The sequence below is a fragment of the Asterias rubens genome, chromosome 21, assembly GCF_902459465.1.
Source record: "Asterias rubens chromosome 21, eAstRub1.3, whole genome shotgun sequence".
NCBI lineage: Eukaryota > Metazoa > Echinodermata > Asteroidea > Forcipulatida > Asteriidae > Asterias > Asterias rubens.
In genome coordinates this window covers 5,431,417-5,497,135 of record NC_047082.1, presented here as the reverse complement: position 1 = coordinate 5,497,135, position 65,719 = coordinate 5,431,417, and the positions used below count along the sequence as shown (strand labels likewise).

Here is a 65,719-nt window from a genome sequence, read left to right as displayed (position 1 = left end):
TGCCTGACACACGGCCCAGCGTACGCCCAACAACTCCAACTTGAATGCCGAGTAATTTTTATCGTTCTTCTCTGCTGGTCGTAGTGATCGTGAGGCATAGGCTACCACTGACTTTGAGCCATCGCGTTGTTGTTGTGAGAGCACGGCACCAAGCCCTTTACTGCTTGCATCTGTTTCCACTGTAAATGGTAGCGAGAAGTCTGCAAACCTCAACACCGGGGCTTCAATCAACTTTGACTTTAGTGACTGTATCGCCGAATGTGCCGCCTCGTCAAGTTCTATTCTCCTCTGTCCGTCTCTGATTTTTCCTTTACGCGATGTCCCTGTGAGATATTTGAGAAGTGGTGCAGTGACGCTAGAATATCGGTGAATGAACTTGCGAAAGAACCCAGTGAAGCCAAGGAACGATCGCAGATCTGTGACAGTTGTTGGCACTGGCCAGTCTTTTACTACTGCAATCTTACCAGGGTCTGGCTTCACCCCATCTCCGGCCACGATAAGGTGTCCAAGATATTTCACTTGAGTTTTGAAGAAGTCACACTTTGAAAATTTCAGCTTTAAACCGTGTTTTTGTAATCGCTGAAATACCATTTCGAGACGCTGTAAATGTTCCTCATAACTGGCGGAATATACTATGATATCATCAAGGTATATTAAAAGACTCTGCAAGGCTTCATCACCAAAACATCGCTGCATCAACCTCTGGAACGTTGCTGGACTATTGCAGAGGCCGAAGGGCATGCGGGTGTACTCCCACAGCCCAAAAGGCGTTGTGAAGGCAGTCTTTTGGATGTCACTCTCTTCCATGGCAACTTGGTAGAATCCAGACGTCAGATCCATGGTGCTGAAATACTTTGCATTCCCAAGGGCCTGAAGAGACTCATTGATTCGGGGCAACGGAAATGCGTTCTTTGTCGTCAAACTATTAAGTCTCCTGTAATCCACGCATAAGCGAATTGAGTGGTCTTTTTTCCGCACGACTACAATCGGGGATGCCCATGGGCTTGAGCTTTCTCGGATGATCCCTTTGTCAAGCAGCTCATGGATGTGTGCCCTGACTTCTTTGTATTGTGATGGTGGAAGTGACCGGTATCGCTGACTAATGGGGGAGGCATCACCTGTATCAATGCGATGTCTGACGGTGTCAGTGTGGCCCAAGTCACCATCGTTCTTCGAGAATACACTGTCATACTTCTGGAGCAGCTTTTCGAATCTTGAAGCCTCTTCGTGTGAAAATTGATCTCCCAACTTCAGATCATGCAAAAATGACGGTGTATCATTCTTGTCAGACGTAGACATCGAAGAACAATTCACTGAGTTTTGCTTCATGTTGTACTCGTGGGTTTCGTCCTCTGGTGTAATGAGTTCTCCGTTATATAGAGTACCGATGCAGGTATGACCTGGTAAGACAACATCTCGATCTGTGTCGTTCGCTACAATGAAGGAGAACTTTCCCCCATGGACACTGACTAATGACCTATTCAATTGAATACCATTGGGGAGATTGGATGATTCACCAGATTCCAATACTGCAACGTACGCTGTGTTATCTGGACCCGGGCTGGCTGAGGCTTGTAAAATCATCATCTGTTTGGCAGGGATTATAACAGCTGGTCCCCGACGGAGATATGCTCTACTAATCTGATTTTGGTTCGATGTAAATTCTTCACGTTTCTGCACTGTCTGCATTGCACTCTCCCACACTTTGTGATTGTCATGTGGCTCAATCTTCTTCAGATGGGTCTGTCCCTGAGATGTCATGAATTTGCTCCAACATTCCTTCAGGACGTTCATTCCAATAATACCTGATGCCATGGTTGATACCCGGGAGTCCTCAATGACGAGCACCACCCTGGATGGAACAGTGATGTCAAAGACTGAGATGTTGGTTTCAAAAACTCCAGTGTATGGTATGGAAGTGCCATTGGCTGATACCAGCTGGAAATACTCTGGTACGCTCATCAGTTGTATACCTCTTGGCTTGAAGTGTGTGACGTAGAAATTGTTGGTGATAGTTGTCACCATAGAACCAGTGTCCAAAAGACAAGGCACCTGTTGCTCACCAAAGAGTGCATTGACAGTAAAACAATCAGCAGTCGCCTTGGTCATAAATTCTCTTGTATTACAGTTAAGCAAGCCGTCACTTTTCCCCCTGGCTGTCTGGCTCGAAACAGACAAGGGAGCTAGTTTCCCATCTCATTCTTACGGCTCTGGGTGAATCGCTGACCGGGATACGACTGCTGGGGAGGTGTCGGGTGTGTCGGGAAAACATTTCTTGGCTGGCGGCGAGGGGCCGGGCAGTTACGAGCAAAATGCCCGAACTGGTCGCAGTTGTAACATCTGGGTGGGGATGGAGATTCGGGTCCGCCTTGCCAGTGTTGGGGCCCGCTGCTGGGGAAGGAGACATTGGCATGACTCGTGATGGCATCTAGTTTGTTGAGAATTCTCTTCATCTGCTCCTCCAAACAGGTGACTCTGTCTCTTGAGTTTTCTTGAACCTGCAGAGCGGATGCGCTTCGAGGTGTGGTTTGATGATGAGCATGTTCGCGTTCATCTCTCTTCACTGCCCAGTTCTTAAGCTCGCAGAATGAAATCTCGGAAGTTCGGTCAAGGAGATCCCTGCATGAGTGACGCAGTCCCTCTGTCTCGATCCCATCCACGAATTGTTCCTTAATGATTGTGTCAGGGGTTTTGTACAGGCCTGGATCCTTTTTCTGCAATCGATGAAAGAGTCTCTCTAAGTCAATAGCATACTGGCGGATTGACTCACCTTGGCGTTGTCGGCGTTGCAAGAATTGGCGTTGTAGTTCCCCACTCGTAAGTGATTCTCCGTATGAGGACTGAAGATACTCCAAACAATCCTGGGCGCTTTTCCCACCAGAGAGGAGGGACCTTACTTCGATCTTTGGGCCGGCACGCAGGTAATCCAGCAAAAACTGTCCCCTCTGGTCAAGTGGCACGTTGTATCGTTGGAATGCGTTTTTCATTGACGATACAAATTCTTCTACTGTAACCGATTTTATGGAGGAATCTTCTCTGCCTTCGAAGGTGTGAAGCTTCCGATCAGGTGCCATCACGACATGTGTGAGACTGGGGGCTGTTGAAGGAGATATCTTTGATACCATTCAATGCCTACAACATCGCTTTTGTTGTTTGAAATTACAGCAGTCAATCCCACTTCTGACACGTGTGGAGGGGGGTGACGAACGAGGCCTAAAATAATTTGAAACCTCGAAACATCAGTGGGTTCGGATTGACTCTTTAATTTGGTAACTGTAATTGGAAGTCGGAAAAGCAACCGACCAGCGACGGAGGCATTAGAATGGCATAACAAAGTTAACAGTAAACAATTAACAAGTAAAAGAGAAAAGAGAAAATAAAAGAAATCATTAGTATGATAAATACATGCAGTGTGTGTGCACCAAAATCTATCTAAACAATTATATCCAGCAGTACAGTTAGTTTCTACCAGTCAAAACAATATACATGGGATTATCCAGATCTTGTCCTAAAACCCTTAAGAATTATCAGAACAATATATAGATTTATTCTAAAGTCTTAAAGTCATCAGCTTAATAATAATAGACAACCTTCTCCAAATAATACACCATGGCAAGCTAATTAACACACTATGTCAATACATGTACCAATTTCACAAGTCTACCAATGACGTAGAGGGCGCTGTTGTAGCATAACTAGACTATGGATCACCACGTCAAAATATGCCCACATTGCTCAATCAACTTAGACTTAATACGTATAACTGTACTGTAAATTACCCATTTCACAGATGCATTAACTACAGGAATTATTTCACCACATACAATAAACCTCAGGCTCGTGTTAAATAAACGCACATGTACCAGCAGAGCGCGGTTGCTATGGACGGCGCCATGACAGTTTTATCTACTTTACAACTTTGACTGAACTTTAATTACTGAAAAATAAAATACAATCCAGAGCTTGAATGGGCTGATGGATAAATCTAAATGATGTTTGTTATACCCGGTTTATTGCCCTAAAGTTTATATATTTAAATCACACTTGCAAAAAGAAGAAAGTTTACCTGTAATTGGAAGTCGGAAAAGCAACCGACCAGCGACGGAGGCATTAGAATGGCATAACCAAACTCCGCCGCATGGTGGCGCCCTCCTAACTCACCGTCTGCCTCTCGCTGCCTCAAGGACGGCACAACGCTGCCTCCACAGTTGTAAGCACGTTGTAAGCATGTACAACTCACTTACCACGTGCGCAACGTACGTTGCACGCAACCACTCACGGCCAGGCGTGGCGTGCGGGCCACGTACTTACACCTTGCGCAAACCGTGCGAGTGACGTGCGTTGACGTACTCCCTCCCTGCTCTTGCCACTCCCTCCCCACGTTTTCAGAAAAACGGACGTGGCCTCCCAAAAAATGTACGGACAAAAAATACGCACGGTGGGTTGTGACCGAGGCTTTACACATTAACTTGAAAGTAAACAAGCAGATAATACATTGTACGAACATTTTCTGAAACATTTTAGACACTCGTTTGCTTAGCTACACCTACCATACAAACACACGTACAATACACACGTACATGTACACCGCTGCACAGATGTGGCAGTTTCAGTCTACCGCCGTGTCTAGTTTTCCGGGTGACGTAGCCGGGCCGGACATTTAAGCACGTTGTTCGAACGGTTTTAGCTTTCCGGCGTGTTCAGTCTTCCGGGTGACGTAGTCAGACAAAAATACTGCTGCGAGTACCCTGGCGAGTACTGTAGTTCTCTCAGTGACCCCAACTTGTTTCTATTACGATTCTTTTCTGTTTAGTCACATTCTCTTGCGCCATCTTTACACGTATTCATGCGTACAACTTTAAGCAGGTCACACTGCTTGTGCCACTGGTAAAGTACAGGATAATTATTTTGTTTGGTCTTCTAAATTCTCTCTTACGATCCACGCGTTCGCCGCTCGTTGTACTCGTGGACGTCGCCATGACAGCTATCAGGGAGTAACACGGATGACTCAATACGCCACTAAAAATTGACCACTTTCGCTTGCTGTGCACAGGCATCGCATGACGTCATGTTACCGTATTTGGTCATTCGGAAAACTGAACACGGCGCAAAGTTGAAACCACCACACCGGCATACCAACAACGTATGCAATGGTGTTGCACTATTCGCTGTGTGAATAGGGTGCTTAAGCAAAATAGAGTTTTTAAGGACCCTTTTTTGTTTGCTTACCGCTTTAAGCAAGGCTATGAAACTAAAAATGTGCTAGGTGCGCCCAATAAGCACAAAATCGACCGTTACGGCAGCTCTATGAAATTGAGTCCTAGTGAAAACTTGCTAGGTGCGCCCGTTAAAGGAACACACCAGCTCACCGTTTACGCAATTTAGGGCTGTAGAACCATACATTATGTATTGATAGATGGTTGCTGTAAAAAAAATCTTCAAAATGTCACGTAATTAGCGAAAAATGATTAAAAAACCCAAACGCGGTAAAAGGCCAGCGTATACGTGTTTCCAGCCGTTGCAACTGTCAAATCTTCGTGACATCGTCGCACAATGTTGTAAGTAGACTGGTGCTCACCGTTTTACTACGACGCAGCGCAGCATACGGATCCAGTCTATCCATAAATTATAAACATCGGCATATACGGATCAGGCAAATCCTTCGACGATAGAGGTACATCCAAAGATCGTCACGAATAACACAAAAAACTAACCCAGAATATGATGGGACAGTGACAAGTAAATAAAGCATTCCTGGCACCAACTAGGCCTACTACTGCATAGCCATGATGCAGTTTGAAATGCGATCGCGGCGTACATGCTCCCAACGTGCCAGTCCTAGAACTATTTCGGTATCGTCCGGCTGAAACCGAAATAGTTCTAGCAGTACCGACGTGCCAGGACCCAATTTCATAATGCCTGTAGGCACATAGAGGCACAGAAATTTGCTTAGCACAAAATAGTATTGCATAGCAGAAACTGATACCAGCCAAATTTTAATTAAATTTGAAATGTTGTGAACTTGTAGCTGGTGCCCAACTAAATTTTTGAAAAGAAATAAATTTTGTTACGCTATAATAACAAAAGCGCCCGTCTATACCATGGGCTGAACAAGTCAACAACAAAAGCGCCCGTCTATGGGCTGAATGAACTGATTCCTCATTCAGCCCATGTATAGACGGGCGCTTTTGTTATTGACTAATTTAGGCTGGGTGGTTGGGGCACCATGCCAACGAAAAACAGCATGCTGCCATATCAGTCGATGATGTCATCGTCAGCCAATCACCCGTTCAAGAAAACCAGTCTGTCTAATAGTTGACTTTTTCGTCATGTGAGATTTGGATTAACGGTGAAAATCGTTGTATCCTGACTGGACTAGGGAATGATCCGGTCTCGCTTTGAACATTTAAAGGTAGAATATGAAAATTGGGGACTGTTGCCGACATTCATAACATGAAAATTGTCCGTGTTTTTGTGACTTGTTTTCTCTGTTTTTGAAGCCATTTTTTACGTACAAATTTCTCTTTTTAAAATTTGAGTTGCACCGATTGTTTTTATACATAACGACAGATATGCTCTTCGTTTCAATTTACTGGTTATACATTATTTTGGTTGAGACTGATCCGAAAAGGCTGAAAATGACCGAATTCCAGAAGCCCTTTTGAATAATTAACATCACATAGAGGTCACGCATGAAAAAACGATGCATATCCCCGCAGATAAATAACAAAGGAGATTAGTGTACTGCGGGTAGACTGTCGAGGCTCGTGAATAACGCAAGAGACCTGCCTCCAAAACCGGCGTGTACATTCACCTCTGACCTACATCACAAAGGATTCGTTCGTTTAGCTTCCCTGTGTCATCCCCGGTCTGCCCCTTTGACGTCGTTTCCAGGGGCTCACCCGGGTCAGCCCCAGTGCCCTGCTTGTGGAGTGGATGGGGTCACTTTGGGGCTGGCCCCAGGTGCATGACGTCACTACGAGGGTGGTGAGTGATCGTTCGTTTAGTTAGCTCTTGTCAGGGGCTCACCAGAGTGAGCACCGCGGGCCGGGGTAGACTATCGAACGCACCCACAGAGATACGCAGTATAATTCTACACCAACAAACTTACTGGCAAGGACATGTACATCTACATGCATACTGTATACATAATACCCAACATGATAACACCACACACGTGAACACATGCAACGACGACCGAAGTACGGTACCTTTCTGTTTAGTCACTACTGGTCTACGGTCAACGTTCAGACTAGACGGCAAAATGACACAAATAGACATTGGGGCGCTAGATTTAATTATCTAGTGTTAATTTCCCCATCCCACCGAAAACTGTCACAGTGAATTTATCAAATGGAATTATGTCCCCCAATCTCGTAGGGTATTCCTGCCCTAGCTAGGGATTTTTGTCCGCAAGGGGAAGTTGGCTATAACCCGGGTGACCCATTGTATCTGGGAATGGAAGCCACACAGAGCGCTTTTCCGAGTTTTGATAGCTTCTCAAACCCTTAGTCAGCCGCAAACCTTCGTTCATCAAGGATACTAACTAAAAGACGTTCTCCAAAAACTTGATGAGGTCAAGTACCAAATACCTGACTCTGCCTTTCTGGTTACTTTTGATGTTTCAGTATTAGATACTAACAAACCCCTTCTTGAAGGCGAGATAATAATGGAAGAAAAGCACCTTTGTCACACGAAGTTGTGTGCTTTTTCAGACGCTTGATTTCGAGACCTCACACGCGTGAGGTCTTGAAATCAATTCAAATAATTATTTTAGTGAGAAATTACTTCTTTCTCAAAAAGTAAGTTACTTCAGAGCCATTTCTCACAACGTTTTATACATTAACAGCTCCCCATTGCCCCATTCCAAGTAAGTTTTTATGCTAACATTTATTAATTTGAGTAGTTTTCGGAAATCTGATTGGACAAAAGTTTCCGCCATCCACCGCACTGTGCCGACACCACCCAGATAATGTACCGCCACCAACGGGCTAATAAAACTACATAAAATGGTGATAATGTGGAGGGCGCTCTATACCAAAGATTATAGAGCGCCTACGGTTGCAATACTAGTCAAGATGGCAGCGTCCACGAGAAGATGCTGTGGTCGTCAATTCCCTAAAATTTTGAAGAGATTTCCAGAGACTTTTACAGATAATAATCGAAAATGTGTTCGTTTTCTAAGGAGATTTCACAGTGTAAGCAAACCGTCCATTGTTGAAGCCAGTAACGCAAGTGGTTGGTATTTAAACTATATTTCTAGGCGATTCCAGTACACATATCATCAACACCGTTTTTTCCGTGGGAGGCATGCATTGGACACGCAGGATAAGTGCAAAGACTTCGTCGTGTCTTTATTTCCCAACGAGAGGACCCTTGTTCTAGCCGAGCTTCAAAAACTGCAGGAATTACATCAAAAAAAGGGTGAGTTTGCACGGTGATGATATTAATCGGTTTCAGTGAACAGTCATTTAACAAATTCAATTGAAAAGTGAACAGTTCTATTTTTATTAGATCAATTCTTCTGCTGACTGTTTTTTTTGTCGTCTTAAACAAACACGTTTTATCAGTTCGATATTACCTCACCAAGTGTCCACTGACAAAAAAGGGAAGAGTTTCCGTACCCTGCCACCACCTTTTAATTCATAATGATATAAAATAAATCTATCTAAAATTACTCAAGTCAAAGTCAGATTAGAAAACTCAAAGTCAAATAGGACAAAAATAAACATTATTTATATAATAATATAGTCTTCTCACTTTGTGTATCTCAATAATACAATAAAAAACGGAAAAGTTTCCGTATGGCGCCACCACTTTTTCATTCGAAATAAAATAATATAGTATCTAATTTACCTGATTGATATATCCCTTTTTGTAAAAATGAGTGAAAAAGTGGTGGCGCCATACGGAAAGTTATCCTAAAAAACCTGTGAAAACTTGGTTATTGAAGTTGCAAGAGAATAAATGAAGAAACAAGCTTTGTCGCAAATTCAATTGAGGTCTCAAATTCAATTCAAATGTTTTAGTTATACTACTTTCTCAAAAACTATGTTACTTCAGAGGGAGCCGTGTCTCACAATAATGTCTCTATTAACAGCCCATTTCTCGATATGAAGTAGGTTTTTATGCTTATTATTTTGAGTATTTAACAATAGTGTCAAGTGCCTTTAATTAATACCACTAAAATGAAGTGGTATAATAACAACAATGAGGGCGGAGTTTTGAAAAAAGGAGGAGGCTGGAATAAAAAAGGAAACTAAGCCGAGTATTGGGAAACCAGCGATGTTCTAAAAGAGCCTTTAAACCGCCCCACAGACGATTATTTTTTTTTTATACGTACCTTGTGAAGACTGTTCCACAGCCCTTTAAAAGCAATAACTAAACTTTATACAGTAGCCGTACAGTTTTACCTGACTGAGTGCGCCACCATTTGACGCAATAAGATATTTAGTTTATCCCAAACTGGTCAAGGGTACGAAACCCCCTAAAAGTTGTTTTAATAAATATTTCTTACACATTCTTCACATTTGACATTCGCCCTGATTTTCAAATTGAAGGTGAAAAGTTTTTACAGCTTTTTTAACCAACTCTTCTTTTTAATATAAATACATGTATTGCAGCCAAATTTCAGAAAAATTGCCTTAATTAATTTGTTGATACGTTGCCACCCTTTGGGGGGTTTGTTGAGTTATTTGATGTTCTTCTTCATTCAGAGCATCAACAGAAATTGGCGATGTGAGAAGTACATGTTTAAAGTGAGTGCAGATCTGAAAAGCTGGTCAATGATCCCGAACTGGTCAAACGACTATACTGTAAATTTCAAATAATTTTCAATGTGAACAACTTTCTGTATCCAATGATCAAACTTACACTTTTTCACCAATTATTACCAAAAGCAAAATCTAATTTTAAAAGAATAACACTTTTTAATTTGATAATAAAAAACAATATGAGAAAGTGGGAGTCCAATTTGGAAATGTTACCTATTGTAGGCACCTAGTGGTGTGATGCTAGAATGCAGTCAATACTTGTGTGAAATATGGCTTGCTCAGTACTAGTCCTGATTTTATCAAACATGCACTACATGTATGTTTCAACCCTAGCAGAGTCTCGTACGGTTGTGCAAACTACAAAAAGGAATAAGGTTGATTGACAGCGAAAGGTTATAAATTAAAATCTTTTTTGATTTGGTCATTCATTTACTATTAATGAAGTCAATTACTCTAAACCTTAGTTCAGACATAAATGGTTGGCTTAAAACATACACACTTTCTCTTTATATCGGTAAAACCAAAACATTGCTGTTGGATCCTCTGAAAAACTTGTAAGGAACCATAGTTTCATAAACATTGTGCTTTTTAGACACCTTGCGTCAAGTACACATGTGTCTAAATTGATCCTAAATTGAAATAGTCTTATTAATTTAATTAATCTGAAATTAATCAGAACCCATCTGTGTCCATATGGCTTGGTGGTGTTAATAGATAAAAAACAAATTCTCCCACTATATACTCTAAATCACTTGGTGAAATCTTTGATTTTTTCCTCAGTTTGAGTAAACTGTGACTTAATTTGGAATAGCTCTTCAACGACACATCTTGATATAGAACTGTTGAATAGAATCTAGATCATACCCAAGGTTTCCCAAACACCTCTCACCAGCAAAGTACACAAGACACTTGGTTGGGATCAACTTACATCCATAGAACAAGTTCGAGTGAACACATTTGGTGGACCCTTGATTGTATGCCACGTATGCGCAGTGACGCAGTCACTCGAACAAATCTTTTGGAAGCCTAGTCAACCATCGAAACCACAGTACTCAACACTCCATTGCCTTTCGCCTTTTCTACAGGGTGTTTCAAAAATAAGTATACATTTAGAAAAATATATCCCAATTGGATTTTTTATAAGTTTACATAATTTTTTCACTAAGAATTGGTGGACCAAGGTCATAGCTTTTAAATTTCTACCAAATCACTCCTCACCTGTTCCGCATGAGTGAGCACTAAGTAATTACTTTTGTCAGATTTTAATTGGCTTGCGCACAAAAGTGAAAGGGTTTTAACAGTAATCAAACACCTTTGTAGGGAAGGTGGGGTGTGCTTTACTGCTCACAAATTTTCAATGATGTGACATGACATAATGTCAAGCTTTGGTATAAAACTGCTAGTCATCTCTGTACATTTCAACCTTCATGCACTGAATTGAATACTTTTGTAACCTGGTTTGTCCACCGTACACTACACAACAGTGCTTCAAGGGTTCCGACAAACATTCGCTGTACAACACGAGTAACACTTTACAAAAATGTTATGAAGTACCAGGCAAGTCGTAATCAGGAGTAGGAGTTGGTTAGAGTAGGAGTTGGTTGGAGCAGGAGTTGAATGGAGTAAGAGTTGGTTGGAGTAGGAGTTGGTTGGAGTAGGAGTTGGTTGGAGTAGGAGTTGGTTGGAGTAGGAGTTGGTTAGAGTAGGAGTTGGTTGGAGCAGGAGTTGGTTGGAGCAGGAGTTGAATGGAGTAAGAGTTGATTGGAGTAGGAGTTGGTTGGAGCAGGATTTGGTTGGAGTAGGAGTTGGTTGGAGTAGGAGTTGGTTGGAGCAGGAGTTGGTTGGAGCAGGAGTTGAATGGAGTAAGAGTTGATTGGAGTAGGAGTGGGTTGGAGCAGGAGTTGGTTGGAGTAGGAGTTGGTTGGAGTAGGAGTTGGTTGGAGCAGGAGTTGGTTGGAGTAGGACTTGGTTGGAGCAGGAGTTGGTTGGAGTAGGAGTTGGTTGGAGTAGGAGTTGGTTGGAGTAGGAGTTGGTTAGAGTAGGAGTTGGTTGGAGCAGGAGTTGGTTGGAGCAGGAGTTGAATGGAGTAAGAGTTGATTGGAGTAGGAGTTGGTTGGAGCAGGAGTTGGTTGGAGTAGGAGTTGGTTAGAGTAGGAGTTGGTTGGAGCAGGAGTTGGTTGGAGCAGGAGTTGAATGGAGTAAGAGTTGATTGTAACGTCCGTCGATATATCGAAAATACTCAAAAACTCGATATTTTTTTGACATCGAAATTGCCGATGTCACTTTTATAATCATATCGTAATATCGGATTTTCGATATATATCGAAAAATTTCGATGTTTTGAAAATTTCGATGTTCCTAAATGATATCGAAAATACCAAAAGAGTGTCCGATTATTTAAAAGAAATCTGTGTTTGAAAAGCCGTCGTCGTTATGTAGTTTCATCATTTTGAGTTGCCCTATTAAATAAAATACGTTTTACAAGCAAGTATGTCTGCATGCTCTTTGTGTTTTCGCCATCAGCCGCCGGCCCGCCGCAGAAGTTCACGACCCCGCGGCGAGCGCACTGTAAAACCTCAAAAGAAACCGCCGCTGCTGCCCTAGCCTATCGGCTGTTTAGGATGCAACTTCCCATTGTGCATGTGATCAAAATCAATGCGTCTTCATCACAGCATTATTGACTTTGCAAAAATACCCCGCAAAAACTTCCCCGAATCAACAAGACAAAACAAAACAAGGAAGAAAACAATCTTACAATAATCTTTCTATCAATCCAAGGTATCGTAATGGCGTCATTTTGGTCAAATAAAGCCTACACGTTGTGTTGTTTTCGGTGAACAAGCTAACATTTCCGAGGAACTATATGCTTCGCAGACCACGCTGTCGGCGGCTATTGCGTGCGTACCAGCGAAGACTATGCTGTTGTACGGTTTAAGCGTGCACACCAGCGTGTATGGTTATTGCAATTCGGGGGAAAAACCCGTTTGCCCAAGCATGCGCAGACACATGCAGTCTTTGGTCAAGGCGGTATCGCGTGATGCACTGCGTTATTTCGACAATAGAGGGCGTTCTAGCATTCAATGTTTCTTGCCTTGGTTATAGAATGCAAAGTAAAAAGACTACGAGCCTTTATTGGAGACTATGTGACTGCATGCTGCGTGCGTTGTATATTGTGATCGCTGAGTGGTAGGTCTGTGTTTTGCGGGACTTTCTAGTGATTTTTTTTTCGATGATTATCTCAACCATTTTCAACCGTAAAGGTAGTCCGCGCGCCCGTCGGACAACTTGATTGACACTTCTACGTCCACGCATCGACTGACACCTTAATGTCGGCGAGTCACGCAGCTCACAAAGGCTCTGTGTCATTTTGAGACGGCCAATCATGGCCAATCACGAATCGAGAATTGTGGTGAGCGTTCACCAATTGGCCAAGCCAGCGGTAGCAGCGATCATACTTTGTTGTAAAACCAGAAATAATCGGGGCGGGACTACGCAATCTGAAATTGTTTGGACTACAAACAAGTTCGGGGGATCAGACAAAAACAAGTTGAAATGTAACCCTATTAAACTGTCAGTCTATGGTATAAATATTTCTACCTCCATGAGTATACCAAGTGCTGTTTTTAGGCTTCCATCTTGCGCGCGGGAAATACTCGATATATCGAGTATACTCGATATTAAATTTTTGATATATCGATAATGGGAAAAAACCGACATCGACGGACGTTAGTTGATTGGAGTAGGAGTGGGTTGGAGCAGGAGTTGGTTGGAGTAGGAGTTGGTTGGAGCAGGAGTTGGTTGGAGTAGGAGTTGGTTTGAGTATGAGTTGGTTAGAGTAGGAGTTGATTGGAGTAACAGTTGATTGGAGTAAGAGTTGGTTGGAGCAGGAGTTGATTGGAGTAAGAGTTGGTTGGAGTATGAGTTGGGAGTTGATTGGAGTTTGAGCAGGAGTAAGAGTTGGTTTGAGTATGAGTTGGGAGTTGGTTGGAGTAGGAGTTGGTTTGAGTATGAGTTGGTTAGAGTAGGAGTTGATTAGAGTAAGAGTTGATTGGAGTAGGAGTTGGTTGGAGCAGGAGTTGATTGGAGTAAGAGTTGGTTGGAGTAGGAGTTGTTGGAGCAGGAGTTGGTTGGAGTAGGAGTTGGTTGTTAGGAGTTGGTTTGAGTATGAGTTGGTTAGAGTAGGAGTTGATTGGAGTAAGAGTTGGTTGGAGTAGGAGTTGGTTGGAGTAGGAGTTGGTTAGAGTAGGAGTTGGTTGGAGCAGGAGTTGGTTGGAGTAGGAGTTGGTTTGAGTATGAGTTGGTTAGAGTAGGAGTTGATTGGAGTAACAGTTGATTGGAGTAAGAGTTGGTTGGAGCAGGAGTTGATTGGAGTAAGAGTTGGTTGGAGTATGAGTTGGGAGTTGGTTGGAGTTTGAGCAGGAGTAAGAGTTGGTTTGAGTATGAGTTGGGAGTTGGTTGGAGTAGGAGTTGGTTTGAGTATGAGTTGGTTAGAGTAGGAGTTGATTGGAGTAAGAGTTGATTGGAGTATGAGTTGGTTTGAGTAGGAGTTGGTTGGAGTAGGAGTTGGTTGGAGTAAGAGTTGGTTGGAGTATGAGTTGGGAGTTGGTTGGAGTTTTAGCAGGAGTAAGAGTTGGTTTGAGTATGAGTTGGAAGTTGGTTGGAGTAGGAGTTGATTGGAGTAAGAGTTGATTGGAGTAGGAGTTGGTTGGAGTAGGAGTTGGTTGGAGTAGGAGTTGGTTGTTAGGAGTTGGTTTGAGTATGAGTTGGTTAGAGTAGGAGTTGATTGGTATAAGAGTTGGTTGGAGTAGGAGTTGGTTGGAGCAGGAGTTGATTGGAGTAAGAGTTTGTTGGAGTAGGAGTTGGTTGGAGCAGGAGTTGGTTGGAGTAGGAGTTGGTTTGAGTATGAGTTGGTTAGAGTAGGAGTTGATTGGAGTAACAGTTGATTGGAGTAAGAGTTGGTTGGAGCAGGAGTTGATTGGAGTAAGAGTTGGTTTGAGTATGAGTTGGGAGTTGATTGGAGTTTGAGCAGGAGTAAGAGTTGGTTTGAGTATGAGTTGGGAGTTGGTTGGAGTAGGAGTTGGTTTGAGTATGAGTTGGTTAGAGTAGGAGTTGATTGGAGTAAGAGTTGATTGGAGTAGGAGTTGGTTGGAGCAGGAGTTGATTGGAGTAAGAGTTGGTTGGAGTAGGAGTTGTTGGAGCAGGAGTTGGTTGGAGTAGGAGTTGGTTGTTAGGAGTTGGTTTGAGTATGAGTTGGTTAGAGTAGGAGTTGATTGGAGTAAGAGTTGGTTGGAGTAGGAGTTGGTTGGAGTAGGAGTTGGTTAGAGTAGGAGTTAGTTGGAGCAGGAGTTGGTTGGAGTAGGAGTTAGTTTGAGTATGAGTTGGTTAGAGTAGGAGTTGATTGGAGTAACAGTTGATTGGAGTAAGAGTTGGTTGGAGCAGGAGTTGATTGGAGTAAGAGTTGGTTGGAGTATGAGTTGGGAGTTGGTTGGAGTTTGAGCAGGAGTAAGAGTTGGTTTGAGTATGAGTTGGGAGTTGGTTGGAGTAGGAGTTGGTTTGAGTATGAGTTGGTTAGAGTAGGAGTTGATTGGAGTAAGAGTTGATTGGAGTATGAGTTGGTTGGAGTAGGAGTTGGTTGGAGTAGGAGTTGGTTGGAGTAAGAGTTGGTTGGAGTATGAGTTGGGAGTTGGTTGGCGTTTGAGCAGGAGTAAGAGTTGGTTTGAGTATGAGTTGGAAGTTGGTTGGAGTAGGAGTTGATTGGAGTAAGAGTTGATTGGAGTAGGAGTTGGTTGGAGTAGGAGTTGGTTGGAGTAGGAGTTGGTTGTTAGGAGTTGGTTTGAGTATGAGTTGGTTAGAGTAGGAGTTGATTGGAGTAAGAGTTGGTTGGAGTAGGAGTTGGTTGGAGCAGGAGTTGATTGGAGTAAGAGTTTGTTGGAGTAGGAGTTGGTTGGAGCAGGAGTTGGTTGGAGTAGGAGTTGATTGGAGTAGGAGTTGGTTAGAGTAGGAGTTGGTTGTAGCAGGAGTTGGTTGGAGTAGGAGTTGACTGGAGTAAGAGTTTGTTGGAGTAGGAGTTGGTTGGAGCAGGAGTTGGTTGGAGTAGGAGTTGGTCGGAGTAGGAGTTGATTGGAGTAACAGTTGATTGGAGTAAGAGTTGGTTGGAGCAGGAGTTGATTGGAGTAAGAGTTGGTTGGAGTATGAGTTGGGAGTTGGTTGGAGTTTGAGCAGGAGTAAGAGTTGGTTTGAGTATGAGTTGGAAGTTGGTTGGAGTAGGAGTTGATTGGAGTAAGAGTTGATTGGAGTAGGAGTTGGTTGGAGTATGAGTTGGTTGGAGTAGGAGTTGGTTGTTAGGAGTTGGTTTGAGTATGAGTTGGTTAGAGTAGGAGTTGATTGGAGTAAGAGTTGGTTGGAGTAGGAGTTGGTTGGAGCAGGAGTTGATTGTAGTAAGAGTTTGTTGGAGTAGGAGTTGGTTGGAGCAGGAGTTGGTTGGAGTAGGAGTTGATTGGAGTAGGAGTTGGTTAGAGTAGGAGTTGGTTGTAGCAGGAGTTGGTTGGAGTAGGAGTTGACTGGAGTAAGAGTTTGTTGGAGTAGGAGTTGGTTGTAGCAGGAGTTGGTTGGAGCAGGAGTTGGTTGGAGTAGGAGTTGGTCGGAGTAGGAGTTGGTTGGAGCAGGGGCAGATTGCACCAAGCGGTCTTAAACCAGTCTATGCGCTATAGCCGGCTAACTTAAAATGCGCTTAGACAGTCTTTTTAAAATTATAGACCGATTGCAATAGCGTGGTCTATAATTATAGCCAGTCTTAAATCTTAAGCCTGCTCTGAGCTGACTATAATCGGTCTTTGTTTTGGTTTTAAAGATGGCGCTGCATTTGTTAGTTGTAGATGATTTGATACAACAAGCTCTAGGATGAGATTGTATTTAGAAATAGATTACACCCATGGGAGGCATTATGATGATGGTCAAGGTGACTGTATCGTAAATGTATGTTCCCAAAAGTAAAAATTATACAACTCACAGATTTGATATCCGATGATTTAAACCAAAGCAATAAGAACAATGACGTACTGCCAGTGCCTGCAGAGTGCTAAGTATTATGGGACATTTGTTCGTATTTCATTACTTTTCACCGACTTATCTAAGACCGGCTAATTGCAACAGGCTTAATAACTGACTAAGCTAAGACCAACTAAGGCAGATAGCCGGCTATAACTGACTGGTCTTAGACTGCTGACTGAGACCGTTGTATTGCAATCCGCCCCAGGAGTTTGTTGGAGTATGAGTTGGTTCGAGTTTGAGTTGGTTGTAGTAGGAAATGGTCGGAGCAGGAGTTGGGTGGAGTAGGAGTTGGTTGGAGTAGGAGTTGATTGGAGTAGAAGTTGGTTAGAGCAGGAGTTGGTTGGAGTAGGAGTTGGTTAGAGTAGGAGTTGGTTGGAGCAGGAGTTGGTTGGAGTAGGAGTTGGTTGGAATTGGAGTTGGGTAGTTGATCGTCGTAGTTGGAAGAAGCTTGTAAATGCCTGCTCCACAGCCGAAGGATGATGATGCTGAGGAGTTGGTTGTAGTACAAGCTGGCGAGAGTACAATTTGGCAAGAGTTTGCATAAAGTATGAGTGTCATAGTCACTGGCACATAAGCTGGTTTGAGTTAAAGTTTACATTTTCCATTTTCGGAATGTTTGGTTGGGCATGTTGTGTTGATGAAGATTATGAGATTGGTTTAAAAATCCACTTTAATATTATGCCCACTGATACTGCTAGTGCTACCACATTATATTATGAGTACTGGTACTATGTAGATGGTACTCTCAGGTGAACATCTTTGGACAACTCGTGATGGTTTTGTTTTCTGTGAGATACACATTGTGGTAAAGTCATAGTTCCCTCAATATATACTTCCCTTCAAAACTTTACTTGTAAAAATTAGTGCTGGGCGAATAGTGAAATTTTGATATTCGGATACCGCTGGCCAACTATCCGAAATTAACCGGATATTTGAATAGTTTTTTTGCCGCTAGAGGGCGCTGTTCGTTTGTGAATGAGATCTTTTGGGCGGATTGATGTTAGTTTTAGACAGTTTCACTTGGTTCATTCATAAAAATAACCGGATCTAATTTAAAGATGGCGATTTGCTTTTTCTTTTGATCGTGATTGACTCTACGTGAAGGAAAACTTTCGAAATCTTTGAACAAACTACGTCAGAAATGTCATTGTTTTAGCTGTTCTTGGAGGTGAGCTTAATTAAATACTTAATTTATGCTGTTTTATGCTGTCTTAATAGAAGTTTCATAAGGATTCAGACAAAACATTCCTATCAGTTGTCGCCCGACTTTCGCTGATATTCGAATATTAAAGAATACCTGGTTACTTGGTTGTAATTACAGAACTATCCGGTAAAGTCATAGTTCCCTCAATATATACTTCCCTTCAAAACTTTACTTGTAAAAATTAGTGCTGGGCGAATAGTGAAATTTTGATATTCGGATACCGCTGGCCAACTATCCGAAATTAACCGGATATTTGAATAGTTTTTTTGCCGCTAGAGGGCGCTGTTCGTTTGTGAATGAGATCTTTTGGGCGGATTGATGTTAGTTTTAGACAGTTTCACTTGGTTCATTCATAAAAATAACCGGATCTAATTTAAAGATGGCGATTTGCTTTTTCTTTTGATTGTGATTGACTCTACGTGAAGGAAAACTTTCGAAATCTTTGAACAAACTACGTCAGAAATGTCATTGTTTTAGCTCTTCTTGGAGGTGAGCTTAATTAAATACTTAATTTATGCTGTTTTATGCTGTCTTAATAGAAGTTTCATAAGGATTCAGACAAAACATTCCTATCAGTTGTCGCCCGACTTTCGCTGATATTCGAATATTAAAGAATACCTGGTTACTTGGTTGTAATTACAGAACTATCCGGTTTATAAATAGCTATTTGCGCCCTATGCGCATATCCGGTTTAAAAAAAAAAGGCATTTGCGGTTACGGATAGGAAAACCTACATGTATTCGCCATTAACCGGATATTCGAATAATTCACCCAGGCCTAGTAAAAATGGAATTCTAAAACATTTATTACTGCTTTATGTCCATAGATAAAGAAGAAGTAGTTCCCCCAACAAAAGCCCAATTGAGACTTGGTAAGTTTGTAATTCTACTTAATATATTTTGAGGTACACATGGATGAGATTGTTCAGACTTTTGGCTGAATTCAGACTTTTTATGTCGACGTGGTGAAGAAAATCATGCAAAAGAAATCCTGCTCTTTGGTCTACTACTCTAGTGCTTTACATACTGTTTCAGAAAGCTCTGTGGAATCTACATGTATAACCCCAGTGGTTACAACGGCCTAATTTCAACACCTTTGAATTTGTATCCAAGTTTCAGACTTTTTCGTTAAAAATTACTCTCACCCCTGGGTACACTTAATGTGGAATGATTTTGTGGTACATTTCATGTGATGTGGTTGGGTGTTACACCTCATGTGGGGTGGTTGGGTGTTACACTTCATGTGGGAGGTTGGATGGTACATTTCATGTGGGGTGTTTGGGTGTTACATTTCATGTGGTAGGTTGGATGGTACATTTCATGTGTGGTGTTTTGGAGGTACACTTCGTGTGGGGTGGTTGGGTGTTACACTTCATGTGATGTGGTTGGGTGGTACACTTCATGTGATGTGGTTGGGTGTTACACTTCATGTGGGGTGTTTGGGTGTTACACTTCATGTGATGTGGTGGGTGTTACACTTCATGTGATGTGGTTGGGTGGTACACTTCATGTGATGTGGTTGGGTGTTACACTTCATGTGGGGTGTTTGGGTGTTACACTTCATGTGGGGTGGTTGGGTGTTACACTTCATGTGATGTGGATGGGTGTTACACTTCTTGTGGGGTGGTTGGGTGTTACACTTCATGTGATGTGGTTGGGTGTTACACTTCATGTGGGGTGGTTGGGTGTTACACTTCTTGTGGGGTGGTTGGGTGTTACACTTCATGTGTGAGGTTGGATGGTCCATTTCATGTGGGGTGGTAGGTGTTACACTTCATGTGGGGTGTTTGTGTGTTACACTTTATGTGGGGTGGTTGGGTGTTACACTTCATGTGGGAGGTTGGATGGTACATTTCATGTGGGGTGTTTGGGTGTTACATTTCATGTGGGAGGTTGGATGGTACATTTCATGTGTGGTGTTTTTGAGGTACACTTCGTGTGGGGTGGTTGGGTGTTACACTTCATGTGATGTGGTGGGTGTTACACTTCATGTGATGTGGTTGGGTGGTACACTTCATGTGATGTGGTTGGGTGGTACACTTAATGTGGGGTGTTTGTGTGTTACACTTCATGTGGGGTGGTTGGGTGTTACACTTCATGTGGGGTGGTTGGGTGTTACACTTCATTTTGGGTGGTTGGGTGTTATACTTCATGTGTGAGGTTGGATGGTACATTTCATGTGGGGTGGTAGGTGTTACACTTCATGTGGGGTGTTTGTGTGTTACAGTTTATGTGGGGTGGTTGGGTGTTACACTTCATGTTGGGTGGTTGGATGGCCCATTTCATGTGGGGTGGTTGGGTGTTACACTTCATGTGGGGTGGTTGGGTGTTTACACTTCATGTGGGAGGTTGGATGGTACATTTCATGTGGGGTGGTTGGGTGTTACACTTCATGTGGGGAGGTTGGATGGTACATTTCATGTGGGGTGTTTAGGAGGTACACTTTATGTGGGGTGGTTGGGTGTTACACTTCATGCGCGGAGGTTGGATGGTACATTTCATGTGGGGTGTTTTGGAGGTACACTTTATGTGGAGTGGTTTGGTGTTACACTTGTATGTTGGGTGGTTGGGTGTTACACTTCATGTTGGGTGTTTTGGAGGTACACTTTATGTGGGGTAGTTGGGTGTTACACTTGTATGTGGGGTGGTTGGGTGTTACACTTGTATGTGGGGTGGTTGGGTGTTACACTTCATGTGTGAGGTTGAATGGTACATTTCATGTGGGGTGTTTTGGAGGTACACTTTATGTGGGGTGGTTGGGTATTACACTTGTATGTTGGGTGGTTGGTTGGTATTTATTCAAAATATCCTTTGAATGCATATTAGTTTCAGTACTGTACAAACCTCTATTAGACCGGTTGTCCTTAGTTGTTAAATAAGTATAAGACTATTTGCTGACTAAAGCAATGCTGACAGGATCTGAAATTAAATAAAGAACAGGGCAACTTATAAGAAGCAAGAGTCATAGTTCTCTATGCCCCCCCAAGTCGTTGGAGGGAAGCGACAAAGAGACTGATATGTAAACAGCACCAGATGAACACAACTCGGTGGAGGAACTGAACGTATAGGAACTAGAGAACTGGAGGTTCCTCCAAAAAACGATATTCTGTGACAAAGTCTCCATAGACTGTCAGGCTGAAGGGCTGGTCTGACGAGTGGAACGACGCACGGGAGGGGTGTGCAAGTCGGGGGTGGGGGCCGAAGGGAGGGGTGCTGTGGCAGGGATGGGATGTTCCTTGTGTCCAGGAACGTTGTGAGGCAGGAGGGCCCGAAGAGCTCGGGGGACAGGGCCAACGGCTGCCGGGCGCTGAGGTGAGTCTGGGTGGAAGTTTGTTAGGGGAGGAGGCGTCTGGAGGCCTGGTGAGTCGTCCGCAGTGTCGGAGGGATCAGTGTGTGGCGGGTGAGGCTTGGTAAAAGGCGGCAGGACAGGGCTGCGAGATGCAGGTGGTGCCACCTTGGCTGGAGGAAGCACGGACATATACTTGCGAAGGAATTTTCTGTTACGAAGTGTGACACGTCCAGAGCCATCCACTCTCACGACATATTGGTCAAACTGGCGCACCTCAACCACGATACCAGTCTTGTCCCATTTGGTGGGGCTGGGGCCTGTCTGGTTTTGGATGCGGCACAGTCCCCAACGACTAGTGGGGGAAGGACACGTGTGTGTTGGGAAAGGCGTTCAGCAGCACGCGTGTGGCGGTTTCGCAGGGCAAAAATAAGTCCAGCCGCGCCATTAGCAGATTCTTCCACAATTTGCCAGTTGCTGTATCTATCCACAGCCACCAAGTAGTGCTGGCCACGGTAGTGGAAGTAGTCGGACACAAGGCACTGGAATGGGTAGACTGGGTTGAGTGGAGGGGTGGGGGGTGCGTTCGGCTGTGAGGGTGCCATGCGGTTGCATGATGAGCAGCGTGCCCGCATCTCTGTAATAGCAGGTGTCATACCTGGCCAGAAGAATGATGATTCCGCCCGTGAGCACATTGTGAGACACCCTGATGAGCTGAGTGCAGGGCCTGAAGTATGCGATCGCGGAGGGATGGGGGGATGACAATGCGGTCGTTGTAGAGGACTACCCCGTCAAAACTGGTCAGGCCGTCACGAAACTGGTGATACTGGCGTAGTTCAGGAGGGAGGTCAGGGAAGTCATCAATGAGCTCAATCAATCTTGACATGGAGGGGTCACTGACTGTAGCAAGGCGGACGTCATCCCACGTAACTGACTTAATCACTGCAGTGGGAGGTGAGGTCGCCTGGGAGCAAACATGAGCGGTGTCCTGATCGAGTGTGCGAAGGGCCCTGAGGAAGGAGTGTGGCAATTCAAACGTGGGGAGCTGAGTGTGGGGGTTGAGTACGGTTGCAACATAATCTGGGAGGGTCATCGGCGTTGGCTTGCCAACAGGGTGGCGTGAGACGGCGTCGGCTGCAGCGTGGCGTAGGCCGAGTATGTGAATGACGCGGAAGCGGTAGCGAAGAGACTTCTCTTTGAGGTTGCGCAGGCGAGGGTTGGGTATGTCGTTGAGGCAGCAGTCGCCGAATGTTTTCAGGAGGGGCTTGTGATCCACTGCAACGATGAGGTCAGAGCAGCCAAGTGTGAAGTGACGTGCCTTGTCGAGTGCATCAACAACTGCTAGGGCCTCCCCCTCCACTGGGGCATAGCGGGATTCAGCCCCCGAAGTGAAGCAACTTCCGACGAGGGTAATTTTCCAACCAGTCTTACAGCAAAAGGGGTTGGAGGAAGAGCAGGTACAGTGCTTCTGGAACAGCCAGAACCCAAGACCCTCTTTGCACCAGTCAGTGGCGAGGCAGGTTGGCTTGGTCTTGTCAAAGATCTCCACCCCCTTATGGATCTCATTGATGATCAGGGACTTAGACTCCTGGAAGAGACGGTCCAATTGGTCTGTCCAGATGAAGCGGGTGCCCTGTTTGAGGAGTTGGCGGAAGGGCAGCATTCGTTCAGTGGCGGCAAAGGCGTATGAGACCTGGTTGACCAGGCCAAACCAGCTGCGGACATCAGTGATGTTGTGGGGGGTAGGGAAGTTCTGGATGCCCTCAAGATAGCGAGGGCAGGGACGTACAGTGGTTGGGGAATTCCACTGTTGTCTGGGCAAACATGAACTTAGAGGGGTTCAGTGTGACGCTGTTACGGCCACAGATGTCTAGCCATTCAACTGCCTATGGGAATGACTCCTCAATCGTGTCAGACCACATACATTGTAAGGGTGTCGTCTACGCACTTGGTTTTCCGTGGGATGTCTGAAACGATCTCGTCGAAACGGCGGCTGTAACCCTCTCCCGAGGCGATGTAGCCTTGTGGGGCAACTTGGTACCGATAGCGACCCCATGGGGTGATGAATGTTGTGAGGTGGCGGTCTCGTTCATCAAGGGCGATGCTATGGTAGCCGTTCCATGCATCAAAGACAGTCTTGCATGTGTGAGGGGGTACTGTACGTGCCTGGTGGAAGGGTGACTGGGTGTGGTGTGTCTCACGGAGAGCATGGCGGTTAAGTGGTTGGAGGTCAACTGTCCGCCTTGGCTTGCCTGACTTCTTGGGGCAGATCACCATTTTGTGGCACCAAGTAACGGGTGTGCCGATAGGGACTGGTTCAATGACACCGAGGCATACGTCTTGGTCTAGGCCTGCCTTCACGTCGTCCTGCCAGTGAACAGGGACAGGGATGGGCGTGTGGTGAGCCACCGGCTGAGCGTCAGGGTTGATCATGAGGTGCATTGGGGGGGCCAGACATCATGGGAAGTGGCTGATGTTCGCATACATTGAAGGTGCTTGACTGGTAGTGTTCGAGCAGCCACTTTTCAAGCCTATCTCGGTTCTCCTCTGTGGCTGGGAGTGGGAGTGATGTGGGAGGAGGTGGTGGTGCTTGACGTCGGGGGCACTCGCAAGCGTGGGCGTTGCAGGAATTGACACTGGTACTGCTAGGCTCGTGTGCCTCACTAATTGAGGGGAACTTGTGAGAGATCACGCCGAGGGCTACACAAGCTTGTTTGGATAAAAACAGCCTGTCAGAGGAGTCGGTGAAGTATACTATTTGACGCGTCTCAATTGTCTCCTTTGAAGGGGAAGTCCCAGAGATTCTCAGGACAATGGCACCTGCAATGTTAATGCTACGGTTGTCGGCAGCAGTCATTTTCATAGTGACAGGGAGGAGGTGATGCCTACTGAGTCCTTGTTTGGGTAGGAGCTTCGTGCCAGCTAAGCATGACTGGCATCCAGTGTTGGCCATGGCAGGGTAGGAGACAGCGGGAGTTGGGCTGAGGATGGAGGTGGGGAAGCCGAGGGTTCGGGCGTCGGACGGGACAGCCTTGATGGAGACATCGATGAAGGGTTGGGGGTCGGATGCCCGCTTCTCCCAAGCATCGCAGAACTCATTGTAGACATGGTGCTGGAGTGTGATTGCATGGGCGCTGTGTGTTGGGATATCGCTGACGGAGCATAGGGATGCCCGCTTCTCCCAAGCATCGCAGAACTCATTGTAGACATGGTGCTGGAGTGTGATTGCATGGGCGCTGTGTGTTGGGATATCGCTGACGGAGCATAGGGAGTCAAAGATGGCGGTGGCGTCATCCCCTGGTAGAGGTACGGTGAGGGGTGCTGGCTGGTGTTGCTTGCGCAGTGACTGACGACAAACGTTTTCGTAGTGGTGAAGGATGCCACATTTGGTGCACTTGTGGTTGTAGGCTGTGCATTTCTTCATACGGTCCTGTCTGCCATGTCCATGGCCTGGTTTGCCACAGTGACCGCAGAGTGAGGTTGCGGGTCCCGTAGTAGCAGTTAGGGTTCGCAGTCGCCCCCTCTCTTGGCACCTGTAGGAGCTAGCGGCAGACACAGTTGTAGTGGTGCCGCCCTCAAGGAGGCGGCTAGCTGACCTCTTGCCACTCTCCTTGGCGTCGACGTACCTGAGTGCCTCCTCCAGCGACATGTCTTGTCTCGATTCACCGAGAATGTCCAAGCGGATCTCTTCATCCTCGAGTCCCCGGATGAGAGCGTCCCTAATGTTGCTGTAATTGACCTGTGTTTTGCAGGTACACTCAATCTTGAAGCTACATACTCCTGCCTGACCTCTGAGGCGGGCTGAGAAGGCCCGTACTGGCTCGTCGCGGTCCTGGCGCATTTGTTGGAGTTGCATCAGTGAGACCATTATGTTTTCCTGACGGACGGCGTGTGTCTTCATGTTGCTGAGAATGGTCTGTTCATCACTGGAGGCGAGGGTACCGAAGGTCCGCGTGAGGTCTTTGCGAAGTGCCTCATCGCAACACTCAAGAAGCTGGAAGATGATGTCTGAGCCTGTGAGATGTGTGGCTGCCTTGTAGTCTGACCACCGTTGTTCAAAGTACGCCCATTCTTCACTTGTGCCAGCTGCCAATATAGCAGGCCGTTTCACCTTCTCAGCCTTGGCTGCCCCTGGGGCAGGTGCAGGTGTGGGGGCCTGGTCGACTGGGTGAGCAGTCCTCCCATGCAGATTGATCAGGCTGAGCAATACCTCGGGGGGTGTGGAAGTGGGCCATGTCATGGTGCAGGCAGGTGCTGGGCAGGGGATAGTGGTACTCATGACGGACGGGAGAAGAATGATACTGTCAGCATAAATAAGTATAAGACTATTTGCTGACTAAAGCAATGCTGACAGGATCTGAAATTAAATAAAGAACAGGGCAACTTATAAGAAGCAAGAGTCATAGTTCTCTAGTTGTGGTATTTGGTGTTGATGAGCTTACAGGGTACACCATGTACATGTAGTACCATGGACCATTTTTTTGCATTAAAGGTACTGTGCGCGTTTGGTAAAAAATCAAAATATATGATTAGCATGAAACCTTACTTTGTAACGAGCAGTGGAGAGCTGTTGATAAAACAATGTGAGAAATGGCTCCCTCTGAAGTAACATTTGTTTTAAAAGAGGTTATTTCTCACTAAAATAATAAAAGCTTTCTGGCCAGAAGCCTTTTATTCCGATCTGAAAGCACACTATTTTGTACAACAAGGGTGTTTTCTTTCATCATTTTCTTGCAACTTCAATGACCAATTAAGTCCAAATTTTCACAGGCTTGTTATTTTAAGCATATTATCAGTATACACCAAGTGAGAATACTGGTCTTTGACAATTACCAAACGTATTCAGTGCCTTTTAAAAGCACTATAAAAAAGCATATGAAATTGCATGGAGTAGTCATAGTGTATGTACTGTGCATTGTTGAGTGTATTTTCCTGCTGAGATTTTAGCAGATAATTGTGGGTGCCGATTTTGTTCTAATTTTCATTTGCTCTGCAATAGTCTGTCACAACTCCAACTCAAAGAGAATAATTACATGAATTACTGTCAAATTTATTTAAAGGCACTGGACACTACTTTTGATTATTCAAAATAATTGTTCTCACAAAAATTTACTTGTTTTAACAAGTAAAATGAGCAATGGAGAGCTGTTGATAGTATAACATGTTGTGAGAAACAGCTCCCTCTGAATTAACATTGTTTTTGAGAAAAAGGTAATTTCTCACTCAAACAGTCAAATACATGTAGTAGAAGGTTTCAGGTCTTTTATTATGCATCTGAAAAAACACATATTTGTGTAACGGGGGTGTTTTTTCTTCCATTATTCTCTCACAACTTTGATGACCGATTCAATCCTTATTTTCACAGATTTGTCAATTTATGTACAAATTATATGTTGGGATGCAGCAAGTGAGAATACTGGTCTTTGACAATTACCAACGATGCCCTTAAGCCAAATGCAATATTTATAAGCATCGTTCAGTGACCATCAGTATGAACAGATAACACTTAACAGGCATATTACACAATAGAGTCTATTTTAATGCATAGCCTTGAACTTCAGGGAAATTAATAACGCTGGCAAATTGACAACAATGGATGTCGATGCTGCAGTGCTAAAGACAGCTTTATAAACATGGGTTAATTAAAGAACACTTTGTAAAATGATCCCTTTTGTTACTTTTAAAAACATCAGAGCATTTGATACATGGTCAATGTTGAAACTATTGAACCAGTGCTCTAAGTGTGTTGTTAGGTCCATACATAAAATTATGTAGAGCAGTTGTGTAAATTTATTTTACTAAATAATTAGAAAACAATTTATAAATTGCGTGTTTCCTGACCAGTTAATTTAAAAAGATAGTAGATTCAAAAATAAACTCAGGTAGATTTAACAAACACCAGACTGCGTGTTCCACCAACTATCAACTATTATTTTGATTGAATTTAATCAGTGGTTCTTTCTTTTTATGATGTAGGCTACGTGTATTGTGTGCCCTTAATTTGCATTTAACTAGCGCATTTCACAATAACCGTCTCAATGTGCTTTACATGACATCAAATGAATAAATTGATTGTAAATTGTCTTGCTTTCATTGACAGTGGCACTCAGTAATGGCATTCCATTTATTGGTTTTGGCTTCTTGGACAACGCAATCATGATCGTTGCGGTAAGTCAATTTGCTCATTATTCAAGATGATTCACTCTTATTAGTTTTTGAGGTACCTCCCATAAGACCCTGACACTATGTGTTTTTAAATACATGTCCATAACACAATCTAAAGTCTTTCCTTCATGATGTACATGTTACCATGGTAACTGTGTATGCAAGAAGATCTTTTCCTTTCAATGACCACACAATAACCAAACCGTCATGTGAATATTTAATCAAGTTTGGTGATTATGTTTCAGTGGGGAAAAACCAACAACAACATCAAATGGGAAAATTGAAGAAAGAACCACTACAGCTGGTTGGTTCAAAAGGAAACCCACTCATGACAGCAATTTTACCTACTTTATGTGTATTTTTCAAAAACTAAATTAATGATATTAAAATAATGATCATGACAGCAATTTTAAAAACTAAATTAATGGTATTTAAATAATGATCTTTAAATAACAACAAAAGTTAAGCATGCTTGCCTTTTTGTCATGCAACAAACCTGTTGTATTACAACCACTTTACTGAGCTCTGGGAATTTGAAGACGAAAAATGCTACAACACTTCAAACAATGATGTCTACGGCCTGTTCATTTTCATTAATATCCTCAAGGCATTTTTAAAGTTTAAGTATATTTTTATATGTCAGGTTTTAAAACTTTTTACAATTTTGTTTACCTGTACTGCATGTTCCATGGGAGTCAAATGCAAGAGTTCAATTTCATCAATAGCAAACATTTTCAAATGTTTACATTCGATGTCCTATGCTTTCTGATTCATATTGCCTTTAGCCCTTTATACATGTACTCTGAGTATAATGTATAGCACTAGTTCTGTTAACATTATATACTCTAAGGTTTTGAATAAAAGAATAGCGGGATGCCGCAACGTGCTCTAATAACCCCCACCAGCCTTCGTCCTGTCGTCGTGCCTAGCGCCCCCCCCCCCCCCATACATTGTTCTTTACTGTATTTGTACGCGTGAAGTTACTGGACGGTCGCGCTGTGACTGTGACATCACATACACAAAGGACGCCTGCACTCAATCACAAAGTTATACACGCTCGTGCTTTGACTGTGACGTCACAAACAACACATTATCCCCAACCCACGGGTACCCCGAAATTGACCCCAGGACGCATCGTTTTAGCAGGGTGCGGGCACCACTTAACATTAAAAACAACATGGCGGCACCCATGCGACTTAAGCGCTTTACATCATACATCATAAGTTTTATACATAAGATCCAGTCTAGCATTCTATTGTTTGTATGGCTGCCATTGTTAGAAATATAACATGTAATTAGGTACATGTACACGTACAATGTAGTACAATGTAGTAGCAATATTCAACTGAAGAATGGAATTTGGTGGTGTATGCCTTTAAGTGAAATAGAATGACTAAAAGTGAAACTGAAAAGATGATCTAAGTCATGTGTGCACAAAAAAGAGTGAGTGCAAAAGTAGCTACATGATAAGCTTCCTGGAAAAGTTTGTTATCAATTGCTATTTAAAGGCAGTGGACACTATTGGTAATTGTCAAAGATTAGCCTTCACAGTTGGTGTATCTCAACATATGCATAAAATAACAAACCTGTGAAAATTTGAGCTCAATCGGTCATCGAAGTTGCGAGATAATAATGAAAGAAAATAACCCTTGTCACACGAAGTTGTGTGCGTTTAGTTGGTTGATTTCGAGACCTAGTTCTAAACCTGAGGTCTTGAAATCAAATTCGTGGAAAATTACTTCTTTCTCGAAAACTATGGCACTTCAGAGGGAGCCGTTTCTCACAATGTTTTATACTATCAACCTCTCCCCATTACTCGTCAACAAGAAAGGTTTTATGCCAATAATTATTTTGAGTAATTACCAATAGTGTCCACTGCCTTTAATTATTGCTGAAATTAGCCATGAAAACCTGTATTTTACAAATTAGGCAATATATGCAATTTTAAAACAAATAAAAATCCCTCAAACAACTAACTAACAATCCCTTGAAAAAACTTAGAAACAAACACACACCCCAACAAACAAACACCCAAACAAACAAACAAACAAACAGTGAAATTAAACCAAAGTGTAAGTGAAGGTTGAACGAAAAACACAAAACAAAGTGTTGTTCATTAGGCCTACTGATTAAAAATGGTGTATGAGGATTTTGCAAATGGCCAAAGACAACAAAATTGCTAATTTACTGTAGGTAAATCTATTTTCTTCTTGCCTTTATTTCAGGGTGATTACATAGATCTAACAATAGGAGTAACGCTTGGCATATCAACAATGGCAGGTAACACAACTCTTCTATAATGTTGATTTTTGAATTTAGTAGGCCTATTACGTGTAGTACTAACTACAGTATGTAGATTATCCTGGTTCCAGAGGAACAATTTCTTTAGAAACTGCTGTGAAGCATTCAATAGTTAAATCCATATTGGACTCTATTATTAAATTGTGGATGACTTGTAGCATGTGTTCAACCAATCAAATGACAAGGGTATGTGGGGTCATTGTATTACCTTCCTCGATTGACTGTCCATGGAAAAGTTTGAGTAAATGTATGCATTTAGTTGTTAAAACTGTGTTTCACCTGAGAAAACAAATAATAATTACATGTACCTATTATCAATATAAAATTGTTAAAAATAAAATTATTTTGAATGGATATGAAAATATCATAGTCAAATATGTACTTTTGGGATAGGCCGTTGTCACTGGCCGTTGTTACACTCTGTCAACCTATTGAAGTGTATAACTGTTGGTGTATGGTATGAATTATTATCAAAGCACCATGACGACAAGTTAATTTTGAAAATAAGCCCATATTGATGCAAATAGTTTGAAGTCAAATAGACAAAGCATCTGCTAAAAACTAAGAAAATAAGTAATGACAGAACAACTGTTTTTTAGTAAGAAATTGTAGTAATTTTGTGTAAGAAATATTTGAATCCTGAGAGCAGGCTGGCAGGGATTCATGTCATGGCCAACAACATTGATGCTAAAAATAAGAAGAAAAACAATCAATCCAAAAGTCTACTACTTGTAGTATACAAATATTGACTGCTTCGAGTGTTATCATTAAAACTATGACTCCCGAGGTGATCCTGCAGCGCTCTATAGTTTTCTCAAGGCGCAGACGAGGGAAAATGGAAGGGTCTGGGGATCACCGAGGGAGTTAAAGTTTTAAATTAAATTTAGAGTTTTAACCATAGCACGAGTTAAAGCAGTCAGTTTTTGTTTTATAACACACCAACAGACTATTCATCATCCTCGTACACGTAACATTCATACGCCCATTTCAGGTACACAGCTGACAACTGATTGGGTTTGAGGTGGTAAAAAAGATGTTTGGGTACCATGCGCGCAATGTAATAGTCTTTTGACTATTGCATGGCAAACGACTATCACAGGGCTGCCGGGTTTCTAGTAAAACAGAGACATATCATGTGAACGCGCTCTAAACCAATGATAAAGGCAGAATTTTTGTAAGGGGTGTTATAATAAGGGAATAAAGGGTAGCGACTCGTTCTTTCATGGCCATTTAGAACCGGCAACAACCCTGCAAGGTTTTAAACGGCCATGATGAAAGAAGGAGTCACTACTCTTTTATTCCCATTCATATGTCTTTTTGGTTAAAAGGCGTAATAAAGTAAGAAACTCTAAAACTTATCCGTTTCCGACGTGCTTGAGCTATGTATGTACATGTACATGTATGACGTCCGTGTGTTGCATTGTTATTACTGAGACGCCTATTTCTGACAGTTTCCTGGCTCCATTCGTGCGCATGTGCGTATAGTCTTGGTGCAACACGTTCTCGTTTTCCTTTCACACACAGCGCGGCCTTTCACTCACCAACAGCGCCCGCATCACCCACAACAAGAAACGTCTTGCACCAAGACTAGCGCAGAGTATCCACTCGCAGTCCGTTATAAATACTGGTCATTATCAAAGGTTTAAACACCTCCACGTGACGCGCTCTTCACCAATAGGAATAGCGAAACTGTCTGAGGTATTTATGAATACTGTTTATTGATATTTTGTAAGTTTGAATCTTGTTTTAATCTCCCATTTATTATTAGCTGCTGCTCTTGGCAATCTGATATCTGATCTGGCTGGTGTTGGGTAAGTCCACTTTGGAATATTAAAAAATGTATCCAAATATTTATTTCAGTTTATTTTATTGCCAAACAAACTGTTTGAGCATGTCACAATGATGCAGTGTGAAAACAGCAACTAGTCCTGACCCGTCTGTAGAGAGCGTGCTGTATTCTGATAGTGAATAAGTGTTTGTGCTGAAAAAAACATGGTACATGTATACATACGTACATGTACATTACAGTATGTAGTTTAATTCCCCCACAATACACTTCCATTTTTGAAACACACAACTGAATGTCTGTGCTCTTTGTTATACAGGTTGGCTGGTTATGTTGAGTCAATAGCACATAGGATTGGTGTCCAACCTAAAGAACTAACCCCAGAACAAGCTGTGATGAGGAAAACAAGGTGGAGTGCAGGATTGGTAAGTTGACTATGGGTACAATGTATGTTCAGACAGGGTACAAAGTTAGACCCGAACTGGTTTTACTTTACGAGCAGCGAGGAGGCAGTTGTAAATATTTATTCCCCTTGTGGTCAGACAGCACAGAGTTTAACCCGGTATGGTTTATCTTTGGTAAGAGGTCAAAGCAGACTCTCCCCTCCAGTTTGTTGTCGAGGTCAATGGGTCATATGTTGTGAGTTTAACCGGATGTGGGTTTTTTAAATAAAAGATAACCCCCCCCCCCACCCCCCAACTCGATGGTTTAACTTTTCTGGGTTACCCGAAATGGTCTAACTTTAGAACCATTCAAACTCATAGAGTTGAAATTGATTGGGCTGAACAACCTATAAGCTTCAGAAACATGAAACTTTGTATAATTTTGCATCGTATTTGTTTGCAGAGAACAAAACTTCTGGATTAACATTTGTTGCTGACTTTGACATAGATTTTCTGTAAATCATGATGGAATGATGTACAGTGGTAACCACAGTATTGAAGACAACAGATTTGACCATTTTGTAGTTTGTCAAGTTTCAAATAGCATAATTTTATGAAGTGGTGGCCATCTTGGGTATTTATCAGTCTTTTAGAAGTGTTTTACTTTCATTATGCACATAGTGCTTGTTTGCTGTGTGGGGGTTAAGAGAACTTTAAAAGGCATTGGCTGAAATTCATTATTGGCCAAGCTGCCAAACTTATCAATGACTTTCCTTTGTGGTTATATTTTCATTAAAACTGAGTTTGACTAAAATGATCACAAGTAGCATGCGTTGATGGCGTGTTTATTAGAAATTAGAGGTCAGAAATGAACTTACATGTAGTCATCCAAAAAGTAAAGATTCTGTACTACACAAAATGCCTTGGGTTTATTGGTTATTTTGCATGCTCCATGATAGACAGCAGTAAGGAATAGTTTGTCACAATTTCACCAGCATGTTCTTATCCTGGTTGATATTTAGCCATAACAAACATTACTAAGGGAATAAAAGGGTAGCGCCGGGGCCTTTACAGCACGGCCACAACCCAAGGTTTTAAATGGCAGTTTAAAGGAACACGTTTTCTCAATCGGATGAGTTGGTCTATAAAAAGCGTTTGTAACCGTTTGTTAGAAAATGCATATGGTTGATTAGCTGTTTTAAAAGTAGAATACAATGATCCACACAAATTTGCTTCTAAATTGTGTGGTTTTCCTTTTGCTTTGCGAACTAACACGATTGGCCATTTATGGGAGTCAAAAATTTGACTCCCATAAATGGCTGTGTTAGTCAACGGGTTCAAAGGAAAACCACACAATTTCGAGGCATATTTGTGTAGATCATTGTATTTTACTTTAAAAACATCTTTCCAACCATATGCATTTTATAACAAACGCTTTTCAAAGACCAACTCGACCGGTCCAAGGCAACGTGTTCCTTTAAGAACGAGTCACTACTCTTTTATTCCCATTCATAAATGCCTTTTTGGTTGTAAATAGCGTAATAAAGTAAGAAACTCTGTAAAACTTATCCGTTTTCTAATTTCCTTGAGCTCTCACGTGTGTTGCATTTTTATGACTGAGAAAGTTTTTGGTTATGCACCGGTGCGCGTAGCAGTAGTAGTATGTATCCTCGTATTCATGGGCCAAAATGGCACGGCAAGATCGATCACCCCTGAGGTTCTGGGCTAACCCGCACAAACGTATCCGAAAACAACCAGTTATAAACAGCTCCAGCTGGTCATTTTCAACCTTATAAACACCCCCACATGACGCGCCCTCCACAAATAGGATTAGCGAAACTGTCTGAGGTATTTATGTAAGGAGCTTCGACAAACATGCGAAATAGGGTTTTGTAGAACAAAGCCCGGTTCATACTTCCTGCGAATGCGAAGCGCCACAGGGCTGTTTTTGCATGTTTTTTTTTTGTAGAGTTAAGCACTAGTCAACTGATGTGAATTATTTTTTACGAATTTGTGACTTCAAAATTCGTATTACATTCGCAGGAAGTATGAACCGGGCTTTATTGTATGTTTCACAAGATTCATTGCAATAATCAAAGGCTGTAGTTATTTGAATTTGTTATCTGAATATTGTTTGATGCAGGGTCGGGCTGTTGGCTTGGCAGTTGGTTGCCTTCTCGGAATGTTCCCACTTCTCTTCCTAGAGACCAGAATAGAGGCTGAAGATTCATCAAAAGAGGGCGACATTTCTGATGACGGAGACAAATGACAGAATTTACAGCTTGGATGCAAATCTAAGTAACACTTTGCAATAATTATATATGCACAAACTCATCTACATTAGATTGTTTGCATATTACTCAAGGTAAACATGCTAAGATTTGAGATACAATTTCTAGAGTGTTATGTGAGGTTTTTTAATCATGCAATAAATTAATGATGTACATGTATGCATGTTTTACTTACAGTGTCAATTGTGTTTTTGCACTAATCATTGTTGAGTGAAAAACCTAGTCTTTGCTGAAGACGTATTGCACCATTTTGATTAGGTCATCTCTGCCCATTCAAGTTTTGAGTTTACTCAATTAAATTGTGAAGATGATTTTGTAGGAAATAGTTAAATAAATTGAAGAACAAGAAATTGTTTTCTTATCTGAGCCAGACCTATTGGAATGCTGCTTTTCAATCCTCTATTTCCTATTCTATGTAACCCCTCTTTCTTGCCCAGCCTATTCTTTATCCCTTTCCCCATCAATCCTGTCTATGCTCTACGCTGCAGTTGTCTTCCAAAGGCCATCTATCTCACTGTCGTCAGTATGATAATAATAATAATAATAATAATAGTAATATTTATAATAACCATGATAGTGGCTTCTTATCTATCTTGCTTATCCGTCACTCAGTTATGCTCAAGGCAATTTAATTTACAGTATTTTCCTGCAAGGTATATACATGTATGGGACTACATTTGAATTATGAGACCAGGGGTGGATTTCACAAAGAGTTAAGACTAGTCTTATTTCTAGTTACATGTACATGTAGGATGCGTTACTCATCCTAGGACTAGCCGTACGTTTTTCATATCTCTGTGAAATCGACCCCAGCTCCTTTATAGCACCATGTAATGGCTTAGAAGGTGCTGTGGCGCAATATGTTGCCAATCAAACCAGGAACACTGGGGCAAACCATTCTTTTTACAATATAATTTTGGGACCAAAAGCTTTACGTCCCATTCAAAGGACGAATCATTGTGGTGAAGTGTCTTGCTTAAAGGGAAACGTTGCCTTGGATCGGGCGAGTTGGTCTTTGGATGAAAAGCGTTTAAAACCATTTGTTATAAAATACAATGGTTAGAAAGATGTTTTAAAAGAAGAATATAATGACCCACACAAAAATGCCTCGAAATTGCACAGTTTTCCTTATATGCCGTGGACTACAGTAACACGGCACTCCAATTTATGGAGTCAAATGTTTTACTCGACAAACAGTTTCAAAAACGCTTTTCAATAGACCAAATCACTCGATCCAGGGCAACCTGTCCCTTTCAAGACACAAGTGTCATGACTGGGACTCAAACCATCACTCTGCTGATCAAAACACCAGAGTTTGAGTCCAGTGCTCTTAAATTCTAGGCCATGATCAATTTGTGCAATTCTGTAAAAGTCTAACTATTGTCTTTTATACACTTAAGTAATGTGCTAATAATGCTAGTTTCTAATAACTAAATTTTCCATCCAGTATTGATATTACCCCTTGCCTGCTTTTGGTTTAACACTTGTAACTGAACTGCCGGCAATCTGTCAATGTAATGGGTAAGTATGTCAATAGACCTTTATCACGATGTGGTCATCTTGATTTTACTCCATTCCCAACTCATTGTATTCAAACTTAGGCCGAATTGGTGGCTATGGCTGCGGCTACGACCGTTGCCAGGGGTGTTGCTAAGGGCGTCCTATACTTCAATGCATGATGACGCGGCGATCCGGTCGTAGCCGTAGCCGCTAATTCGGATCCGGCCTGAGGCTGGACGAAATAATAGTCTGGTGCCATGCGCAATGAATGCTAGCATTCATAACTGTTATTGGAAACAGGGAACATGACCAAGATGATGACAGCATGGTAAAGGTCTATAGGAATCCTACTAAGGGCCAAATGATAGTAAGTTAAAATATCAGAGGAGCAGTAAAACAAAAGCGTGTTGTCCTGCTGGCTGGTTAAGCATCTCTAGTATTTTAAAATGAAATACTGAACAGCATAAAACTGGCGGACAAGTGAAATGACAAACTAACTGGCCCTTCAAGTTCAAACTTGTCACTGAAAGCTTAGGGCAAACCCAGTAATCCTGTAGTTGTTGTTGATTTTGCTTTGTAACAAGCAACAAAATGGTATTAACATTATTTACATGTAGGCGATTTTCAAGGAAAATGTATCTGCATATTAATATATTTTTGTTACATCTCCCCTGCACAGAAAGATGTGTTTAATGAAAATTCCAGCACAACACAGACACATTATGTCCTGATGGAAAGAGAAAAATCACTTCATCATGTCAGATTTGTCTGAACTTATAATTACTTTATGAAAAATAGTTTGTACTGAGTGGACAAATTATGTTTCAAAATATTGACCATAATGACACAAATGAAATGGTAAATGTAATAAAGTATTAAAGAAGTTCTACTTCTTGTTTCCTTGTGGCCTTGTTACACTAGAGTTGGATTTCACTAAGAGTAAAGACTAGTTAGTCTAAGGACTCTTTGTGAAATCGACCCCTGTTCCTATATTGTACATGTATATTCAAATGAAATGCTTACTTGATGTTATTGCCAGTTTATGTATCTTTGAACAAGTTGGAGTTGCTGAAGTGTTGATAAGACTTAACTTTAATAAGACTTAATGATTGTTTTTATACCAGTTTGTCAATATTGTTTGTCATGACATGAATCCCTACTTACTGTGAATGAAGATGTATGTAATATAATTTACCTGTAGAAATGTCAGCTTTAATAGTCATCAAGTCTTGGGAAAACAGGTGAACATCAAAGAGCAAAGTTTTTAGGAGAGTCGCGTAAAAACGTTTCAATGCTTAATTAATTGTTGTGAAATTGTTTGACTAATTTCTCAAAAACTAAAGCACCTCAGCAAGTAATATTTTAAGGGAAGCCTTCTACATCATTATCATTAAACCCTGTTTAATTTAAACTCACACGTATGGACTTTGTGTTTTGTGTCGTACAAAAAGTACCCAAACCCTTTCAACGTAGTCACTCTAGATGTCAGTCCACTGCTGTGTGGTTTGACTAGCTCCAAACCCTTTCAACGTAGTCACTCTAGATGTCAGTCCACTGCTGTGTGGTTTGACTAGCTCCAAACCCTTTCAACGTAGTCACTCTAGATGTCAGTCCACTGCTGTGTGGTTTGACTAGCTCCAAACCCTTTCAACGTAGTCACTCTAGATGTCAGTCCACTGCTGTGTGGTTTGACTAGCTCCAGAGGCCAGAGCACTGTATCTTTAGTCAAATTTAAAAGTCACGTCATGATAGTTGATAATGAGAAAATAGAATTAGCTGTTGCAAACTGCTTACCATCTAAAAGGACCTATGGTATAAATTAATGCAAAAAATAGCTACGTATAATGGCCTGACGTTTCTACTCTTGCAGAGTCTTTCTCAAAGGCTAAAAAAAAGAGGTTTTTTTTCAACACGACAATGTTATCTTTGCAGTGAGATAACTAATTCATAATTGTACTATAAAGTAGAGAACATAAGTAAACAAAAATTAAAAAATACATGCCAACAACTTATAACAGCTTTACGTAGATGAATAATTTTAATGTCTGTATGATCTGCTGCAAAAGATGCATACTTTAGTGTTTAATCTGTAAAAATTATAAAGTAAGCTGTTTCAAATTGCGTCAGGCCATTAGCTATTGTTTGCATTTTATCTGTAAATGTTTAAGTTTAAAGATGGCTGTTGAGATTTCTTAATTGTAAGTATGTGTGTGTGTGTGTGTGTGTGAATATACCATGAGATGTCCTCACCCATTGCCATGGGAAGAAAGAGAATAGAGGTGTCAAACTGCAAGTGACAAAAACAGTTCACTTTAGTACTCTACAAAATATAGTTAGTACTCTACAAAATGTGATATGATTATAAAATATTGTTTTAATGAATTGTAAACTTACTCTTAAAGGCACTGGACACTATTTGTAATTACTCCAAATAATTGTTAATGGTAACAAGCAATGGAGAGCTGTTGATAGTATAAAACATTGTGAGAAATGGCTCCCTCTGAAGTTACATAGTTTTTGAGAAAGATCTAGTTTCTCACTCAAATTATAAAAGACTTCAGGCCTGGAGCCTTTTGTTCAGGCATCTGAAAGCACACACATTTTTTCAACAAGTGTGTTTTTTCTTTCATTATTCTCTTGCAACTTCATTGACCTTGCGTCAAAATTTTCACAGATTTTCTATTTTATATAGAACACCAAGTGAGAATACTGGACTTTGACAATTACCAAACATGTCCAGGGGTTGATTTCACTTAGAGTTAGGACTAGTCCTACTAGGAGATGTAAAAAACGCATGGCTAGTCCCAAGTTAGGACAAGTAACTCGACCCAACTCGAGATAAGACTAGTCCATACTCTTTGTGAAATCCACCCCAGTGCCTTTAATACTCTAAAAAAAAAAATAGGATAATTATATTGTTTTAATGAATTGTTAACTTACTCCCAAGCAATTTACAAAAGTATTTTGGATTGTTGAGCTATGTTAAACAAAGACTTTGTCACTCTATTTGTTAAATCCAGCATCCTGGAAACCCGACTTGACTGAATTGACAGTTTCATTATTCATGTGTGCTTTGTACGTCATTGCAGCAAAAAGCCCAAAGCAGTAATTGTTGTCAGAGTTTGTGGATAGATGGAGAATGCTTGGTAACTTATAATAATTACACTGGATAAAATCTGGTGCAATAACTAAACTACATGTGTTTATTACTCCAGATTGTCTATCATTCCAATCTAAAAACAGCATTTTAACCATTCAGTTTTTATATGTTTAATAGCAACAACTCAGTTTCATATGTTTACTATTATATATACATTTTTATTCAACTGTACATTGTAAGTACTTTGTTTTCATATAAAGGTAAATGATATTTATTTTATTGTTTCCTGATTGTCACCATTATGTAACCTCACTTTACCAGTAGGCCTATGTTTAGTAATCGTTCAGACTAGCTGTATTTGTAGAATGCCAACATTATAATGATCATGAAAGGTGAAATAAATGTGTATGAACCACAAGAATGAACATGTAGTTCACATGTAGCATATTATTGTTATTTTGATCATGTGTGCAAAGGGACTTTAGAATATCTTGCATAGCATTTCCATGTACATTCTCCTCTCAGTTACCATACAAACTGTAAACTAAGCCTTGGCTACTAGGGTAACTAGTGTCAAAGTCGCCACTATTGATTGCTTAGTCGAGTCGCAACTACCGTTACCGTGCCCCCACGCCTACTACAAAATAATTGATGATTTCCTGCTTGGTAAACACCGATTGTGTCGCTTACGACTATTCACATCAACATTATTTACTTAAGAAACAGGATCAGACATCACTGACACAGTTTTACTATTGCGCCTGCGACAAACAATCTGCCACAATGCATCTTGGGAATTAAAAATTAGTCGCGACTAGTGTCGAATTTGATCCTCATCAATTGATCAAACATTAGCTTTCATCTCCGACAAAGATGGCTTTGATAAACATTGGAGGCCTAATTTGCTTATTAATCACACGCCATATTACAAAGATTTCCCACTGATTTTAAAGTGAGTTTTCCTCATCAATTTTCAAATGAGGGAGAAGCCAGCTTTCAGGTGTTTGACTTCATGTTTTCAAATTTTTTGGTTTTGCAACCTAAAACGCTGCATTTATCTTATATTTATGTCTGTATGTGGGCATGTTTTCAAGCAGGGAAGTTGTGGTGGCACAAGTCATGCAGTCTTAAACTGTCTGGTAAAGTTTTGGAAACCTAACAAAAAAGCAGACAACTTTGAACAATTAACCTCAGTTATTTCAATGTTGTTTATTTCCTCATCGATTTTCAAATGAGGGAGAAGCCAGCTTTCAGGTGTTTCACTTCATGTTTTCAAAGTTTTGGGTTTTGCAACCTAAAATACACAGTTTGGGTTTCCACTAATGTGTGCTCATATAATCTTAATAATTCATGTAGATATGTTAAGTATTTATCTTCATACATGTAACACATAAGGATTATGTAATATTTAACACACTTATCTTATTTTACTGAAATGGACGGCAACACTTCAATACTTTTTTTCTTTAATAATTTACTGCATACAAAATACAGTATATAATTATATATACACAACTTCAATATCTTACATTTTATACATACAGTTTAGAAAACTTTAAATTGCGAAAGATGTACATGTACATCCTCAGAGAAACACTTATCCAGTATAAATGACATAATATTTTCGATAATAATAATTTGGGGGGCTAATCATCCTTACTCGCAGCTAAGAGCTAAATTGCGAAGGACACAGCTACATTGTGTTCGAGAAGCAGGCATTTAAAGGCGCCTTTGGCTGAAAGCTACATCAACCCATTATGACCACGGAGCACAGCAAAGATTGAAAGTGTATGATTTTTCCCGAGGGAGGAAAACCGGATGGTCTGGAAAACCCTTGTGGCACAGCAGAGAACCAACGCACAACTCAACTCACATATGGCCCTGGCCCGGAGTTGAACTGGGGTCACCTTGATGAGAGGCGAGCACTTTACGCACAAACCAACCATGCCACCAAATAATGAATTGCACGTGAAAAACTTACTGGTGAATTAAATCAACAAAATGCGAGTTCTAAACATGGTGCAGTTTCCATTGAAGCTGAAAGTGAGACTAATCTGAGCAGCAAAATCATATTACTTGTTTTGTAATTTAAGTTTTTAATCAGTAGGCCTATAGAATACCTCTTTGCACAACACAAAATGTACACAAATCTTTGCAAAGGTGAAACAAACTAACTTCCTAATAATTGCTGGATGAATTTGGACGAGTAGCTTACACATCTCTTGCTCTTGGCGTTTGTATAAACTTCGGTCTTCCTGAAGGCCAAAATAATTTTTGACATTCTGAGAACAACAACAACAACAACACAAGTCATGTTAAAACTGTGTTGTCATTTTTAATCTCGTCTTAAAATTCCAGTCCAGTGATAATTCCCAGCCACGAGTCCTGCGGTCTTGTGAGGTTTTTTCCTGCAAATTTAAGCCCTGTAGACCTTTATACACAGGTAGACTTGGTGGATAAATCTGGATCTACATGTATACAGTCCCACATTGACTACTGGAACTCATATGATTCTCACAATGGTTGACTGGAGGCTACAGCATGGTTAGGTTGTTAGTTTATTCTGCATCAGGGCCAAAGAAAGGCGTCCAGTAGTAATGGCGTCTGATTCCATGATTGAGCTGTGATAACATCACATGACCATCAACAATGTATGGCTTCACATCAGTGTCTTTCATATCCAAGCGCCCAGATTCAACTAATCCATTAAAGGCCTGCACAAAATAACAAACAAGCGAACATAAAATGGCCTCTCACTTAAAAGTTTAGGCGTTACAACAATTCAATTTAAATTAAAAATGGTGGGAGCTTCCATCTGTTCATACGTGATTATCAACTGCCAATAACTCGACCTTTGAACAAAGCTCAGCCAAATCTTGGATGAAAGCATAATCCACTTAAACAATGCAATAAAGGCACTGGACATGTTTGGTAATTGACAAGACCGGTGTATCTCAACATACATGTACTGGTATACATAAAATAACAAACCTATGAAAATTTGGACTCAATTGGTCATCAAAGTTGCAAAATATTAATGAAAGAAAAACACATGTGTTGCACAAATTTGTGTTTTTTCAGATGGCTAATAAAAGGCTTCAGGCCGGAGTCCTTTTTATTTTTGAGTGAGAAATTACCTCTTTCTAAAAAACTACATTACTTCAGAGGGAGCTGTTTCTCACAATGTTTTATAGTTTATCAACAGCTCTCCATTGCTCAGTACCAAGTAAGTTTTTATGCTAACAATTATTTTGAGTAATAACCAATAGTGTCCAGTGCCTTTAATGGTATTGTGTTGGAGTAAATGATGTCTTACCACACATGCTAGTTCCTGTAGGTGATTCCCCCAGATGAAGACACTAGTCAGTGTTGTGTTGGTATTCATGGATCGTGCTATTGCACACAGGCCTGCTGCTTCTATGTTGTTACTCGTTATCACCAACCTGTCATGTACAAACAATCAATAAAGACAATCCTGAAACTTGGACCAGGGCACACGTCACACACGGCGACTGTGCCACGCTCACCATTTTGTTGGTCAATATAGGTTTACATGTAAACGCTGCGTCGCCTAAAATGCGTACTTCACTGAATTACGCACAGTGACATTGACCACCAAAATGGCGCATCGAAGATTATTCTGATGATGACGTCAGGTGAACTGGGTCAATATGGGTAAAATGCAAATTTAACATCTATTAAATCGATTGCAGTATGTACCGCTGCTAAAACATAGGATTCAAACTGCCTCTAGCTACTGGAACACAGAACTTGGAAAAGTATTGAGTAAACAGTGCTACCACGTTGGGTAAAAACCAAAATTAATAACCTTTTCTGGGACCAATTTCATAGAGCTGCTAAGCACAAATATGTGCTTAGTGTGAAATTTCTTCCTCGATAAAAACAGGTCACCAACCAGATTTCCATGTGTTGCATATTGCTTGTTACTGGTATTTAACTGTTGTTTGCTTATCCTGAAAATCATGTGGAAATTTGGTTGCTAATCCAATTTTTATCGAGGAAGAAATTTCATGCTAAGCGAATTTTTGTGCTTAGCAGCTCTATGAAATTGGGCCCTGGTAAGCATACATTTGTTGTGCTTAGCAACATTTTGTACTGAAGCGGCTCCCTGAAATAGGGCTCTGCAAAAACCATTAGCTGCAAGGACCTGCAAATGCCAATAGCGGTTAAAGGACCTGCAAATGCCAATAGCGGTTAAAGGACCTGCAAATGCCAATAGCGGTTAAAGGACCTGCAAATGCCAATAGCGGTTAAAGGACCTGCAAATGCCAATAGCGGTTAAAGGACCTGCAAATGCCAATAGCGGTTAAAGGACCTGCAAATGCCAATAGCGGTTTAAGCACCTGCAAATGCCAATAGCGGTTAAAGGACCCGCAAATGCCAATAGCGGTTAAAGGACCTGCAAATGCCAATAGCGGTTAAAGGACCTGCAAATGCCAATAGCGGTTAAAGGACCTGCAAATGCCAATAGCGGTTAAAGGACCTGCAAATGCCAATAGCGGTTAAAGGACCTACAAATGCCAATAGCGGTTAAAGGACCTGCAAATGCCAATAGCGGTTAAAGGACCTGCAAATGCCAATAGCGGTTAAAGGGTTCAATAATTGTGAGCGCATGTAAAATGCAAGGGGATGCTGTCCGATCAGACACAAAAATACAGACTGAAATCCAGAGAGATGGAAGCGGAGTACTTAATGGGAAAAGACAACAAGTTATCAAAAGCAAATTGATAAAATACTGATGGAGTTGTCTTCTTTCAGCAGCGAAGTCAAACAATTAAAAAGAGTAGTTTAAATTTTAAAACATTTGTCAGATATTTTGTTTGTAATAAGAGGAAACTGCCGAGCACACAAAACTTCTTAGGTGTTTTAGAATGTTTCTGTTGTGCTGATATGATGGGGGGGGGGGGGGGGGGGGGGGGCGGGATCAGGTAATCAGCTGTTACAAAACAGTATATTTCTTAAATAAGCCATTTGCATGTTAGATTTGAATATTGTCTGGTTCAATGACGTGCTTGATCACAAGTTACCAGTTAAATTTGAATTCTTCAGACTATCGAAACAGTTGCTATGTCACATGATTAGGGGCGAGCTTTTGCGTAAGAGACGGTGAACACCCATACACAATTCTGAATGGATGTGTATGTCACAATGGTACCAGGGTTTGCTCATCTGGAGGTTGCTATACAAAAGCTTGCCCCGCACCATTTGACACAGTAACTGTCTCTATAGTCTGAGGAATTCAAATGTAAGCAGTACATTGTGACTAAGCAAGTCATTGTACCAGACATTATTCAAATCTAACTTACAAATGGCTCATTGATAACAATACAGTGGGTACTAAATACTGAAGACCATTTGGTGATGCAATTGTTACAACCCAAGATACTTTATACACATCTTCAAAGAAACTCAAGTTTGGGACATGAAATTTAACAGGTGAGCTAAATAATATTCAAATGAATGGCATCCTTAAAACTTGATCTTCAATATACTCTGAAGATAAATAGCTTGGTTTTGTGTCATCCACCTTGGAACACTTTTTGACTCAAATAGTTAACTAATTGACAGTATTTTATTTTACATTCTTAAATACCAGGGACAGTTTATCCATTCTGATTGGTCGAGAGGGCATCCCGTGGGGGTGTTTAAACGAATGATATAACCACAGTAAATAGTGTTTAAACATAGGCGTGACATATTGCATGGTGTTAATTTTATGCGTAACACATTCAATACGCCAGGATGGCCGGTACTCAATGTAAAATAAAAAACAATTAGCATGCGCGCGTATGTACAACTGTTGAGCGTCAATGCAATTTTGACCCTTCACGAAAGGGCGCCAAGACAGAAATTGAAAAAAAAAGTTTCTCGTTACGGGCAATGCAGGCGCTGTTGGTGAGTTGGCCGCACTCTGTGTGAAAGGAAAACGACCAATTAAGAACTCGTCGCTACCCTTTTATTCCCTTAGCCCTTAGTAACTTATGACTTACGTTTTGAGATTGGAGTTGAGACCCGCCAAGGATTCGCTGAGGTAGACAGCTCCATCATCCTCTATTCTGTTATAACCCAAATCCAGAATCTCTAAAGGTGTATTCTGTTTAAGAAGCTTAGCCAGGGATTTAGCACCATCTCTTGTGATACGATTACTAAGGAGCAAATCAAATAATATTAAACAATCTACAATCAGAACCTTGTTTCCTTTTTTCTTGAAACCAGCAAAAAGCGTTTATTCAGACAGGATGGTACATGTACGTTCAAAAAGGAATATCTGTCTGATAGTCAGATCATTTTCATATTACGTTATAATTGGAATTTCATGTATAATTGATTTATTTTCACTCAAGTACATGTAGTTCCATTGTCTTGGTTAAAAACAATTAATACCTTCATTCAAAATGAGAATAGGAGCTGGTTACCTTCAGAAACACATTTGAAAATGTTTTCTTCATTTAAAGGCACTGGACACTATTGGTTTTTGGTAATTACTCAAAATGATTGTTCTCATAAAAACTTACTGGGTAACAAGCAATGGAGAGCTGTCAATAGTATAAAACACAGTGAGAAACGGCTCCCTCTGAAGTATCGTAGATTTTAAGAAAGAGGTAATTTCTCACTCAAATATTTCAGACTTCAGACTTGCATCTGTAAGCACATCAATTTGTGCAACAAGAGTGTTTTTCTTTTTTATTATTCTCTTGCAACTTTGATGTACAATGAGTCACAATTTTCACAGATTTTTTGTTTAATGCTTTGTTGAGATACACCAAGTGAGAATACTGGTCTTTGGCAATTACTAAAGGTCAGTGCCTTTCATTATAGTGTGGGTTTAACAAGTGTGTATTATTGATGATTATAATTAATTACCAGCTGACATCCAGGTACTTGAGTGAAATGTTATGTTGGAGAGCCTCTACGAGTCTATCTGCACCAAAATCTCGGATGTCACACTTCTGGAGATGCAGCTCCTGCAGTGTACAATTTACCTGAATCAAAGACAAAAATCGCCACGTTAGTTCTAGTTGGTAAAAACATGACCAAGAAGGGCCACAGTTTGAGAGCAGCTAATAACAAAATTCTTGCATAAAATTTAACTTAGCAGCGTTAGGTTCTTGCCAGTTGAAATGCGCAATGCAATTCTTTTAACCTCTAGAGGTCCTTCGAGGGTGTACTAAACCCATGGACCTCCGTCACAGTAAGCAACAATTGTTTTGTTATACCTTGGTATTATTATTACATGTGTGACAGGTCATTTACATATAGCCCTTGCGCAGCGCCCTCGCTTGATCTCAAGACTCTCTCACTTATCATTGTCTATTGTTTAGCTTATCTGTTCCAAGAAGTAGTGAGTCATTCATACCACAGCACATGTACAGCCAACATTGATATCTGTTCTGTGGCAAAAGTTCCATCTATTTCATACATTTTTCATGGTACAAGTAAGAAAGGAGAAGTTTGGAAGATCACCTCATGATGATCTATAGTGACTAGGCTGGGGTAAGTCTATTTTACATTGTATTTTAAAGTTGATTTGTTACTGCTTTTCTAGTCTCTAAATGTTGGGAAAGTTACTTTGATTTGGAACTTAGTTTAAACTCCTTCAGATATTTCTTAGTGTTTCCTCTATTAAGTTCACTTTATTGTTACTTCTATTAGTTGTATTGTTCATTTATAGCTTTAGTTTCATTTGTATTTGATTTAGTTTGAAAGCACCTTTGTGGGTGTTGTGATCAAACTTTTCCTTATTTTGTCATTGTCTTAGACTAGAAGTATTCATACAGAGGTGTGTGGTTTTCCTTACTGTACCACCATTGGCATTGTGCAATGTCAGTTGCCTCTTGTGTGAGAGTAGAAATGCACTGGGGCGTATGCTGGGTGATGTTTGTGGTTAGGAAGTGAGCATATCGATAGTCAGTATTGCTGCGCAGCATAGCTTATCGATATAGCATCCTTTAGTGTACACTGCCACATAAGGTTCAGTCAAGCAATTGATATGTGATCACTGGTGTGTTGCCTGCATGTTCTAGTCTTACACTGGGTTCTTTGTTTATTGTTAATCTTGATAAGAGTACACTGGGGAGAAGTAAGCCCCTTTCACACGAGCGCTGCAAACGCGGGTCCCTGGTTAAGGGCGCCAGCCGTCTGTCACCTTTACCGCGTGCGATTTTTTTAGCGAGCATTCACACGACACGCACACACACACATGTAAACATACGTCCCTCGTTTGGGTAGGCCTACTGCATGGACAAAAGTCTACAAGCAAGAGGCTTGAGTTAAAACAAAAACCTTACAGTTAAAAGGAATAAAATAAATCAATTTCATTGAAATCAGTTAAGTCACATAAAATGTAGAATATTTTAAAAACATTTGCGATAACGTAACTCTCATCCCGTCGGCCGGCGGGAAGGGGGTTACGTTTTCGAAGCTAAAAAAAGAAAAACACAAAATTCCACGATTCAAATAGCTTTTTGGACGTTAAAAATACTACATTGTTGACTGGAAATGCTTTTTAGATATGAAATTATTGATGAGACATAGCAAATGGTGAATTAAAACATCGAAAAGCTTTGCCAAATGACGTATTCTGCTTGCGATTGAACGATGTTTTTGCTTCAAGGTTTGAGCTTGTCTTGAAATGCAGCGATCCAGCAACGTCGAGTCATGATCGAGTCGAAGAAAAACACAAAATTCCATGATTCAAATAGATTTTTGGACGTTAAAAACGCTACATTGTTGAATGAAAATGTTTTTTAGATATGAAATTATTGATGAGACATAACAAATGGTGAATTAAAACATCGAAAAGCTTTGCCAAATGACGTATTCTGCTTCCGTTTGAACAATGTTTTTGCTTCAAGGTTTGGGCTGGTCTAGCATCCGGCCACAAAACCCACCAGCCAAACGGATCGTAGTCCAGCGTTGAGCAGATATACATGTACATGTATGTACATGTACATATGTATGCTATAGTTCGCCCATTTCTTCCTCCATAGTTCTTCACATGTCAACGCAGCGGTCCCTCATTACGATCGCAGGCATTCGGTTCAGACGATGGCTCCCCGTGATTATAACATCGATGCGATTTTTTGGAGGAGGTCTCGATCTGTGTTATGAACAACACGGGACCCAGGTAATTTTGTAACATACCTAAGGCCCATTCACACGAGCGCTGCAAACGAGGGTCCCGTGCGATTTCATAACATCGATGTTATGAAATCGCAAATCCACGTCGTGTGAATGCTATGTATGTTACGAAATTACCTGGGTCCCGTGTTAGACCAGCCCAAACCTTGAAGCAAAAACATTGTTCAAACGGAAGCAGAATACGTCATTTGGCAAAGCTTTTCGATGTTTTAATTCACCATTTGTTATGTCTCATCAATAATTTCATATCTAAAAAACATTTTCATTCAACAATGTAGCGTTTTTAACGTCCAAAAATCTATTTGAATCATGGAATTTTGTGTTTTTCTTCGACTCGATCATGACTCGACGTTGCTGGATCGCTGCATTTCAAGACAAGCTCAAACCTTGAAGCAAAAACATCGTTCAATCGCAAGCAGAATACGTCATTTGGCTAAGCTTTTCGATGTTTTAATTCATTATTTGGTATGTCTCATCAATAGTTTCATATCTGAAAAGCATTTGCATTCAACAATGTAGCATTTTTAACGTCCAAAAAGCTATTTGAATCGTGGAACTTTGTGTTTTTCTTTTTTTAGCTTCGAAAACGTAACCCCCTTCCCGCCGGCCGACGGGATGAGAGTTACGTTATCGCAAATGTTTTGAAAATATTCTACATTTTATGTGACTTAACTGATTTCAATGAAATTGATTTATTTTATTCCTTTTAACTGTAAGGTTTTTGTTTTAACTCAAGCCTCTTGCTTGTAGACTTTTGTCCATGCAGTAGGCCTACCCAAACGAGGGACGTATGTTTACATGTGTGTGTGTGCGTGTCGTGTGAATGCTCGCTAAAAAATCGCACGCGGTAAAGGTGACAGACGGCTGGCGCCCTTAACCAGGGACCCGCGTTTGCAGCGCTCGTGTGAAAGGGGCTATAGCATTCACACGACGTGGATTTGCGATTTCATAACATCGATGTTATGAAATCGCACGGGACCCTCGTTTGCAGCGCTCGTGTGAATGGGCCTGTAGGCTACTATTCTCTACTGTAAACTCATTATGTATTCGGTCTAAAACAAGTGCTGCCAGAGCTTATGTTTCGTTATACAAGTCTTTGGAATGCCTAGCTGCAATGTTATTGTGCTGCTATTGGGTTTATTAATTCTAAGGTTTATTGTAGAACAAGTCTATACACTCTGACTAAGTTTTGTGAATTAATTAATTAAGAGTCTCAAGTAAAAGCAATCACTTGCCTTGTACATTCTTGATTATTCTTTGATCAGTATTAACTTAAGGGTTGTGGTTCAAGTTCTTGATTAGTTCTTTATTCATAAAGATGTGATTGGACTAAGTTGAGTTCAAGGTTTATTGAGCAGAAATAGAGAAAGAGGTTATTTCCACATTTGCTTTAGTTATTTCCTAATTTTGTCTCTGCAAGTTAAAGCATTTACATGCCTTGTATTAATTCATTTTGGAATTTAACTTGACTTTACAGTTAGAGGCAAACTGTGTTATTGAGTTCGATTTATCTCTTTTGATTGCATTGGATTATCTCAGGATTATCATTGTTCTTTTCATAATTTACTTTGCCAGATTGGTATTTCCTAAAGCATTGTATTTATATGGAAATTCTATTTTGTATCATTTCAGGGTTTATGCTAACGCCATAATAAAAGAACAAGACAGAGTTAATGTACATCGTCCGCATCTGGTCACATTTTCTCGGTGTCACACATGTATAACTATTCTTCTCAACTTAAAATATGACAGAGTATGCATAGAAAACGAACAGTTGTTCAAATAAGAAACAGTTCTTCAATGTTCCCTCTACCCCGCGGGTGTTTCGTACTAAGCGCTGGAAATTGACCAACGGTGGAAACAATCAAGGTAATGTACACTGGTTAACAAAACTCATGTTACCCTCAGCGCTGTGCAGCCATGGTACATGCGTTTTTGTATCACATCACGTGGTTGGAGACAACATTGGAATTTAAAGGCACTGGACACTATTGGTAATTACACAAAATAATTGTTTGCATAAAAACTTACTTGGTAATGAACAATGGAGAGCTGTTAATAGTTAAAAACTCCCTCTGAGGTACATGTAACATAGTTTTTGAGAAAGAGGTAATTTCTTACTCAAATAAGAAAATACTTTGACCCTGAAGCCTTTTATTGTTCATCTGAAAGCACACAAGTTTGTGCAACAGTGGTGTTTTTTCTTTCATTATTCTCTTGCAACTTCAATGACCAATTCAGCCCAAATTTTCACTTTGGAACTTTGGATACACAAAGTGAGAATACTGGCCTTTCACAATTACCAAACAGTTCAGTGCCTTTAAGGCGTCTTTGATTTCACAAGTAAAGATGGAAAGTACAAGTAAAAATTGACAGTACCTTGAGCATTAAAGCCATATGGACAGTGGTCTCTTCTTGTTGACTGAACAGTATAGGTCTGTTAACACACAGAGCCCTCAATGTGTTATTATGATGTAGCACAGTAGCAAAGGCAATCAAGCTTTGCGTTCCCTATGACACAAAAATAACAATGACTTATTGTTTTATTATAAAGTGTTTTTTTCCCCCTATACATTTCCAGTAGAATTCCATCAAAAATTAAACTTGTATTTATCGAAGTACAAATGAAATTATATGACAATACAAAGGAGAGTTGGACGATTAAATTGGTTTTTCTTTGTTATCCCTTACTCGAATCTCTTTCTCTGACAACAAACTGTTAAAACTAATGGTGTTTAGCATTATTTTGGAAAGAGTATTTTTACTCCAACAATTTCTTTAAAATATTCTGAAAGAAATGTGCCCACAAAAGATGATCGCACTAAATAACATACAGTAAGAAACCTTAATTCATGATCTTCAACAATCCAGACGAACTTAGTCAATGAACATAGGAAACCATTTTGAAATTGTGGAACATTCACAATTTGTTTACCGTCTTCAAAAGTTTGTTTTGTTTTTCTATGCAAAGACAACATACACTGTAAATATATTAAGACCAGATTCAAACAGGGACTAGAACAATACGACACTGACGTAGGCCCACTGCACAGCAGTAAAGAATTGGTCAAGAAGATCAATCGGCAAAGGGATGTAGTAAATAAGGTCAGCTAATCATATTTTACATCGGCAGATAATAAACAAGTGTACGTTACCAGATCTGCATCACCAACATCAAGCTCTTGTAGACAGGTGTTGACTTGTAAGCAGCCAGCCAAGAACATTCCTCCTTTATTCTCAATCTTGTTCCCATTCAGCTTGAGAGATGTTAATGTTTCATTTACCTGCGTCATAAATGTCATCCAAAACACAACTTAATTTTACAGACTATCGTGGCATGTCATGGCCTAGGGGTTAAAAGCCATGAATTCAAACTCTGGTGTTTCTGATCAGCAGAGTTGTTGATTTGAATCCCAGTCGTGACACTTTTGTCCTTTAAAGCAAACACTTAACTGTCACTCCTTCGAAAGGGAAATAAAGCTGTTGGTCCCATGTGTTGTGTAATGTGATATGTGTTATGTATAATACCACACAAATATCCCTCAAAATTGCATGGCTTTCCTTATTTGTCAGGAACAATTAATTGTGGAGCCAACACAAAATGGCCGACGAGTTAGTTTGAAAAGTGAAAGGAAAACCTTACAATTTCAAGGCATATTTGTGTGGATTGTTAAATTCCACTTTTAAAACATGTTTCTAATCATGTATTTTATAACAAATGGTATCAAACTTTTTTCATATACCAACTCGCCTGATCCACAATTAGCCAATGCAACGTGTCCCTTTAACCCTTGAGCACGCATACCGCGCAGAGGCGCCCTGCGTATTACCACGCATACCACCCGTACGCGCCCACGCTGATTGACATTGTTGATTTTGAGTTATAAACATGCGATTAAAATGCAGCAGAGTCGTAGATAGAGCACGATCTCAAGATGACAACAGTCTAAAAATAGCATATGGTCCACATAAGAAAAAATTACGTAAGGTTCAAAGGTCAAAGTCATTTCACAATCAAACAACGCACGTGTAGGTACTTTTTCTCTGTGTGGAGCGGGCTGTTTTATCTGTCTGGGTGGACCAAATAGTAGGGGATGTACCACACGCGCATGTACACAGTATCTCACTTGTTTTGTGACAAACTTGTTGGTGTTTTTACACACGGAATGCCGCGATTTGAAAAGATTTTACAAAAGGTTTTAGCCACAGAAAGTATCTGTGGGTAATAGAAGCATTCATTTTTATTTCTAAAGGTATTAAGTGATTATTTTCCACCACTTTTTGTAGCTTTGTTTTCCTGTCAGACGACAGTAAAGTTGTGAAAACTTGTGTGCACAACTTTTCACAAAAACAAACCTTCACTTCATACGCAAACAATGTTTTCAAATTTTTGTTGATCTCTCTTATGTTTCCAACCTGAAAGCTTGAATTTGGGGAGTCAAACCAAGCAACTGTGAAAATCATTCAAAAGATAATTTCGCCCTCTACAAAATAAACTCAACTTGTTGCACAAGAAAATAACGCTTACTGGATACGGCCCGACGTCGATTGAATGTTCATGGCGCACTGAGGAGTGTATGGCGTTATGTTTGATATTGTGTGCGTGCTAAAGGGTTAAAGGATTGGGGTGCTTTTTGTAAAACAAAAAACACAATGTCCACAGATTTACATTAAGCTTACACCGCTTAAAGATAATGTTATAAGAAGGCTTCCTTTAAAATATTACTAGCTGATGAGTGCTGTAGTTTGGGGGAAATGAGTAAAACAATGTCATGAAAATGCGTTTTACATGATAAAATAATTTTTGTCTCACTGCAGTGAGACAAAAATTATTTTTGTGACATTGTTTTACTCAATCTCATGAAAATACGTTTTACATGATAAAATAATTTTTTTCTCACTGCAGTGAGACAAAAATTATTTTTGTGACATTGTTTTTACTAATTTCTCAAAAACTACAGCACCTAGGTAAGTAATATTTTAAGGGGAGCTTTTTACCATCAATGTCTTCAAACTGTTTAAGTTTAATGTACATTGTAAATCTGTGTACGTTGTGTTTTGTGTCATACAGAAAGTACCCAAACCCTTTAGACTATTACAAGAAACTGTAAGCACATGTTCTTTAATCAAGCATCATTGAATTCAATCAGCAGCACATACCTGTAATGCCTTAGCAATCACCTCTGCACCAGCCGATTTAATATCATTACTCTGTAGATTCAAACTTCTCAAGGCACATGTCTTCTGCTCATAAAAACAACAATGAGAGTCAGATCATTTGTTTAGTATAGACCACTATGGTACCAAACATTATCAAGCTTATTGATTTTTGTTTTAACCTTTCACCTTTCACCAAATCTCTTAAAGGCAGTGGACACTATTGGTAATTGTCAAAGACTAGCCTTCACAGTTGGTGTATCTCAACATGTGCATAAAATAACAAACCTGTGAAAATTTGAGCTCAATCGGTCATCAAACTTGCGAGATAATAATGAAAGAAGAAAACACCCTTGTCACATGAAGTTGCGTACGTTTAGATGGTTGATTTTGAGACCTCAAGTTCTAAATCTGAGGTCTCAAAATCAAATTCATGGAAAATTACTTCTTTCTCAAAAACTATGGCACTTCAGAGGGAACCGTTTCTCACATTGTTTTATAACATCAACCTCTCCCCATTACTCGTCACCAAGAAAGGTTTTATGCTAATAATTATTTTGAGTAATTACCAATAGTGTCCACTGCCTTTAAGAAAGGGCGGTGGTCTTTGCCTTTTTCTCAAACTGGTGTAATACTTGAATCACAAAGCAGGGTCTAGTATCTTTACAAAAATGTTCAAGCTTTGGGGGTTTGTAAATTTATGTCTGAATTTTGTGTTAAGGTTAGACTTTTGTGCTTCTGTAATAGTAAATGTCTTGTTTTATTATACTGTATTGCATTTAAAGTTTCTGTAGAGTTTGAACGTTAAGCTTGGTAATTTAATTAACATTCTGAGCTTTCGTCCGGATGCAATGAAGAAAAACAATCATTGGAACTTTGTATCATGTGATTTCCATTAAAAAAAGGCAACTGAAAAGCTACATGAAACTGGTTAAAAAAAATACAGCCCAAAAAGTTGGTTTCAAGGATGTAAGAATTGCACAGTTCATGAAATCTTAAAAGTTGCTTCCAATAATAGTTATAGATCGAAGTCTTATATAGCGCACGTATCTACCAAACAAGGTACTCAAGGCGCTGAGTATATACAAACTTTCAGAAAGATAGGTTATTGCAGTGATGAATTTTGAGACCCAATTATTTAGCACCTTATAATGGTTTACAAAGTTATCAACTGTGCTTAACAAACACGCCCAATCGCCACTATAGCCATCCAAACCATACCAACTAATACAAGGAATGGTCAAGAATTACACAAAAACAAGTAACTTTTCGTGTGGCAGCTGAAGAAAAAGTCCAATAGGAACACGGTTTAAGATCCTCTTTTAATGCATGTTAAGCCCGGTTCATACTTCATATGAATGCGAAGTGAATTTGGCATGAATTTGACATCACAACTCTCCTTTTTCGCAGTGATATTCGCAAGTGAGTTGAACAGAGTTGAACTGATGCGAATTATTCGCTGCAAATTTGTGACGTCAACATTCGCTTTGCATTCACATTTGCAGGAAGTTTGAAGCCGGTTTAAGGCTTACCTCTAGTAAATCACCGATATAGACAGCCCCCTCATCAGTGATGTTATTATAGCGTAGGTCCAGACCTGTCACATAGACACTGTTGACTAGAGTCTTATATAGTGCCAGCATATCACTATCATTGAGTCGAGTATCTGTCAGAAGGTAGTTGTTCCCACGAAGGACTAGCTCCATATTGTCCTTGGGGTCACTGCATTGTACATAAATGGAATGAAAACTGTTAGTTTGAATCAAGAATATTATAGTTTGTCGGTATAAATGTACACATACACAGATCTGGTACTGTTTTATATCATGTAGGTTGGTTTTACAAAATGCTAAAATTCGTTTTTAGATGAATGTTGCCACTTGGTGACTGATAGTACAGGCCTGGAATTACATTGGGCCACAGTAGAGGCCATGGCTTAGTTTTTGAAATGAACCAGATTTACTCAAATGTAAGCTTTAAATTTAACCAAGTATGCAATGTAACACAATTAATAAGCTTGGTTTAAAAAAACATTTATCCCTGGTTTTTGAAAACATTACCCCATTTACTCAAATCGAAGCTTTCAATTTAACCAATATATCACACAATTAATAAGCCTGGTTTTTGAAAAAAGTTACCCCTTTTTTAAAAAAGCTGGCGTTTTTTTTAAATGATCCCGATTTATTCAAATCAAAGCTTTAATTTTAACCAATCATGTATGTAATGTTACACAATTAATAAGCGATATAAAACACTGTGAGGGAATAAAAGAAACCATTCAAGTTTATCATGCTCACAATCCTGTTGCGGAAATACATGTTAAGTCATGCTGTCATCATGAATGGTGAAGTTGGCATGCAATTAGTGTATATAACTTAAAAACTGTTTAAATTGAACTCTGATTTTTTTAACTTTATGAGTAGTGGGTTTTGTACACACCATGGTCTGTATGCAACAATTGTAGGCCTACAGTGTTCACTAGTTACAAATGTCTGTGCAACTCGGCATTTTGTATCAACATGATCAAGGAAAAATGTGTTTTTGGTCATGCAATGACAATTATTTCTACTTTTAGCCTACAGGCTCATGAATAAACCTGCAATTTGAAATCAGACAAGGATTTTTCATGGTCATTAAACTATTTCACTTTTCTGTCCACACAGTCTTAGACAGATGTAACAGAAAGTATACTCACGATACCATTCTTACAACTGTACATGTAGGAGGGGTGACAATACATGTATAAAAGTGTGCACAATGGATATTGATTGAAAGAAGTCAGCGCAAACGTGCAGTACTCGGTGAGAGGTCATCAGTCTACAAACTACAGCCACAGTTGATCTCTATGATCATGATGATGACAGCTTGTGCCCCTTAAATTGTCTTTTTTTTAGGACACTGGACACTATTGTTTAGTATCAAAGACCAGTCTTCTCACTTGGTGTTTCTCAACAATTAAAATCCACAAAATAACAAACCTGTGAAAATATGAGCTCAATTGGTCGTTGAAGTTGCAAGATAATAACGAAAGAAAAAACACCCTTGCCACACGAAGCTTCTTTCTCGAAAACTACGTTAAATCAGAGGGAGCCGTTTCTCACAATGTTTTATACTATTAACCTCTCCCCATTACTCGTTACCAAGTAAGGTTTCATGCTAATAATTACTTGAACATGTAGTTGGCATACTTCTATAAAATTAGCTGCAGATTTTAAATGCATTAAACATATACATCAATACAGGTTGATAATTGACTGAGCATGCAGGCCATGCAACATTTCTAAACACATACATTGTTCACAACATACATTGAAAATCACAAGAAACAGCATTAATTAGTTGCCATACCCATGATTCAACTCAGGGAAATGTTCAAATTTCTTAATGCTCAAGTGGTACAACAGTACTTTGCAGATCTATGTAATCATCCAATTCTAACCCTTGCTCTTTGATCTAACCATTGGATGGAACAATTATTTAACCCAAAAGAAACATGAATGAGGTAAAAGTACAGAAGGGTTGCAAATGTTTAAGGGTCTACATGTAATTGGGCTAAACAAACCTCATTCTAACAACATGAACAATGTCGAATGTGTGGCCAACTTGATCAGCTCTGTTTGAGGTTGTATGTTTCAACCAAGAGAGAATTCGAAGGGACACTTTCTGCAGTGGTGGTGCTACACAGGGGGCCCTACATTTGTATGCTTTAAATTAACCGCAACAAACTTTGAGCATTAAGTTCTTTGAATACCATTCATCTACATTATACACTGTGGTTTGGCTATTTAAAGCTAAAGGTGCATGAAGGATGCATGAAGAAAGTGCGACACTAAGTTTGTACAGGTTGTGCAGCTGCTTGGTGGAAGACAGTGGGGCCTATGGGATTTGAGGCATTGCATGGTGATCGAGGTATCAATATTTATTTGGTTTGCGGTAACACCATGTGTATCTACTTGCCAGGTAGATGTTGTTCGTTAGACCACTGTCTTGCTTAACTGTAAATATTCTACTATCGCTGAGTAGATTTTCAGAATTCTGGAGACTTCTAATGTTCCGAAAAGAACTGTCCTGCTTTTTAACTGCTACCTGAGAAAGGTACATTGTAGAAAATCAGCCGGGACTGATTTTTAGTGGATCGTTACTACACTACAGGTGGAGTGAGTTCTTAAAGGAACACGTTGTCTTGAATCGGTCGAGTTGGTCTTTGAAAAGTGTATGTAAACATTTGTTATAAAATGTATGGGTAGAAAGATGTTGTAAAAGTGGAATACAATGATCCACACAAACATGCCTCAAAAATGCATGGTTTTCCTTTTACCTCGTCAACTAACACGGTCAGCCATTTATTGACTCCCATAAAAAGGAAAACCACGCAATTTCAAGGCACATTTGTGTGGATCATTGTACATGTATTCTACTTGTAAAACATCTTTCTATCTAAAGCATTTTATAACAAACGCTTTTTATAGACCAACTCGTCCGATCCAAGGCAAAGTTTCCTTTAATTGGTCACAACGTTTCGACTAGCTTTCTCTTGTCATCATCAGGAGACATTGTATGGTGACTGGTTTTTTAACCCAAAGTGCAAACTACAGGTAAAAAATTTAGAGTTGTATGCAGTGACTAGTGTGAGAAAAATAATTGATGTAAAGGCACCTTTTAGCAGAGGTCTGAAAACAATGGAAGTGATTACAGTGAACATTTTTTATAATACATAATATAATAATAATATCGAAGCATTATAGCGCACATATCTACCAAACAAGGTTCTCAAGGCGCTGAGATACAAACTTTCAGAAAGATAGGATATTGCAGTGATGGATTCTGAGACACAATTATTCAGCACATTAAATTATTTAAGGGTTTACAAGGTGCTACTGCGCATACAGCAGCCAAAGCTAGGAACACTGGGGCGAACCCCTTCTCTGCACTGGGTTCTTTTACATGTGTTACACAACACATGGGACCAACAGCTTTACGTCCCATCCGAAGGACGAAGCAATGGTTAAGTGTCTTGCTTTTAAAGGACACAAGTGTCACAGCTGGGGATGTGTATAAATGTAATCTGTACCTGTGAAAAAAACATAGGAAACTAAACTAACTGTGTATACGAAAGGGCTTTAGACCCCGAACATCTGCTCTTGGGTGCACATTGCTATAGCACATTGAAACTACAAGCAAGCCAATGGTGTATGGGTGAACAATCAACCAGTCAATATCAAGCGATGATGAAGTTGTGTGTGCTTTGGGTATACTTACAGTTTCTTCCTTTGCCTTCTGCAGTCAAGACAAGGTACATTTTAACATCAATTAATTCTTTGAATTTATAATTTTGTACAATATTTTTTTTTACTTTTGGAATCACAGACATGGAATAATGGCATAATTAAAATCATTTACATTCGTCAATTATTGGTAAGACCTTTAGATAAAAACAATGCAGAACACCTGTGTTAATCCTACAGGCCTATCCATCACCTTAGATTGGGCAGGGCAGACTACTTTGTAACAGTTTGTGGGCAAATTACTGACAAACATAGCTGAGAGTCGACTGGCTAGCCACACCATCCTTTCAACCTCGCACCCAACTGTGTTGGTGCAGGTTTTCTCACAATACTTTGCTGATTGTCTTGGAAGAAAAAGTTCAGTTGATTGTTCATTAAACAGCAAATGAGATTCAATTCTTTTTTCCATTTAAAGGGTTTGGGAACTTTTTGTTTGACAAAAAAACACAAACGCCCACAGATCTACTTTAAACAACACGGTTTAGTAGAAGCTCAAGTCTTAAATAATATTACTTGAGTTGTTGTAGTTTATGAGAAATGGGTAAACAAATTCCACTGAAATAATTTTTGCCTCAGTGAGACAAAAATTATTTTAGCTTGTACATGGGATTTCTGTGACTCCCCTAGACCCAGTGACTGGGGCGCTAGATTCCTTTTTTCGAATGACCGATAATGTCAAAATTTGTAAAAAAGGAATCTAGCGCCCCAGTCACTGGGTCTTCGACTCCCCTGAAACATTGCTCTGTGATTTTTACCTTTTTTTCCTCAAAACTTAATGACTAATGAAGCTGAAACTTCTACAGGTAAATCATATAACAAACCCAACATCTTTATTTACAGTAAGTAGGGATTGATGTCAATGGCCAAAGAAATGACTAACTTACACACTGTTTACATCCAAAATTTCCCAACTGACAACTTGTCTTTTAAAATCACAAATCAAATTTCAAGAAATTTGACAATATTGCACTTTTACTGGATCAGAAATATTTTGTTACAAGACCTGAAATATTAAACTTTGTTTTGTATTTGCTGAACTTTGCAAAGGTTTAGCATTTTGTTTACTACATTTAAAAATATACACAATATCAATAAATTAGGAAACATAATAAGCTGATTTTTTGTTGACGTGTGCACCCTTTAAAAAAAAAAATTGCATACTAGTGCAGTTTCAATAAAATGTGTCCTTCAATTGAGCTATAGTCATAGTGCCTGTAGGAAGTCAATGTTCTGTGGTGATGTCACAGTTTACATGAAATATTACAAGGTTAATGATGTTCAAACTCACGTTATCTGGTCATCCTTTTCTTTCTCAACGACTTTCATTATGAATGGTGTTGGTTTGACTTCCATTTCTTCACACACATCTTCATATCGCCTCAGAACGCTTGAAGGATCCGACATCTTGATGGTTCAGAATGACGACAGGAATACAAATACTAAAAAAAAACAACGTCGCACAAAAAACTTGGTTAAATGTTATCTAACTTGAAACAAAATGATTACCTAATTGATTGTTCATTCTCTTCTGCATGGATGATTATTTATATTGAGGGAGTTTGGCCGCCACTGGACTGACGCACAAAGGAGTACAACCTGAGCTACAATGTACATGTAACATGATTATACCTATACATGTAACATGATTATACTTATACATGTAGGTCCCGACAGAAAGGAGTCAGAGTAAGAGTTGGCCACAAACGCAGGCCTAAAATAAATAGTCAGACTGTCATATGATTACGAGTATTGACTGTCAAAAGTGTGGTCCTATTAGCTTGCGGTCAACTCGCCGTCAACTCACCTGTGCCGTCAACTCACCGTCAACTCAACCACTACAAAGTCTACACCGCAGATGGCACGTATGGATTAGTCTTGACCCAACCAAGACGGTGTGCAACTTCAAAATTCAACAGGACTTCAAAAAATTTCCTGGCCCTGCATTTTCTTTATTAATTTTATAAAAATATATTCTGAGAAACTTTCCCCAACTAAAGTCCAAAACTTTATACCCAAGTTATCAAATCAAAGTTATTTGAGTTTTTAAACTAACCACCCCTTCTTGATTTATATTTATTTGTCTGCACAAATCCCTTCACATGCATGCATACTGCAACTGGGTTAGGGCTAACGACAAGCTGACAAGTGGTGGGAATTCCATTCCCATGATTCCGACGACGACCAACGTCTATAGTATAATTATTTTATTACATAATTTTTGTGATCAACGTACCAGAGTTAAACCATAAATTTCATCAACATTGAAACACATATTACTAAAGACCATTATTAGCCTCACATAATGCGTACCAAAATACGTAGTTTTACACGCACCGTCTTACTCTTATTTCCTGCACCACCAGAGTCAAAGAATCAACCTTCACGGCTAGTACCGCCGTCAGTGTTGCTATAAACAACTACTTGGTCAACAACAGAGGGCGGGCTTGCATGTTGACTTAATGAAATGTAAAGAACAATAATGCGCACGAAAGACCGTATCAAAAAGTCGAGTCGCCTCGGCTCAGTATTCGATGAAGTGGATGAAGTTCCGGAACATTAACACAACTTTTCTGAACATTTTTCTTAATGCATTAACACGTTTTAGCGATCAAACGTGTTCTCTATTGATTAGAAACAAAATTAATAACAGGCTCATAGAAACAATAGTACTTTCATTGTAGCTGGTGAGCGCTCCGCCCCCGCCGTTGCTTGCTTTTTCAGAAACTCCCGGCCCGCCCATGACTGTTTGTTGCTCATTAGCAAAGATATTAGTTCTTCATGTTGTGGACTGTTGGAACCATGGAGGACCTCCATGGTTGAACCTAATCTAATTTGTTTGGCCTTGGGGGGGGGGGGGGGGGGTGTGTGTGTGTGTGTGTGGGGGGGGGGGGGGGGTTACAAGGAAATAATCATGGTAAACATGAGCAGTGTTTTTTGGTAGCCCACCTTGTTGAGCTGTAAATGGCTTAGTTGCGACATGGAGCTATATAGCTCATGGTTGCGATAACGTTACCCTCCTCTGTCGACGGCGTAGCGCAGGAGGGTTACATTATAAATGGCTCCGCGTTTAACATCGGGCTCATCGACATGAGACTAATGTTAAAAGCGGAACCATTTACAGCTCAACCTGGGCTACGTTTTTTGGCTAAACGGGCAAGTACCGGTTGCTGAAACAAACGAAACAAGTTTCCCGGGTATAATGCATTGTTCCGAGTTGCGATAACGTATACAAACCCTCCTGCACCAGAGGGTTCGTTATCGCACTGATTCCATGAAACGACTCACGACAATTATTTTATGCAGAATACAAACTTGAAGTTAAACAAAGCAGCTGTTTTCTGAGTTAGTCTCAAGTTTACCTGTTTACCTGTTTACCTGTAGATTCGGGCTCTGCATAATGAAGGCTAAATGAAGCCTTATAAAACGCCCATCCATTTCACACAAAACTTACTGCAACTGGAGGCAATGGTGCAAGTGGCAAAGTCAATGTGACAGCAGAAGTGAATGCCAACAAAAACATGAAATTTAAAATCAAATCGTATCCTGGTGTTATGTGTTTTCAGTAGGATAACAGGAAAACTGTTCACAATCAAAAACTAATTTTGTTTTTTCAAATCATCTATCAAATTTTTGGTAATTTTCACTTCAAATATTTTAATATTTTCCCCACATTTGCACACCATAAATCCCAAATAGTAACCACCTCACGTAATCCATCTAGTGACTAAAGCAGAATGAAACTCAATCTAGCAGATAGTAATTTTGTTTTGAACTTTCGAGGTTGGATGATGTTTCTTTGACTCATTTGAATGTTGGCATAATAATGCACTACTGATTACTACCAAAAATCAATCATTATAAATGTTTGAGCATAACCAACGACAAGAAACTTTATTCTCAGTCACCTGGAAGTGGTATTTTGTCAAAATAAAGCTTTTGTCACTAAAATATGTGTTTTGATGAGTGGAATATGAATAAACAAATAACTTAGGTTTACATAAATTAGTTACCATGTTATTTACAAATTGGAAAAAAGCCCGACCCGAGAGGGCGCTGTTCGTGACGTCAATCGAGGCGCGATGAATCGCATGCAGTGCCAACACAGCATAGTGACGCTTGGCGCCAAGCTAAAAACTTACCCTCAAAGTTGAAACAATACCTGATTTTTTTCACGTTAGGCAAATGCTCCTTTAGGTTCGTTACGTCTTTCAGGTACCTTCTTCGACTTCCCCACTAGCTGGAAAAATTATTGGGATGGCGTCATGTTTTAGAAAAGAACTTTTCTCTTCATGTCAAAATGTCTAGTGTATTCCGGATTCTCGAAGCACGACGGCTCGAAGTTTTTGCCGCACAGCGCTGGAAAAGACGTCGGACTGACCGGACAACTTGGCAAACTGACACCATCTTTAGTTGTTTTGCTGCATCCAGCAGCAATACACCTGGTTGACATTGCCGGAAAAATGCAAGAAAAAAACTGTTTCAAACGTACAAACTCACGTCCAGGACTTGAATGTACTTGCACGTACGTGTGTTCGATGTTCGATCGAGGCAAAGTCTTCCTCGATTGACGTCACAAAAGGGGTAGGCGGAGTCACCCCCACACAACTTTATTTAATTTGTTAAACATATAAATCGTCAAAAAAAATTACTCCAAAAATTATTGTATTGTTCAGGAACATAATATACTCAAATGTTTGAAGGATAAAAAAATCTATTTCCAGGTGCCTTTAAGCCTGATGAAAATACAGACCGTGGGTAGACTCCAGAGGGGTACCGGTAACTTCGGCACCTTGCAAACTCGGCCCCTTGCAAACTCGGCACTTACAACTTAGTCACCTTGCAAACTCGGCACCCACAAACTCGGCACATGTACAAATACAAACTCGGCACCCAGTTGAAAAAGTTCGATTTTCACACTGTGATTTTCACCCCCTGTCCCATACAAAGTTTGATCATGTTATAAGTTATTTTAATTATCGTATAATTTAATTATCGTACAATTTACCAGAAAGTAGAAGCGACGTTTAGCACGGGACGGAAAAAGTAACACTGAAAGGATCAAGTGTACCAAACGATCTTTGATCAGAAACCAGTGTCGCGACTGGTCCGTCGGTAAATTAGTCCCCGATCATACGGCCGGCGGCGCCTCATCGGCAAATCACGCTCGGTTAAAAGCAACATTTTATTGAAAACCATTAACCAAATTAAACAAACCCTTTTTAAAAATGTTCAAAACCCAAATCATAAAAAAATTGCGCCGCACTTTCACTAGTCTTGGCCTAAGACTATGGTGCTTGATTCTGAAATCTAGACTACACTGGCAAGTATAATTTTAAGCCGTCCAATTAACTAAATCTTACCGTGGCGGGCGCGCTTTGGCGATTCAACCGCGTGTAGTACACTATCCAGAATCAAGCACCATAGTCTTGGGCCAAGACTACACTTTCACCGACATCGACACAATCTTAAAAACTTGTAGATTCATTGAACCATGATTGAACTCGGTGCGGCGCCACAGTAAATTTCCTGGGGGAAATTCTCGAAAGTTCGGAATTGTTATCAACCCCCATAGAACTAGTGATTTTGCCATTAACATCGTTTACAAAGCTACTAATTATCAAACCCTTTTTTATTGTGTAATTTCACGTACGTTAAATACAAAAATTGTGCAGAATTTGTTTGTGTGGATGCTTACTTTTCTTCAAAATGCATGAACAAACTTTCCAGTTTACTTCACATTCACATGAAGTACACAGGAGATGTTGCTGGTTAATGTGGAGGTATGATTGTGTCAGAATATTTCCCCAAAGAAAATTAATTTCCGGCTAAAATGATGTGCAAAATCCTCCGCTCATAACTTCTACCTGATGTGTCGAGTCTATGCACGTGGCATTCAACAAATTTGTAAACGGATTGGGACAAACTTGTGCGCAATTCGCTTTTTGCGCTCTGGTGAGAGAGTAAAAACGTGCGCAATCTGCAAATTCGCGCTCTTTTTGTATGCCAGCCCAAGTTGATAATTCTGAAAAACTTCGCGCAATCTGATGATTGTGCATTATTAATTACACGTATTATATTATTAATTTGTTTTCTCTGTCCGGCTGTAAGCGTGAGAAAATGATTGCGTTGCGTGAAAGCGTGGGACTTGCTCGGTCTGTAGTTGCTACCTCCATGGAATGCAAATAAAACAATATAGCTTTTTTTTTCGATTAATAAATAATTATTTGAAAAAGAGGCTTTTGACCCACCCACCCACCAATTCGAAAAGAAATCGAAATTTTAAAACATTGACAATATTTAATGGCCCCCTACTAATTAAAAATAATTCTAAAAACTAATGTAAATAATTTTACTGGAAAAAAAATGTATCGCCTACTAAAAGTACCATCATCGTTCCCCAAAAAACACATTAAAATTCATAACAAACATTAGGTGATGACGCCAAGAGAATAAAAATGGCGCCGCGTGAAAACCAAATTCGTAATGGAAGGCCGTGTCCGAAACGGCGACTTCGGCTACAGCTACGGCTAGATCGCGCGCCTCTGCCTATTCTTCAACAAGACGTAGCTGTAGCCGAAGTCGTCGTTTCGGACACGGCCTGTGTCCTTAACATTAACAGGAGGACACACCACTACAAGTTAAGCGGCAAAGTGTGTTTGGGTGCGCGTTCGTTTAGCTTCCCTGGGTCGACCCCGGTGTGTGGGGTTTTCTTTTTCCAGGACGAACGTGCGGTGCAGATAATTACCCACGTTCGTCCTGGGGTGGATTTCACAAAGGTAGTCCTAACTTAGGACTAGTCCTAGGCAACGCTAAGAGATACAAACCAGTTCTAAGTTAGGACGAGAGACTGGTCCTAACTTAGGACTGGTTCTATCTATTAGCATTGCCTAGGACTAGTCCTAAGTTAGGACTACCTTTGTGAAATCCACCCCTTTATTGTAAACATGTCCCCGACCGATTGTTTTGTTTGTTTGTTTATTAGACAATCTCCACAGAATTCTATAAAATACAACAATTGGACAAAAACAGATAAAAAATACAAGGGAAAAGACATTTGAATCTGAGGAATTGTCGAGGATAACACAAAAAAGCTAAAATAAGCTTATTTCCATTGTGGTCCTCTATACAAAATAAAAATGCAGAAACACTGAAGACACATTAAAATACAAGTATAAAACTATGACTAGAAAATTGCACATGAAATAAAACAAATGGAATAGGCGACCAAGACACCCAACAACAAACAAATTGATTCGTGTCACCTGGCCCGGCCACTG

General features: G+C 40.3%; 2 protein-coding genes across 5 annotated transcripts; one reads left to right on the top strand and one right to left on the bottom strand.

Annotated features, from left to right (window-relative positions):
- The first annotated feature begins 8,078 nt into the window (after window positions 1–8,078).
- On the top strand, window positions 8,079–35,237 carry LOC117304899 (transmembrane protein 65-like). 2 transcript variants are annotated; one of them, XM_033789545.1, is made up of 7 exons: window positions 8,079–8,424; window positions 18,854–18,898; window positions 27,413–27,480; window positions 29,703–29,757; window positions 31,547–31,589; window positions 31,884–31,989; window positions 34,091–35,237. In XM_033789545.1, exons 1-7 carry the CDS (start codon window positions 8,079–8,081, stop codon window positions 34,214–34,216), a joined length of 789 nt encoding a protein of 262 aa, XP_033645436.1. In that variant the 3' UTR covers window positions 34,217–35,237. The 2 variants fall into 2 exon arrangements, with proteins under 2 accessions (XP_033645436.1, XP_033645437.1); XM_033789546.1 differs by lacking the exon at window positions 18,854–18,898.
- Window positions 35,238–40,652: 5,415 nt separating this feature from the next.
- On the bottom strand, window positions 40,653–60,832 carry LOC117304463 (leucine-rich repeat-containing protein 34-like). Of its 3 annotated transcripts, none has more exons than XM_033788939.1 (11): window positions 60,753–60,832; window positions 59,731–59,881; window positions 58,417–58,434; window positions 54,690–54,879; window positions 53,161–53,244; window positions 51,156–51,284; window positions 50,380–50,511; window positions 45,724–45,842; window positions 44,850–45,005; window positions 42,155–42,281; window positions 40,653–41,552 (listed from the first exon to the last, which is right to left on the bottom strand). In XM_033788939.1, exons 2-11 carry the CDS (start codon window positions 59,844–59,846, stop codon window positions 41,397–41,399), a joined length of 1,227 nt encoding a protein of 408 aa, XP_033644830.1. In that variant the 5' UTR covers window positions 59,847–59,881; window positions 60,753–60,832; the 3' UTR covers window positions 40,653–41,396. The 3 variants fall into 3 exon arrangements, with proteins under 3 accessions (XP_033644830.1, XP_033644831.1, XP_033644833.1); XM_033788940.1 differs by lacking the exon at window positions 60,753–60,832 and adding an exon at window positions 60,676–60,716; XM_033788942.1 differs by lacking the exon at window positions 58,417–58,434.
- Window positions 60,833–65,719: the final 4,887 nt, after the last annotated feature.

Excerpts from the sequence above, each read along its gene's own strand:
- LOC117304899 (XM_033789545.1), top strand. The coding sequence starts at position 8,079 with ATGGCAGCGTCCACGAGAAGATGCTGTGGTCGTCAATTCCCTAAAATT. Across the intron at positions 18,899-27,412 it reads AAAAGCCCAATTGAGACTTG|TGGCACTCAGTAATGGCATT; the intron begins GTAAGTTTGTAA and ends TTTCATTGACAG. Across the intron at positions 31,590-31,883 it reads TCTGATCTGGCTGGTGTTGG|GTTGGCTGGTTATGTTGAGT; the intron begins GTAAGTCCACTT and ends TTTGTTATACAG.
- LOC117304463 (XM_033788939.1), bottom strand. The coding sequence starts at position 59,846 with ATGTCGGATCCTTCAAGCGTTCTGAGGCGATATGAAGATGTGTGTGAA. Across the intron at positions 45,843-50,379 it reads ATATGGCTTTAATGCTCAAG|GTAAATTGTACACTGCAGGA; the intron begins GTACTGTCAATT and ends TCTTTGATTCAG. Across the intron at positions 42,282-44,849 it reads CTCAACTCCAATCTCAAAAC|GTTGGTGATAACGAGTAACA; the intron begins GTAAGTCATAAG and ends TGTACATGACAG.